The 72089-nt window shown below is 42.0% G+C and overlaps 2 protein-coding genes across 9 annotated transcripts; one reads left to right on the top strand and one right to left on the bottom strand.

The window, feature by feature from the left end:
• Positions 1-20618: 20618 nt before the first annotated feature.
• rgma (repulsive guidance molecule BMP co-receptor a) lies at positions 20619-33851 on the top strand. 2 transcript variants are annotated; one of them, XM_076991301.1, is made up of 5 exons: positions 20619-20744; positions 21253-21825; positions 24431-24546; positions 26779-27290; positions 30196-33851. In XM_076991301.1, the coding sequence occupies exons 2-5, from the start codon at positions 21812-21814 to the stop codon at positions 30892-30894; spliced, it is 1341 nt and encodes a 446-aa protein (XP_076847416.1). In that variant the 5' UTR covers positions 20619-20744; positions 21253-21811; the 3' UTR covers positions 30895-33851. The 2 variants fall into 2 exon arrangements, with proteins under 2 accessions (XP_076847416.1, XP_076847407.1); XM_076991292.1 differs by lacking the exon at positions 20619-20744 and having other exon boundaries at positions 21203-21825.
• chd2 (chromodomain helicase DNA binding protein 2) lies at positions 32937-66658 on the bottom strand. 7 transcript variants are annotated; one of them, XM_076991230.1, is made up of 44 exons: positions 66502-66658; positions 64652-64895; positions 63144-63203; positions 62965-63018; positions 59741-59798; positions 56405-57924; positions 55964-56072; positions 51320-51560; positions 50575-50661; positions 50194-50255; positions 49435-49551; positions 48810-48971; positions 48484-48620; positions 48121-48346; positions 47806-47906; positions 47639-47680; positions 47197-47366; positions 46957-47081; positions 46361-46577; positions 46149-46238; positions 45815-46005; positions 45305-45493; positions 44942-45104; positions 44700-44852; positions 44114-44185; positions 43418-43567; positions 42638-42786; positions 42127-42223; positions 41908-42000; positions 41540-41710; positions 40175-40350; positions 40041-40082; positions 39551-39690; positions 39336-39474; positions 38891-39041; positions 38607-38729; positions 38318-38440; positions 38010-38150; positions 37633-37749; positions 37166-37344; positions 36841-36940; positions 36560-36755; positions 36151-36400; positions 32937-35949 (listed from the first exon to the last, which is right to left on the bottom strand). In XM_076991230.1, the coding sequence occupies exons 7-44, from the start codon at positions 56023-56025 to the stop codon at positions 35655-35657; spliced, it is 5439 nt and encodes a 1812-aa protein (XP_076847345.1). In that variant the 5' UTR covers positions 56026-56072; positions 56405-57924; positions 59741-59798; positions 62965-63018; positions 63144-63203; positions 64652-64895; positions 66502-66658; the 3' UTR covers positions 32937-35654. The 7 variants fall into 7 exon arrangements, with proteins under 7 accessions (XP_076847345.1, XP_076847370.1, XP_076847376.1 ...); XM_076991255.1 differs by having other exon boundaries at positions 49435-49548; XM_076991261.1 differs by having other exon boundaries at positions 51332-51560.
• Between the last annotated feature and the right edge of the window lie 5431 nt (positions 66659-72089).

The raw sequence follows: 72089 nt of genomic DNA, 5'->3' as shown, positions 1-72089 counted from the left end.
CACATCCTAACTGTTTTATTCCAAATCAACTATAATAGATAATCACGTGGTTGTGTAATGAAGCTCCATGAAGATGGGCATGTGAGAGGAGATTTGAACAATGACCACCATGTTGGTGACACTCCACTGATTGCTGTTTTTTCTTTCCTCATGGTCTTCATTAATGTATAAGGCATCTACCATCATCTGGCCCAGAGACGACGGCCGCCCTGATCACATAAGGACACCGTTGTGCGGTGAGGGAGATGGGCAGCCACAGTACGTGTAATGAAATTGATTAAAATTGACGTGACGTTAATCCTCTCAGCAATGCAGCATCTCAGCCTTCTGCCATTTTCTTTTTTCCTCACAGAATGGGCGCCGACATGCAACTCCGTTAGCAGACACACAGGAAATGCAGCGAAGCTGCTACCTTGTGCACTGCCTCACTTCTTTGTGTTTACTTTCAGTCCATCACTGAATATTTCATTCCAGACGACCATTCAAGCGGACTTGAAACTACGGTGAACATGAAGCATGAGCAATATCCAGGCAGCGGGTCTGCTCGGTGAGCTGTCATTTGTCGTAATCAACATGTACGTGGCTCGTTAGTAACAGTTCTAAGATGGTGCACATCTGCTCTTAGCATGTATTGAAAAGACGTCTAAGCCTACAGAGCCAGTGAGTCTTTAAGGAAATTAATTATGGCAATATAAACTGTGAAGCATGTTAAAATGAAGTGAAATCTTTTTAGAGGCATAAATGATTGTGTCAAAAATCCATACTGGTGATGTGATCCATAAACCCTGGACGTCAATATACTTCTCTTCATTTGTTGCTATATTCAAGGTGTTTTAAAAATTATGTTGCTTTTACAGTATTTATTTACCTGGCAGTCTATAGTCTAAAAGTACATTTTGTCAAGTTTGACATGGGAATATATTTGATCATTTTCATTATTTTGTTATCATTTTACACAACTTCTCATTTAAATTCTCAGACAGTAGTTCATAATTATTAGCAATATATATCCCATAATCCCCAAAACAAAAGCATCTGTATATTTAATATGAGCCTTTTTGCCTCCAGAACTGACTGCATCAATGCTGCATAACACATGTACCTCACCTGAGTGAATAATGTAATTACAGTTTCCTGGAACAGCTTCCTTGTGGGATGAAACTGACAGGGACCCAGTTTTGCTAGCCTGAGATGCCAGTTTTGTCCTTTGTTTGGGGGAATTACACATAATTACATTCTACTGATTTGCAAATTTTGTTTTTCAATGGTTTCTCTATTTGGCTTTTATTAAAACTTTAGAGTCACTCAAAATGGCTTGACATATTTCTCAGAATCGAATGTTGTACTTCATAAACGTTTTTGTTAGTCTGGTAGGCAAGGTCTTTCACCACCAAATCACACAGTTCCATAAAATTTCTAGGGGTACTGAGAATCTCATCTTGACCAGAAACATTTGTCACTCTTTAACCTTTAACACCTTTAACATGCCACATCCATCAATCATTCACCATGCTGAAACTGGCACACTATGGCAGAGAGGACGTTTGCTAGCCGCTCAGGTACCCAGGCAGCCAGAGTTGGATATGCTTCCCGGGCTCTGCCCAGCGCCGCTCCTGGGAAGGCATGCTTGCTCCGATTAATGCCCGCCATTTTGGGCCAGGGAGAGCAAACCCAGGTGTTCCAGAAGAAACCTGGAGCCTGTTAGTAGAGGAGCCCATGGCCAACGACTCAGATGGCCAAGTGGACAGGATGGAGGCACCAGCAGAGGCCGGAGCCCCTAAGCCTGCAGGGGAAGCTGGCAGCCGTGGCCACAAAATGAAAACACGACCGCCATAATTTATGGTGCCATGTTTTACAATAGCAGCCATTTTAACTCACTGTTGGTTTTGTTTTATAACCAACAGGTTGCTGGACATCGCTGAGAAGTCTCTTCCTGAGGTGACAGGAATGGTAGAATGGTAGGGGTGCTGTCTTCTTCCAGTGCACTTAAATGCAATTTTCTATTTTCTTGGGATATAGTGCAAGATTTAATGAAGAAAGACTAACTGTATCTGTAATTCACGTCTCCTATTAACCTGTCAAGGGTTGAAGGTGAATCGTTGCTCTTCTTAGCATTGTTAGGATTTACTCTCTCCTGCTCCTTCTGACCAACTCTCTCCTGCTCCTTCTGACCGACTCTCTCCTGCTCCTTCTGACCGACTCTCTCTTGCTCCTTCTGACTGACTCTCTCCTGCTCCTTCTGACTGACTCTCTCCTGCTCCTTCTGACTGACTCTCTCCTGCTCCTTCTGACCGACTCTCTCCTGCTCCTTCTGACTGACTTTCTCCTGCTCCTTCTGACCGACTCTCTCCTGCTCCTTCTGACCGACTCTCTCCTGCTCCTTCTGACCGACTCTCTCCTGCTCCTTCTGACCGACTCTCTCCTGCTCCTTCTGACCGACTCTCTCCTGCTCCTTCTGACCAACTCTCTCCTTCTCCTTCTGACTGACTCTCTCCTGCTCCTTCTGACTGACTCTCTCCTGCTCCTTCTGACTGACCCTCTCCTGCTCCTTCTGACTGACTCTCTCCTGCTCCGTCTGACCAACTCTCTCCTGCTCCTTCTGACTGACTCTCTCCTGCTCCTTCTGACTGACTCCCTACAAATCCTACAAATGCTGCTCTTGCCTCAACTGATGAAGTCACAGCGCTCTGGGATTTTATGTCTCAGCTTTGAGGTTTGCAGGAAGTTCGGGAGGATGGACACCCTCAGGTGCATACATGTCAACACACACACACACACACACACACACACACACACACACACACACACACACACACACACACACACACACACACACTCAGAGCAAAACTAAATAGAACTAAATGGACACAGAGTTTATCTGGTTTTGACACCTGATAGTATCTTTTAACAGCTAGTTTGTTTCGTTCCCACACAAGCACACACACACACACACACACACACACACACACACACACACACACACACACACACACACACACACACACACACACATACACACAATTTTGAGTTCTTATGGTGAATTTAATCTGAAGTTAAACTAGTAACATTGCCAGATGGGCATGGGACAGGCCCCTTTCACTATTCCCCTTGCACTCCACTTCACACTCTCACTATCTCCTCCTCACACTCTCTGTCCCACACTCTCACTCTCTCCTCCTCACACTCTCTGTCCCACACTCTCTCTCACTCTCTCCTCCTCACAATCTCTGTCCCACTCTGTCTCTTTCTAACCTGTCACAGTGTCTTGTTCACTCTCTGCTTCTCACACACAAACTTTCACACTCTCCCCCTTACACTCTCTACCTCACTCTCCCCCAAACAATCTCTACATCATACTCTCCCCCTTACACTCTCTACCTCACACTCTTCCCTCACATTGTTCTTTTTGGTGCAGCCATATTTCAGCACAAGGGTCAGGGGTCAAAGACAGCTCACACCTGTGGGCTTTTCTTTGTTTTGACATTTGCTTTCAGCAAATGGTTTGTGGTCTCCTTTATGTCTTACAAAACAGAAAACAATATTCTTTGAAATGACTGTGTAGCTTCTGAGTTGCAGATATTTTGTAAATGCAGGAATACGCTTACCAGTCTAAGCTGTAACTGTTTCACTGCTAAGTTAGCCTTGTGGAAATTAGAAAGGTACTATTGTTTCATGTTCAGAATTCACCATATGATCTATTTTTCATGTATTTATATGTAGTTAGCTTGAAACCTTTAGAAACAACTAGGCAAACTTTATATATATCTTACAACATACCTTTTTACTGTAAAGGAGTGCTGTAGTGAGAAATGTTGCAGTTTGTAATGCTGAATAAAATGAATATTCACCCATACAGTGTAACACAAACTTTAGGCCACTAGCTCCGTTATCAGCAGTCTCCTTCACCACTTCCTAGTCATTCTTGTTAAAGTCCTAAATTTTGCCAGGAATTTTTCAGGAACTTTTTCAAACTCATTAGGCAGTGTGTGCCCATCATGTGGCCTCCGCTCATTCCCCTCGTCCCCTCACCACCTGTATCACCAGCATGTGTTGGGAGAGTGATCTCGGCTGTAACCCAAGTACCCGTGCTGGCCACAGTGTTACTGCAGCACACACACACAGAGAGGCTGCATGCTGCGGCTTGCTCTCCAAGCCTGCTAGTCTGCCACATACAAAAGACGGCGCTCATCCCGGCTTTGTGTTTGGGATTAGGGGAGCAGATACGATAAATCCATAAAGGGTGGCCAGAACCAGATTAGGGTTTCCGTTTTTCCAGTGCCTGAACTGGTGTTTAATGTGCTGCTGAATTGTGGATAATTGGAGAGGTTTGTCAGTGAAAGCGGTTGGGTGCTATGATCAGGAAGGGTGGAGTTATGGTTGAGCAGGGTGGTGTTATGGTCAGGCCGGGTGGTGTTACGATGAGGCAGGATGGTATTTTGGTTGGGAAGGGTGGAGTTATGGTCAGGCAGGGTGGTGCTATGGTTGGGCAGGGAGGTGTTATGATGAGGCAGGGTGGTGTTATGGTTGGGCAGGGTGGAGTTATGATGAGGCAGTGTGGTGTTATGGTTGGGCAGGGTGGAGTTATGGTTGGGCAGGGAGGTGTTATGATGAGGCAGGGTGGTGTTATGGTTGAGCAGGGTGGTGTTATGGTCAGGCAGGGTGGTGTTACGATGAGGCAGGATGGTGATTTGGTTGGGAAGGGAGGTGTTATGATGAGGCAGGGTGGTGTTATGGTGGGGCAGGGGGATGTTATGGTCAGGCAGGGTGGAGTTATGATGAGGCAGTGTGGTGTTATGGTTGGGCAGGGTGGTGTTATGGTTGGGCAGGGAGGTGTTATGATGAGGCAGGGTGGTGTTATGGTTGAGCAGGGTGGAGTTATGATGAGGCAGTGTGGTGTTATGGTTGGGCAGGGTGGTGTTATGGTTGAGCAGGGTGGAGTTATGATGAGGCAGGGTGGTGTTATGGTTGGGCAGGGTGGTGTTATGGTTGGGCAGGGTGGTGTTATGATGAGGCAGGGTGGTGTTATGGTTGAGCAGGGTGGTGTTATGATGAGGCAGTGTGGTGTTATGGTTGGGCAGGGTGGAGTTATGGTTGGGCAGGGAGGTGTTATGATGAGGCAGGGTGGTGTTATGATGAGGCAGGACGGTGTTAAGGTTGGGCAGGGTGGTGTTAGGGTCAGTGAGTGACCTGCTTCTATTTCATAATGTAGGAGAGTGGGACAGTGTACGGCTTTGCGGAAATGCACGATACATCCATAAGCATGTGCGGATGTTAGCATTCCTCATGTACTCACTTTAAGACTGAACCACAGCCATGTGGGTTTAGTACACAATCATGACACTGCACTGGCAAATACAACTGAACAGAAACACTCTGTTCTGGGTACAGGAGCGATTTGGGGAGCGCTCAATGTTCAGTTTGTTCTTGTATTTGTCAGATATTAGCTGCAGAACTTCAGGTGTATTTTTGACTCCCTGGGAAAAAACAAGATAGCTATAGTTAAATCATTATGGGTTCAGGATATCAGCTTTCTGTCTATGAAACAGAATGCCTAATTAAATCTGATCTCTCTGCTATTAAATTTGGCATCTGTCTGAATGATAATCTTATAACACTGTATGACTCTTTCCAAGAGAAGACTACTACATCCTTTAGGTTATATCTAGCAACACACCAAATCATGTAGTCATCGCCCATTTCAAGTACACACAGGGGTATTTTCTCCTTCTCTGTTACTAGAATTCCCAAGTTTTATTTATTTATTTTTTATCTTAGCAAGTAAAAAGTAACATAAAAATTAAAAAGTGATCAAACATTTCTCAACACCCAATTCTAAAATTATTATTATTATTATTATTAGACATTTTAGTAATATTAAGCATCTTGAAGTTGTATATCATTTATATATTTTTCCCTTGCTAAGACTTTTTTTGCTGCGAATTGCATTCTTTCAGACATGTTATTAACATTCATCCAAATGCTTCTTCACTAACATGCAGAAATCCTGTGTGTTCTCTGAAGAACATTAATTTCACAGATGTCTAAAAAACTGACTCTTTATGCAGTGGACTACGCATGGCTTGGCTCTGTTTCTCACCTGGGAAACCTTAATTCTTATCTACAAACCTGTGCCACGCCTTTGACAGTTCCATGTGTCTGTGTGGCCTTGTGGTTAAGTGCATGTACACAGCCCTGGGTCAGGGCATTCGGCATTCGGCATGTATGTGGGCACTACCTTTCCATCAGTGGACCCAGGCCTGCTGCTACACGGTGTGATGAAGGGGGTACATTTCACCATGCCCTGCAGAATTCTTTGCACTGCAGTTATAGCAGTGCAAGACTCTCCATTACACACAGTGTATTCCCAACATGCCCTTAATAATCAATAATCATTGCTGATTTCAGGAAACAAACAGGAAAGGCAAAAGTGTACATAGGCATACATGGTACAACAGCTCACAGCCAGGGCAGGGTTGACATACTCTTTCTACCAAATGTGAATTCAGATACCTACGTGAACTAATTTAACCTCGTAGCACACCAGAAAGTGTGCAAGTATTCAGTTCTGTCGACTGGCTAGTCTCTTGCTTAATCTTAGAGAGGGACTAAGCTGTCATTCTCAACCAATGAGAGTACAGCTTGTTCAGTCCCATGTGACTCTTGACCGCAGATGATTGTAGATCTCTGGGAATTTAACTGAAATTGAACCCAGTGACTGAAAGCCACCCTGTACTTATAGAACCTCATTTTACACCTCAGAAGCCCTGATAAGTGTTGTCTGGGAAGCGCTTATAATGACATGCAGTGTGACCAGAATACTTGGAATCCCATGAATAAAAGTTTCTAGACTTGATATCAGTTTAGTACAGAGGTGTCAATTTCAGGTTCAAAAAGTAAAAGTCCTCATCAGGATTTTGCTCAAGCTTGCTAGATTTTCTAATTAGTGCAATCCAGGTAAAATTAGTGGAATCAACACAATCCAGGAAGCCTGAGCAAAATCCTGGTGAGGACTTTTATTTTCTGAACCTGGAATTGACACCTCTGGTTTAGTAAAAGCACAGGCAGAGGCAATAACATTACAGTAACATGGGAATTTACTTGATGAAAACAGAAATCTACACCATAACACAACTGTTTAAATCATCACCCACTGGACAAGACTGACAGTAATGTGTAAAGCCCAGAAAAAGGTCTTCAGTTTCTATTTCTTTGGCTTACCACCTGTATCTGCTCAAAAGGTCCAGTTGGGACCTGTGTGTTCAGCTCCATCATAATGAGTTTTCCGATTTCACTTCCTGCTCCAGCACACCACCTGGACTGTCACTCCAAATCAAGTCATGTAACCCCAAACACAGCACAGTTTGCCTGTAACGTTGGTGCTGATTCATCCTGATCCTCCACTCAGTACTCACAGAGTGAACCGGTGAAGTTCTCAGCTTTGCGGGCAGGTTTAGCCGCTAGCACAACTTTGCCTAGGGGGACGGCATCCAAATGAGTCATCTCCTAGGTCTCAAACACCGGCCGCTGCTTTCAGTGGGGAAGGAGATGGTAGGTGAGCCTGCAGCAATGTAATGTCGAATACATGAGAGCAATTCCAGGTTCATATCAGAGGACACTCTTGCATTTTGAAGTCATGAGCACTATGAGGTCATGAGCATTACTCAGCGGCTGTGCTCTTTATGTTTATCTATTTCCTGTTTTTGGTTCTAATTATTTTCTGATCAGTCATTGCATTGTAAGCGCTACATTCATTTCTATTCATTATTATCACCGAGGAGTGTTTTAACTGAGCCCAGATGAAAGGAAGAGAGAGAAGAAACACCTCCAGCATATTTCACCACTTGGTATTCCCCCCTGGGCTAATGTCAACCACTACAGGTAAGTCTCACAATGTGGCAATGTGGTGAAGGCTGATTCAATCTGCTGAGTTTAACTAAGGCAAGAAACTCCTGTGGAATGTAATGGAGAGTGGTGTTATCACTCTACTGCACTCTACTTTTCAATATACAACTTTGGATTGGTTCAGGAGCCAAATAAACTTCACAAAACAGGTGAACTCAAGAGGAACCCTTGACAACCCCCCCTCCACACACACACACTTTCTTTCTCTCTCTCTCTCTCTCTCTCTCTCTCTCACACACACACACACACACACACACACACACACACACACACACTCCTTCTTGCTCTCTCTCCTTCCTTTGTTTCTTTGTTGGGACGTGGTTGCTTGTATAGTTCCACTCAAGCAATCTTGTTTTCTTGCATATTGTGAGAGAGATCTACTGCTTGTTAGCCACCTGAATGAGACTGAATGCTTCAAGGTTCTGTCAGCCTATTGCATTGCGTCAAAGGATTTGCAGGTGCAATGGGAGTCCTTTATAAATGAATGGTAAAAAAAGGTTGGAGGAGTGTGTGTGTGTGTGTGTGTGTGTGTGTGTGTGTGTGTGTGTGTGTGTGTGTGTGTGTGTGTGTGTGTGAGAGAGAGAGAGAGAGAGAGAGACACTGTGTTTGTTTGTTTGTTTGTTTGTTTGTATGTGCCTGTGTCTGCATAAGAATGTTTCAAAACAACAACTACAGTCAAAGCCAATTCCCAATTACACATGCAAGTCCTTACATGTTTCTGGAAGCGTTTAGTGTTTGGTGCAAGAATACAAAGCTATCTGCATAACTTTCAGCAGATCATCATTTCTCATTAAGTCAACATTTGCAGGTGGGGGTTGGGAGTTGACATTCATCATCTGTTGAAAACCTAAAAATGTGACAAGCTCTTGCATGAACAGAGACGAGAGCCTCCTTTTCTCAGCACAGACAGAACATAGGCTCCATTCCTCATCCACTAAGTATCTCTTCAGCTTTAATACGAAAAAAAACCAAGCCAACACCTTCACTCAATATTGATACAGATGCATCAGAGAGGCATGTACAGACAGTGTCTGCAGCCTGAGTGCTTTTGGCTGGGGAGGCTGACAGGAATTGAGCTGTGCGAGTTTCTTATCTAAAACTGCTGGGCAATTTTAAATTTCCTCTGTGAGATGGAGCAGGCAAGAATGCAGGGTTTCTTCTCAGAGCGTTGTACTGACCGATATCGGCAGGAATGTCAATGTGTCACAAGCACAGCTGTACATACACTGATACCCACCCATGCAGGAACACTCCCTCATACATGCTCACACACACACACACACACACACACACACACACACACACACACACACACACACACACACACACACACACACACACACACACAGAGAGAGACAGGGTAAATCAATAGTATAGTTAGTAGCAAGTCTGTTCAAATTGCTTGTACTGCCCCACGACACACACACACACACGCGTACGGTACATGACTTTGTTAGCAGTTTTGCTTTTTACTTCTCTCAGCATGTGTTCCATGCCAGCCTCGAGGCATTTGTCAGTGTGATTCGGCTTTTCGTGGGTGGTAGTGTGTGTGTGTGTGTGTGTGTGTGTGTGTGTGTGTGTGTGTGTCCATGCATACAGACCCTTGCCAAATGGAATAGAGGTGGGTCTAAGTTGCAAGTTGTGGAACTTAGATTTAAGCTGTTGAAATAATAAAACCCGCCACACGGACACACAGAGAAAGAGCAATGGTGCAGATCACTTCTACTGTGAGGGGGACCCGTCAGCAAGAGAGGCAGAGCGATAGCAGTTAGAAATCAAACGAACATGTGGCAGCCATCTGGATAACCCTCAGTACAACAGTGCATCCCTCTCGTACACAGACAAAAGCCCCTTTTTGCTATTCGAACAACGATTGGCCTCTTATTTGGCATTCTGGGCCATTTACACTCTCCAAAGCTGCCGTTGTCTCCCCTGGTTAATATGGACAGCCTGGAATGACCTGCAGTTACATAACACCTTTCCTCCTGCTTTTCTTTACAACAGCTAAGAGCTACATGTGCTGTGAATATTACTGCTCCAACACTCTGTTTGAACTGGCAAGCCGCTCTGGTCTCACAGAGGCAGCTGATGGTCGGCTTGGCACCATGATGCCCAACACTTGTTTTAAAACTTGTGGCGGACGGCCCAAGAAAGAGGCTTGTCATGGTGGTGTGCAGTTTTTACTGGCTAAGAGGTCAAGACTCTCCCAGTCTACTTGGCTTGGCCGGTGGAGCCTTACTGAAAGATTTCGGGCAGTATTGTCTCAGTGAGACAGACATTTTCTCTCCTGTTCACGTGGTGGATGATTCTAGTCTCTGAGTAAGTCTTCACTTTGCGCACCACGCTTATAAAATAACTCCTGTCCCACTCTGGGAGAAAACATGAGTGCACAGACATCTGTTGAAGTCATTCCAGGCCTGTTTGACCAGAGACACCCTGCATTTCGCTTCAAACACTGCATGTCTTTACCATTTCACCTACAAAAAAAATCCTGGACAAAAAAGTACTAACTCATGTGTTTCTAATGCACTGGATTATGGGACAAATGGAAACCAAAGTTTATCAATAGGCCCTACATCTCTTTTTGTAAAGTGTGCAAAAAGCTCGATAGGCAGGGATTCTGGGGACTGTATGCAACAGGTTGAATTAAAGTTGCTGGTTAATGGGGGTTGACTGCATGTGGAGACAGGGAAGTCAAGGCCTGAAGGCAACTATGAGTCACTGGCAGGATTTTGGCAGTGGCATTTGGGTTGAGCCTGAGATACTAACAGCTTTTCATATGGGCCTGGTTCTGGTTCTTGGTACCTTCTATGCTTTAAATATAGAAATGGTATAAAAAGGGACCTAACCTATGGAGGTTCTAATAAGAACTAATATGCTGATATACTGATTTCTTTGGTTAAGAGTTATAGAACTATATGTATTATGATGGGGTTTTTAAAATAAGTCCTTATGCTCTCCACTGTTCTTAAACGAGCTGAAGTTTGCATATCCAACATGTTGAGCTGTTTTCTAAAATGTATCTTCAATAATCAGTCTTTTGTTCAAGGCTTGTTTGGTTGTTTTTACTGAAACATAGCTCATTACATGAGTTATCAAAATTACATTAGTACTTTTGCATTGCAGCAATCTCAAAAGAATGAGGTGAGAGCAAGCAAGGTTCAGAAAAAAAAAGGTATTTGAAAGCTTAAGAGAAAAGCGAAAAGTTAAATCACTGAACCTCTAGGTGGTATTAAGCCAGGTTCATCTTTACTGGGGCTGCTTGTCTATCCGCAGCAATGCTCTTTGGTGTCTTTCATAATTGACTTTCTCTATAGCTACAGCCTAAAGCTGAATGCTAAAACAGTCCTGTTCAGATGAACTGCACCTTTTGGGCCCCATTACATCAAAAGAGTTTGATGATATTCATCTTTATAGCCCTAAATGGGATAATTGTCAGACAACGTTTTATCATTCAGTGCTAACATTTTATGCCATTTGCTGTAATTAAAACAGAAGGCCAATATTGCGCAAGTCGAGACATAGCAATTACAGTCTAATTTTAGTGGAGGTGATCGATAAGGATGTAATTTAGCTCACTGGCACAGTCCATGCTTCTAAAGGGCTGGGGGAATATCCGTAAGTCATTTTGCAGCAATCAGTAGCCTGAAATGTCTTTAATTCAACTGGACCTGCGTGTGTGTGTGTGTGTGTGTGTGTGTGTGTGTGGGTGTGTGTGTGTGTGTGTGTGTGTGTGTGCGTGCACTATTCCTTTGAATTCAGCTCACAATGTACAGGCTTACCCTAGCCCTATTCATCACTTGTTATTCGTAGATGAATGTCTGCAAAATCAATTTGATGAATTAAATGTATGTTGTGTTCAGTGGTCCATTATGTGTGATGTAATTGCACCAACAGTGAGGAACATGACAAGGTTGCAGCTGTGGACAGCTATAAGTGTATATGTACACAATATGTGTTTAAAATGATGGGTGTTTAATTGAAAAATTGTTATATGTGCAAATGCATAAGCAGAGCAGGTTGATAAGTGGGTCCTCGAGTGCGAATTCCATTTGTGCTTCATTAAAAAAACAACCCACATAGTCCATCTGAGGGCACAGGTTCATCCTCACACCTTTCAAGGCGTCTTTGTCCTACCCTGCAGAGGACCTGTGTGGACTTGGTGGAGGGCTGATAATTGGCTCGTGCAGCTGAAGTAACTTTAGCTGGGTGGCTTGAGACCCTTTTGTGAGTGGATGCTACAAAGGCGAGAGAGGACATTACCTCCACAGCTGTGCACACAACTCCACTCTGTAGGACCTTCCTCGGGTCCAACAACACGGCCATTAGATGTGAAAAAACAAAGAGAGTCGGACAGAGACAGAGCGACAGGGGGAGAGAGAGAGAGAGAGAGAGAGAGAGAGAGAGAGAGAGAGAGAGAGAGAGAGAGAGGAAAAGAGATATACAGAGGAGGAGAGGGAGTGAAAGAGAGAGAGAGAGACACTCATATATGAATCACTGCCTTGTTGCATGTTTTTTATTTTTTTATTTTTTCTAATCTCTGTTCACCAGATGTCAGACAGTCAGTTTCATGGTTCGGAATAAAATTATAGCACATTTGCCTAGGAGAGGGTGGACAGAAGTTGATCTATTTTCCCAAGATGACTGTGCTCTGTTCTCTGTGTTCTCATTGTGCAATTTATCTGTGTGTCCAATAGAAAATCATGACCATTCTGGAAAAATGCGAGAAATGAAAACAACCTTGTGCTGTACACATATTCCAAAAGATACACAAGTGAAAACCCCGATTGGGAGTTTTATACCGTAATATAAACAAGCTACCTAACTGTAACGTACTGATCAGGCAGACAAGGATCCAAGTGCGGATAATAGCCGCTTTTATTGAAACAACGATCACAGAGCAATCAAACAGGCGAGTTACTCCGTTCAGGGTGTGTTGTGCAGGATTATAGTAATCGTAGTCATGACGGTCCAGGGTCACGCCGGTGAGACAGAAGCCAGGAGGTACAGAGGGACTAGGCAGGGAGCGAGGTCTAGAAGGAGAGCAGAGGTCGGTACACGGAAAAGCAGTAACAGGGAAAGAAAGCTTGGTACATGGCATGGCAACAATACTTCGCAGCCCGGAAGAGAGAGAAGGAAGCTTAAATAGTTGCGAAGGGGAGGGGCAATGAGCGGCAGGTGAACCACATCTACACGGAACACTGCTGTTCCTGACAGTAACATACTATATCTGTTTTTGTTTATGCCTTTTTCATACATGGATTATATGAATTGCATGCACAATATGTAATACATTGTATCATATGGCTTCATAAAGGACTGCATATTAACATTTTGCTAAATCTTCCATACAAAAAAATGGCTGTAGAGCCACTGTTACCATGACAACAAAGCAGGCCATGGTCATAAAGTCATCTTAGCACACGAACAGAATCTGAGTGTCAATGAGAAAAGAGTGATCAACACTGAGGGGATAAAAGGATTCTGGTAACGTCTAAGACAGCCCAGACACGAACATACAGCGCACGAAAGGGAATCCTAGAATGCACTGCACCCTAAATTCTTTAAAATACTCAGCTGAACCTCACTGGCAAAAGAGTGTTACACAAAAGGTTTATTTGTGTTCAGCTCATAGCTGCTATGACTTGAAGACATAAGCAAGGAAGACCGGGAGTTTCGTCTGTTGTCCATCCGTAGCGATGCCCTGAGAGGCAGAACAATCATTGGTCTGGCTGTGCTATAGTAGATCTCTCCTCATCCCCATGTCTCCTCATCTCCTCATCGAGCAGTGTACAACTGTGCCTTCTGCAGCACAATGATCTCCAGTGTAATCGCCCCCTTTGGGTTAAAATTAATAATAAACAACAAAATATTCAATAATTCTACAGGTGATGTGTGAGGAGAAATAATATCAGAATACAAGATGGTGAATATGATGTATTTTGTACCTTCTACACCCTGCCAAGTTGCATAGCGTGGTTCGAATCTGGCCTCTTCACTCAGCCACCTTTAAATACTACCACACACGTTCATTCACCTTTAAAAGCTAGCACATACATTAATTCACCTTTAGAAGCTAGCACACACGTTGGGCCACTGCAGGGCTCCAGCTGATGCTGAGTGAGTGTGATGAAGTGTGACCATAATGAGAATTGTGAACACAGCCTTAAAACAGCCTTAAATCAAAACCAGGTTCAGAAATGTTAGCTACATATATCAGCAGTAATATCTGGCTATAATTTATATTGATCAGCTTTTTCTTTAGCTTTATCTTTTTATGTGGTCATTTTAATACAACATTAGGAAGGAAAGACATATCCCAGTGTATAGTGGATGCACATTTTCAGACCATTTCAAGTTTTCCACATTTTGGTGTTTTAAAGTCATCTTAAATGGATTCAACTGATTTTATGTCTCCTTACAACAGCCCACATTGACAAAGCACCATAGTTTGTGTAATGTTTTTAAATGTATTTAAGATAAAAAGGGAGAAACATAAAAGTATTCAGACTTTTATGACACCTGCAATTAAGCAATGGTGCCCTGTACTTCTATCTATGGTCTCTGAAATGTTACTTCACTGAAGTCCATCTGTGTTTAACAAAGTTAAATTTAATTAGGAAACACCTGCTTGTATAGGCTCTCAACATTTGTAACAGAGTTCCTTTGTGGAGATGAGAGAACCTTACAAAAAGACCATCAATGCAGCACTTTACCAACTGGGTCTTCATGGTAAAGTAACCGCACAGACGCCATTCCATGCTAAAAGGCCCATTAGAGCCCACTTGGAGTTTGCCACCATGGTGGCAGACTGGAAAACATGGAAGGATCGAGTGTTCTGGAGAGACCTGAGAAAGGCTCTGTCCATCCAACCTGGCTGAGGCTGTGTGACTCTGCCAAGAATGGGAGAAACATCCAAAAAAATTATGTGCCAAGCCTGTAGGATCAGTGCCAAGAAGACCTGAGGTTGTCATAGTTCCCAAAGGTGCTTAAACCAAGTACCAAAGGAAGGGTCTGTATTCCCCTTTTAATGAATTTAGAAGATAACCTCGCTGAAGCTATAAGAAGGGTCTGAATATATATATATATTTTTTTTTTTCTTTTTTTTATAAAAAACTGAAAAGTGGGGCGTGCAAAATTATTCGGCCCACTTTCAGTGCAGCAAACTCACTCCAGAAGTTCAGAAGTTCAGTGAAGATCTCTGAAACATCCAGTGCTGTCCTAAATGACTGTTGATGATAAATAGAATCCACTTGTGTGTAATCAAGTCTCCATATAAATGCACTTGCTCTGTGATAGTCTCAGGGTTTCATTTAAAGCGCAAAGTGCATCATGAAGACCAAAGAACACACCAGGCAGGTCCGAGATACTGTTGTGGAGAAGTTTAAAGCCTGGTTTGGATACAAAAAGATTTCCCAAGCTTTAAACATCTCAAGGAGCACTGTGCAAGCAATCATGTTGAAGTGGAAGGAGTATCAGACCACTGAAAATCTACCAAGACCCAGGCGTCCCTCTAAACTTTCATATCAAACAAGGAGAAGACTGATCAGAGATGCAGCCCAGAAGCCCATGATCACTCTGGATGAACTACAGAGATCTACAGCTGAGGTGCGAGAGTGTGTCCATAGGACAACAATCAGTCGTGCACTGCACTAATCTGGCTTTTATGGAAGAGTGGCAAGAAGAAAGCCATTCTCAAAGATATCCATAAAAAAGTCTTGTTTAAAGACACCAAACGTGGGAGAAGGTGCTCTGGTCAGATGAAACAAAAATCTAACTTTTTGTCCACAATGCAAAACAATGTAAAAGCAACACAGCTCATCACCCTGAACACACCATCCCTACTGTCAAACGTGGTGGTGCCACGCTGGTTTGGGTCTGCTTTTCTACAGCAGGGACAGGGACGATGGTTAAAATTGATGGGAAGGTGGATGGAGCCAATTACAAGACCATTCTGGAAGAAAATCTTTTGGAGTCTGCAAAAGACCTGTGACTGGGACGGAGATTTATCTTCCAACAAGATAATGATCCAAAACGTAAAGCAAAATCTACAATGGAATGGCTCACAAATAGACGTATCCAGGTGTTAGAATGGCCAGACCTGAATCCAATCGAGAATCTGTGAAAAGAGCTGAAAACTGCTGTTCACCAACGCTCTCCATCCAGCTCACTGAGCTCGAGCTGTTTTGCAAGGAAGAATGGGCAAGAATTTCAGTCTCTCGATGTGCAAAACTGATAGAGACATACCCCAAGCAACTTGCAGCTGTAATCACAGCAAAAGGTGGCACTACAAAGTATTAACGCAAGGGGGCCGAATAATTTTGCACGCCCCAGTTTTTTATTTGTTAAAAAAGTTCAAAATATCCAATACATTTCATTCCTCTTCACAATTGTGCCCCTTGTGTTGTTGATTCTTTACAAAAAGAAATGTAATTGTATATCTTTGTTTGACCCATGATATGTGACAAAAGGTTGAAAAGTTGAAGATCAGGACTGTGATGCCCGCTGTTCGTTTACAGAGTTTCAAATGACAGTAAAATTGACCAATCATATCTTCCATCTTAATGGGCGGGCTTAAATATATGATCATTTCCGCCCGCTGTGGCGACGCTACCTGGCGTTAGCGTACCACTGCTAGCTAGTTTCGATTCATTCCTTTGATGCCCTCGTGCGCGTTGTTTACATATTCCGCTCCCGAGGAACATGGAGCTGTAAACCTTATTTTGTTGGAACCTTATTTTGCTCAATAAGTTATCTAGTGCATATGTTATTGTTTATTGCGTTTTTAAATCAAATCAAATCAAATATATTTGTATAGCGCTTTTTTTTTTAAGCCATACTGTCGTCTCAATTTAAATTTTTTTTTTTTATTGCAGTTAATTAGGAGAGGAAACTATTTTTTTTCTTTTTTGGGGGGATAGGAGTGGGCCCAGATATAATGGTCACGGTTCGCTACTGAGATATATATATGGGTAGGTGGCAAATCAAAAGACAAAATGAACACATATAATGGAGCACATTTATGCAAATTGATAAATTAATAAAATAAAGCAAATCTTACACTTGGCACAATGCAGTCAGACAAGTACCATTCTCTTGTAAACCGCCAAACCCAGACTCGTCCATCAGATTGCCAGATGGAGAAGCACGATTCGTCACTACAGAGAACATGCCTCCACTGCTCTAGAGTCCAGTGTTGGAGTGCTTTACACCACCGCATCTGACGCTTTGCATTGCATTTGGTGATATATGGCTTGGATGCAGCTGCTCGACCATGGAAATCCATTCCACGAAGCTCTTTGCACTTTTCTTGAGCTAATCTGAAGGCCACATGAAGTTTGGTTGTCTGTAGTGATTGACTGCAGAAAGTCGGCGACCTCTTCGCACTATGCGTTTCAGCATCTGCTGACCCTGCTCAATCAGTTACGAGGCCTACCACTTCATGGCTGAGTTGCTGTCGTTCCCAAACACTTCCATTTTTTTAAAATACAGCTGACAGTTAGTAGAATATTTAGGAACGAGAAAATTTCACGATTGGATTTGTTGCTCAGGTGGCATCCTATCACAATTCCACACTGGAATTCACTGAGCTCCTGAGAGCGACCCCTTCTTTCACATGCCTTTTCACATTAATTTCACATGTCTGCATATAATATATTTTATAATTATAAAATACAGTTTTTCCAAAACTGCAGTGTACTTGCATAGATGCATAGAGATATAATTGTAGACAGAAAAAAGATAGACAGACAGACAGATACAAGTTAGGGTTAGGGTTAGGAGTGCAGTCAGCCGGGAGAAACTCGGAGTAGAGCCGCTGCTCCTCCATGTTATATATATATATATATAAAATCATGCTTTGTTTAAATATGTTTAAAGCACACATATACAAGGCCGTCTTTTGATTTGGAGCTGCTAATCTTTCTGTTCAGCAGTACTGTCTCCTATCACAAACTCAACCCTCACCCTCAGTTAGGACTTTGTTCATCATACAGCTCCCCTGCCACTACTGCTTTAGGGCAGTCAGGCTGGGCTCCTCTATCAGCAAGTGAGGGAAACTATTTGGTCCCATTGTATTTCACTCTCTAAGGCTGCCCAGGTAGCCGACACACAAATTACCATGAGGAATGAATAATTGATGAGATCTACTTTGTGTGTATGCATACAGTTTTGAGAAAGAGATTTTATAGTGATCAATTGAGATAATGGGGTAATCATATCCCTGTATTTATAGACACAGTTCTTTGGGAGTAATTACGGTCAACTGACATGCAGTGGTGTGAACTGGCTTGTATAACATATGAGGTGCATCAGGAGAAGGGGCTTATCCCCATCTGTACTGTGGGACAGACAGAGATAAATGAAGGTGCTTATTTCAATTGGCACAGCAACTACAGGTGGGGATGTTCTTCACAGCTATTCCTGAAGTACTCATCTGAACCTTATGTTCAGAAAACTGCTGAATCACTAAATCACCTAATCGGTGACGTATATCAGACTACAGGATCACATCACAAAACTTTCAGAATCTTAATTCATTATCAACCACATCTGTTGGTAAAAGTGAATTATCTTTGTCACAGCATTATTAGTCCCATCATATTGACTAATCTGAGCATCACCACCATCAATAGTTTTAAGCATTCACAGTTGATTTTGCAATCATTTTAATTGTCGTTTTGCAAAGCATTCCATTACTTAATGTCAGTTTAAGTCTGTCTATATATCCTGGTCTAGCACCCATGATTTTTTTCACTATCATAAATGATTATTGAGTGCCGTAAATCTACTTGTTTAACTGTTTTGTGCATGCAAGCGATAATGTGGAGCAAAAAAGAGCCGAGTTAGAATGTAAACAACCCTGAATTCATCAGGTCTGCCATCACACAGTTCTGCCATAGAAAACAGACTCACAATAATCAACAAATGATGAGCAGCAAAGGTCATTTTTATGCAGAGGTCACTGCTTGATGTCAGGAGGACAGCTCTAGACTACAAATGAACAAGTGATGTTAAATATTTGACCCCAAGTAAACATTAAAGTAAAACTTTCAAATGTGAAAATATAACCACATATTCAGAAAAAAGAATTAAATATATTATAAATATAATATATTATATTACATTGAATATAACATTGAATTTCTTTATTATAAAGAAACGACTATTCTTTGCATACGTTTTAATGGAAAGTGCTTTGCGATTGAAGGAACTTGAGGGGGTTATTTCGTTTTATTTTATTTATATTTTTTTAAGTATAGCCCATTTGCCCTTTAATGTTGATTATGCAGTCCTGAAAAGGTGACACAAAAGAGCATTCCCAAACTGCTGTCACTGCATTATAGCTGGTCTGAGCTGCAATGAAGATAACATGGCGACAGCACTGTTTAATTCTCCGGGCCGCTATTTAGAGAGCTTAGTACGGATATTCCCAGACACACACGCTAGTACTGATAAGTCCTTGCCTTTATAAAGAAGGAAATCTCCAAGCTAGACATTTTCTAAGCTTATCTATCTAATTACACACCATACAATGGAACTTAGATAAAGCCTGCTTTGATCACCTCCTCTGCATTGTTGCACATTTCCTTCAAATGTGTGAATAAACTTGGGATCATAATAGTCTTAAAAGCTGTCCCTCAGCTGCAGACATCCATTAAATAAACATATGTTGGAGCCACGCACCCTTTCACAAGGCCATTCCCAACCCCCAGCCTTTTCATGAAACAAATTGGAAATAAATGGTTTTGCCTAGATCAGGAACTCATGATCTCTCTGTAATTATTAGCCAAAATACACCTATTCTCTCTGTGACACTGTCATCTTTAAACAAATCCCAATTTCACTTTCAGTCTCTATTATAGTGGTTGGGCATTTAGCACAGGCCTAGACCTGCCAGACTGCATAGAATGGATTGAAAGAAACAATATGATTGGCCCTGTCAGTCATGTGTGTTACGCAAATTAAAGGAAATCACATGGTGTCAGGATAAGATGTTATTGATTTCTGCTCTATATTAGGTGATAACAGAGTTACATGTCAGTTTTTTTTATTCATGCAGAATGTGGAATCCTGTCAGGTGTGTGTGTGTGTGTGTGTGTGTGTGTGTGTGTGTGTGTGTGTGTGTGTGTGTGTGTGTGTGTGTGTGTGTGTGTGTGTGAATACAAATATGCAATCCTGTCAGATGTATGTGTGTGTGGGTGGGGGGGCGGGGTGATGAGGCCTTTGTTATGTCCTACTTTTCATTTTTCACAGCATTATATTCACTTAACATTTATATATTCCATTAATAGCCACATCTGTTTTTTTTTCATGTCACTCCTCATTACGTTTATAGTGAGTATTCCTGTTTACATAGATGGCCCTCTCACCCACACGCCGAGCAAAACGTGGAACAAGATCAATGCTCTGCGTGACCAGTCCACACAATCTGAAGTCCATACAATCGGTACACAAGTTCACAATATGAAGGCTAACATTCTCCTTCCTGTCACCAAGCCCACTGTGAAGTGGCAGGATGGAGGTATGGTAGGGTGGGGTAGGGTGGGGTAGGGTGGGGAGAACAACGTTAAAGGCATCATTTTTCGCCTTGCATAGTGTATCACTCAAATGTCAGCCAACTATGTGTGTGTCAACTGTTCATGGCGCTTTAGTGAGCCCAGTCTGTTTGCCCTCACACCCCCCTCTATTTCTCCTCCCACCAGCTGTGTTTGAGGTGGAGGTCCAGCACCCGGCCCTATGAAGCTATTCTCCTCACACCAGGGTGAAAGCCGCTCCCATGGAGGCTGCCAGATCAATGCAAATGTGATGCATCTCATACATCTATCCTGGACAAGCTAGAGGTTGTGTTGCTGATATTAATAGCACCCTAATTCCGACCGCTAATTAAAACATTATATGAAATTAAGGTGCGTGTTATCAGGTTATTGTTACAAAATAACTTGAATTCGGTATTGAACCAGACTTTACAGTTGTTACAGAATCACAGTGAAAGGATTCCACTTGATATAAAAAAATTATTCGTTAAAAGGGACAACGTGAAGAACTTTTGTATTGCAAAACTCACTAGGCAATATTACAAACGTTAAGCCTTGTACTATATTACTATATTATGCAATAGTCTATATTGCATTTGAACTGGCGGTGTCTTCGTTGTATTATTTCTTGTGTCATAAGAATGAATTAAGTCTAGTGATAACGAGCTTTATCTACAACTACCCAGTCTACGCGTATGCGTTAGCAAAATGTAGAGTGTGTTCAGAAACCATGAGCTGTCGGTGGTGATCCTATACGATGTTGGGTGCTGTGGAGTCACGGCGCTGATCATTGTGTCTCACACTTTCTAACTAGCCGTTTCACAACAGCGAGGAGAGGAAACGAGACGGTGCCACCACCAGTCCAGAGGAGCTGCAGCGCCCCGAGGGCTCTTCTTCCTCAAGTCTGCGCAGGAGTGCGAGACCACGATCTCCAAGATGAAGAAAGCGTGTGATTTAAAACGATCGGTGAAGTTTCCTTTATATCCAACGACTGCGTGAGCAAGAACTTGGAACCTAAAAATAAATCGCGACACTTCGCCTCACGACGACGAAAATACACGCCGGTCAAGGAGATCGAAGTAGACTATCATCACATCTGAGTTCAAGACCTGTTTCGTTATCTCCGAGACGTTTATCTGTTAAAATCACTTTCTTCACGCTTCTTATCTGGGACAGACTACGTAGAGAGGACACCATGCGGGACCGACACCAGTATTTTTCGCCTAGTTGAGCCGTGGTGTATATAAAACTAATTTTGGATTATTGATACATGGACTAACACGTCGGCTCGGTTCGGTGTGGACTCGGGTTGTCGTGCGGTTGTAATCTTCGTCCCGGTTCCGAAACTCAACCGCGCGGATCTGGGGAGCTCCATGTATTCGACAAGGTCGGTGGTCGTTTGCTTATTAACCCATGTGTATAGTTTATTAATACATGTTGTTCAAAGTGAGGATTTTGAGACGCAAACACGATCACTTTATCGTTGTTGGAATTGATCATCCAACATTTTATGCAGTAGCTATTCTTTGTTTAAGAGGTTTGGAGGACACATTTAACGTTATTTTCAGTTATTTTCACAGCTGTCAGCTTACGCATCTACATGATATATATCGACATGATGATTCGTTGGGAAACTGATTCAGTTGCACGTTGTATTTTACTCTATCCTGAGCTAGACAGTTTTATGCCAGATATTTGTCTTCTTTTCATTTTCTGTTTTTAAAACTGGCATTTCGTTTATGCCATATTCAAGTCTAGGGAGCAGCCACGTCATGCATACTGTAATGCTGATCAGAATGACAAATTGTTATTTACTGAACTAATCTAGGTATATTACGAATAATAAATGTGTGTTATCCTTATTAATCTTATCGTTGTGAAGATGTAGACCTGGAATACACTAAGAATATGTGGTACATTGATGTGCATATACCTGTAATATTTAGTGCTGCCAAAAAGGGGTCAGAAGTTGGTATCATAAATTAATTTTTAAAAGTTGCCCTAATCCTCAGTAAGGCCGTGCGCATGAGAATGTATGCCCGGCATCAATCCTCCACAGTACAAGCGCCATCTATTGGCCTGTAAAATATATGGTCTGAAAGCCTAAATGAATGGTCGATGTGTATATGTGCTGATTATATGTTTGCACTGTTTAAATACGAGACATCTCGTACAGTCGTAAAGATATAGCTCTCATACCTCTCTCAGCCCCTTATGTAGATGTTATGTTTTTTTTAATAAGGCACCAATCTGTAGGCCTGTATGACATTTATATGACATATATCAGCTTTTACACATTGGAAGCATGGGTAGACAACAGTTGATATAATGCAATTTGCAAAAATGTAGAGAGAGGCCATTTAAAGCCTGTGTTGGACAAATAGATCATATTAACAGCAAAACACACCTCTGTCAATCACCTCATTGTCTCGTTCGTGAAGCTGGTAGTCTTATGAAATGAACAACATGACAGCTTTATTAAATGCCCTGTTGCGTTTCTGTTCATGTTGAACAGTCATTGTCTGTGAATACCTGTAAATAAACAGGCAAGTGTGCTGTATATTGTTAGGGCTTTTTTGATAACCTGTATGCTGTTATTATTTCTTGACAGATGATTAGACCAATGATGAGATTACATTAAGTCATCTTTTCTGGCCTCACTGATTAATGTTTCCTCTTAATTTTTGTTTAACTGATAAACCCATATTACTCTAAAGAATATTGTTTTTTAAATGAATGCACACATTACATTAATTAACAACAATTGTCCCGTGATTGTTGCAAAGCTAATGTTTATACTGAGGATACCACTGGGGCACTAATAACCAGTGCTTTACTGATTTAATGCATGGAAAATATGAACCTTTGTACAGTGGGGAAAACAGTGTGGGCTGATGCATCTCTTACTCTACACTGCAACAGAGTTTGTCTAATTGTGAAGACAGACAGTAGGAAAGCTCAAAGCAGATTGCTGGTTGCTAAGTTCAGAAGATGGTTATACAGTCTTCTCAACTAATGGCCTAGTCTCCAATACAAACTGTTCAGACCCTGTGTGACAAAATGTTCTGATGCATTAGAGTTCTGCACTCAGCGGATTACACTGATATATTGTTTTGTGCGCATTAGTCTGCACACTCTCTGTATGTTCTGGTCTGGCTGTGCCTTAGACTGCATATAATTTACCCAATGGGATCTTACGCTGCTGTATTCCAGTCGTGTTTCTCTGAAATTAACAGGCTGCAACATTATAGTCTAGGCTTTTATCGAGACCATACATTTTTATTTCTTGAGTGCAACACATGGCCAAGACTATATCCTGACCAACAAATCGTCTTACTAGCAAGCTTCCATGCCCTCTGGACAGTCTTAGACATTGCATCTATTTGGGTTGTGATAAATGATTGTTTTACACAATGTAATGGTCATTTAATTACAAAATACATATAATAAGTACAGTACAAAAAATAATTTCAACTTGAACGACTCGCAGACATTAAACCAATCATGCGCCCAACTATAAACTAATCATGCTTTGCAGTGTATATAACAATCTTTTTATCATCTATTCATTCCTAATAATAATTACATGTTAAAATAATCAAATCGTAGGCTTAACACTATCGACGTTCAGTCTTTTGTACCAGCACATGTGGAAGAAACGAAGTAGTTTGCTTTTCAAACGCAGAAGTGTAATTTGAAGCTGCTAAGAGAAGGGGGGCGAAGCAGCGATGTCTTATTGGTTCGGTTAGGCGTGTAGTCCAAGTCTTTACTCCGGTACTGGAGGATCCATCGCTCTTTATAACGCGTGAGGAGGAATCTCGGGGGTGAAGCAAGCGCCAAAGCGACGAAATCCAGCAGAATATCACTCAGCGAGATCGTTAACAGACGGAGGCATGATTTCGGAGTGCATGCATTCGTCTACAGCAATCCGGAAAACTGGAGTTACTTGCCACAGACTAACTGGCTTTTCTTCACCTTGCTGACGGAACCAGGGAGAGGAGAGGAGCGCTGCCCCGTGCTGGATGGATGGTTATGGGGACAAGAGCAGGACCTTCGGCCCTAGAAGTCGGCAAGATTCTCGTAACATTTCTCTACTTATTTCCAGCAGGTAAGTCAAATGTACAGGCATCTCAAACTACTCCGATCACACAAATCTTTGGTTTGCTCCTATAGTGTCGCGTGTATTTAACTGCAGTTTAACGCTGTTACCTCATTATTTTGGTTGTTACACACACAGCTTGGCTTGCTGAGTACAATTGAAGTACTGCGGTACTTCGGCCCTGTGGCCAGCGTGGTTCTGTCGAAAGGTTTTCTTTGCAAACTGAAATTGGCCACTATTAACACCAGGCCAGCTGGACCCTGCTGCTGTAGACGGGCACTACACGCGGGACGCTTTTCATATTTAAACAGCAGCTCTGCGCAAATCTATGTTCGCTTGTGTGTGTTTTTTTTTTTACAGTTTACGACTGAAATGTAAACATGGAAACATCATTTTAAAAAGTATTACCTTGGTTTAAATCCTGACACGAGTAAGTGTTACTCGAGCGTTCTCCAGAGAGTCGTGTGTTTGGGGTGGGGAAACATGTTGGCTCTCAATATCTAATGAATTATCGGTGTTTTTAAACACTACACGTAGTCTTTACACGTAGTCTACACGTCTTTAAAACTTTCAGCCGGGCCAATAGCTTGCTTGGATTTGAAAAAAAAAACTTAAATACATAGTTGTAGCGCTAATCGGGGAATATGTTGCATATGATTTTGTATCTTATCACTTTGTCGTGTTGACTCCAGACGACCGACTGCCATGCAGGTGATGGTCGTGGACGCTTGAGGTTATTTTGTTGCTGTATATCAGATAACAAACCAAGCGTAATGGCGTATACATGCGATAATGAAATACAGTTTCAAAAAGTATGTATGAGTGAAATACACGTTGAGAGGAACAATGTTAAGGGACGAGATTAAGGCTACTAGAAGATAAAATATTGGCCAATACCGCTTAAAGCCAAGTGAGGAGTGTAGTCCCCTCCCTCCTTTTTTCCAAAAATCCTGCCGCAACAGGTAGTCTACTTTTGTTGCAGCCCTTGTAATTCAATATGTGTTTGAAATTGCATTTGCCTTTGATTACGGTCTTTTGCAGTGGACAGGTGGCTATCTTATATCCAGTCTGACCTGTGGAATGGTGAGACCTCCTCTCAGTTGCACCCTCTGGTACTGGAGCCAGTTACTCTCTAGAGATCCTGTTTCTTTAAGGGAGCTCTCCTCCCCCTTCCATGCTGGCCTGCACGCCTGATGAAACTCTACCTAATCCCTTTACACAGGGCTAATTTATGACTCTGCTGGTCTCTTCTCAATGGCAAATTACATTGTCTTCATTCAAAGCCCTGAGCACCGCCCCCTTCACTCACTCACACACACACACACATCCAAACCACTGGCCTCCTTCGATTAGAACCAGCAGTGAATTCTTGCAGAGGTACATTTGTGCCACCCCCTCCCTCCATTCTGAGGGGGAGGTGACTGACACCCGCTGTGTTCTAACTCACAAAAGCTCCCCCCTGTAAATCTGCTTCGCAATGCAAAAGAAGAAAGAACTGGGGTGAGAATGTATGCAAATTTGCACTAAGACAATTAGCACTTGTAACTGGCTGACTTTTAGAGCCGTTTGAATTCTTTCTTCCCATTTGTCTCAGCGGGCCTGCTTTGAGTTTTACACTCGACTGAGAAAATCCACTCAACATCCCACTCAAATATTTGATGTCAAGCAATATCTTGATAATGGTGAATGCAACACAATGCCAGCTTTTTGTATATGTACCCTGAATCATTTATCCTGAAGTTATCAAGCCACTGACTGAGAGTGTGACATACTCTGCAGTGGTTTTTATTTGTTATAGGCACATCCACATCTTCTGTGCTTCGTAGTTTGGTTCTTCTTCAAGTTACCGAACACAGTGGTCTGATGTTGTAGCTAATGAAGCACACTTGGTTGATGTTGACAACACCGAGTGTTGGACGAACACTTTCATTGGAATGTTTGCTTTTTCACTACACTAAAAAGCAGTTGTGTGAAAGTGCTCAAGGAAGGAAGTGCAACACGTAGAAGCAGTTTATACACAGATTAAAATCAAATTTGTTTTTGGTATGTTTCTTTGGTATATTTACAACCTTGAAGATAGTCGCTTTGCTTCTGTGTATATGCGTGGCGATATTATTCTGTGAGATCATGGCTTCTAACGGATTTTGTAAACCGCTTGCTTCATTTGGAATCTGCATGAATTCAATTATTTCTTCAGAGTCCAGTGCAGTGACGATCATGTTCTCTTTGTCTCTCCTGTAGTCACTCTGCAGTGTAAGATCCTCAAGTGCAACTCCGAGTTCTGGGCTTCCACCCCCAGCTCGGGCCCAAGGGAGGAGTTCTGCACAGCCCTGCGAGTCTACAACAGCTGCGTCCGCCGCACAGCCCGCACCTGCCGTGGCGACCTGGCCTACCACTCCGCCCAGCATGGCATCGAGGACCTCATGACCCAGCACAACTGCTCCAAAGAAGGCCCTACCGCACAGCCCCGCGCCCGGACTCTCCCGCCCCCGGCTCCGCCCCTGCCTGAGGCCCATGTGCCCTCGGATGGCCCTGAGGTGTGCCACTACGAGCGCAGCCTCCCACGCCACACCGCACCACCCAACTACACCCACTGTGGCTTCTTCGGGGACCCACATCTTCGCACGTTCAACGATGACTTCCAGACCTGCAAGGTGGAAGGTGCCTGGCCTCTCATCCACAACAAGTACCTGTCTGTGCAGGTGACCAACACTCCGGTCTTACCTGGCTCAGCGGCTACGGCCACAAGCAAGGTAAGCACACTCTGCTCACCGCATTGGTGCGGAAAATACTTCCAAATGACCATGAAACTGATCTGCCACCCTGACTTTAAAAATATGGGGATTTTGATATTTAGAGCATTTACTGGTTGTGACTGGAGTAATTACACTGACTCCTGTTGTCATTCCTGTTCCTAACCATTACTGTGGCAGTTAATGCAGCTTCTCTAATGCCCCTATCTCGTCAAGTTAATACTAAAGAGGCCACAAAAGGAAGCAGATATCAGACAGACTCGAGCTGGACTCATACTATGGGAGCCTTTCTTCTTACTCCTTCAAGCAGCAACATGTCACAGTCACACGCGGTTTCTGGTAGACGAAAGCAACGAGGCAGCTAAGCTCCGGGACATGTCTGGGTGTGGAGAGGCCAGCAGGCTTCTCGAGTGCAGAGTCTGGTTAGCGTTTGGAGCCAGTCCCTAGCAGATGAAGACGCGATAAACAGAACAATTGATGAGGTCTCGATAAGGCCTTTAATTCAGCGGTGGGGGGGTTGGGGGAGTGAAAGAGCTGTAATAACTCAAAATGTTACCAGGCCTCTGCCTTCTTGATCCTTTCTTCATGTTTTTTTTCTTTCCCAGCCTGCCATGGCGAACGTTACTATATCTGTAGCGCTCCTTGCCATTGTTTGCCTGTGCATTAAGCGCCTTGTTGTTTCAGCTAAGTGCTTGGTCCGTGCGGGAAACCGGCAATATTTTCTCCGCATTAGCTGGCCCCCATACCTCATAAATTATCATTGTTTTGCTTCATGGTACATTGGCTGAGGCCGAGGGGGAGGGGGGGCAGGGAGCCGCCCCTGACCGGCCAGCTGCAGGGGCTCGGGGTGAAAGTGCAGCGCGGCCAATCTGTGTGCGCCATTGGCGGTGGCTACTTCATTTATTCCACATGCGGCGCACCTCCGGCATGTGGGCCGGGGCAGCCACGCCGCCCCCGACACGTCCCTTAGATGGCTGGCTGTACAAGGGAAAGGACCGGAAGGGGAAACATAAGAGACCTTTTTGGCTGGGGCCACATTTAGAAACAGACCAATTTTCCTTCATCAAGATCCGCTAATGATACACCATTAAGTAGATTGACCACAGCTCTTTGTTGCAGGGGTGGGGGCTGGGTGGGGAGAGGTGGGGGGTAATGATATTTTTGTTAAGCTGAGCCTGGAAACAAATGGCAGGTTGGGAGGTTGTGAGGCTGCTCGGCTCTCGACAAAAGGGAAAACAAGACTGCGGGCAGATGCCACCTGTGCAAACAAGACCTGCGCTGTTTATTGATGGGCCCTCTCGCTTTGAACGACTTCCTGCTGCACCATGGACAACTGGCTGGGGTTGGAGGCCTGCAGTTTGCCTGAGTGGGGTGATTTGCAGGGTGATTTTGTTGGTTTGTTATCCCCACCTCTGCCGTCCCTACCCTTCCCACAAACACAGACACACACACACGGATTCTGCAGTGCCAAGGTCACACGGTGACAAAAGCCCGCTGGCGTTCTTAATGAAAGAAATGCTGACCAGAACCAGAGTCAGGAGCAGCGCTCCGTAATTAGCCCCTGTGCAGGCTGGGCTCTCAGGGCTGGCGCTGGTCCACCTCCCTGGAGCAGAATCTGGGCTTCACAGGCCATGAATGCATTGCCTTTGTGTCTGCACACTGAGGCCTGCTGTAACATAGACTGAGAGCTGTGTTTCTCTGGAGCGCGTTTACATTAGCACCCCCCCCCCCCCCCCCCCCCCCCCAAACTGCTGGCCAGTGACATTACGAAGCAAGCTGAGGTCTGCACGCCTCCACACCAAACACGCTGGGAGTTTAACAGGAGCCAAAGCTAGAGCACTAGCCACAGCTGGAACTGCCTCCTTTCATTCGCTTTACGCAACAGGACATTTAAAAATGATTCATTAAAACAGAGAGATGTATGTTTTTTCCTTAGTTAAAGCACCAGGAAGCCTGAATCTGTGTTTTCTTTCTTATTACGTTAATCTGGCACTTCTACATAAGTGTACATATACAAAGTGTTCCCTATGAATAGCACTTGAGAGATGTATATGACTTATTATGCCAGGTTTTCCATTCTGATGTAAAATGGCTGATCCTAATGCTCTCTCAAGCTTAGGTTTTAGTGTACCCAGCAAAAGCTACACTGACATTAAGTACAGGAGAAACCTCCATAGTAGATTGCCGGTAGTAGACTGCACATAGTAGACAGCCTAAAATTCACCCCGAGAGAAGACATTAAAAACGTACCATTCCATCTGCATCTCTGAACGAGGTGTACCCGATGCTGAAATTGAACTATTTGCAGATTCTTTATTGGTAGGTTCATATATGTCCTTTTGTGTGTCAATCCGGTTCTCCCTGAGTTGGATTCAGCTTGACTGAGTGGCAGAACATTCTGTGGGCCTGTCAAACAGCCGTGCTGAGACGCTGCCTGGTTCATCGTGTTTCCCAGGAGTATACTCTGTTACCCGCTTTCCCATTTGGTGGGGTTTTGAGTAGTGTGTTTTTCATTTAGAATTTGCTGAATGTGTAATATAACACCCTAGTTCAGTTTCATGTGAAGATTTGTAATATTTTTCATTATGTTCAGCGCTTCATTTTAAGAAATATAAAAGGGAATGGCCTATTATATGCAGCTAGCTACTTTGGGAGATATTTGCCTATGTACTTCATGGTGAGTGTGTGAAACTAGGCTGTGTATTTGCATTTTCCCAGTTCCCCTTTTTGTTGAGCACCATGACAATTCAGTGCATTATTCACAATGGAGGTTTGGAATAACATCTGCAACTTGTTGCATCTGCATGCAGAAACAGGCATGTCTGAGTGACTGACGTTTGTTTGTTTAACTTGTCCTCCAGTTATCTGAACGGTATGCTCATGCATTTTCTTCTTTGTTCTACAGCTGACAATCATCTTCAAGAACTTCCAGGAGTGTGTGGACCAGAAGACGTACCACGCAGAGACGGACGAGCTCCCGGCAGCGTTCGCCGACGGCTCCAAGAACGGTGGGGAGAGACACGGGGCTAGTGCCCTGCGTGTGGTGGAGAGGGTCCCCGGCCAGCACGTGGAGATCCAGGCCCGCTACATTGGCACCACTGTGGTGGTGCGGCAGGTGGGCCGCTACCTCACGTTCGCCGTGCGGATGCCCGAGGAGGTGGTGAATTCGGTGGAAGACCAGGAGAATCAGGACCTCTACTTGTGTCTGCATGGCTGCCCTGCCAACCAGCGCATCGACTTCAGGACCTTCCGAGGGCGGGTCGTTGAGAGCCAGGGTCGGGCCGGGCCAGGAGCCATGGCCCACGGCTTCACCTATCAGTCAGCTATGGCCAAGTGTAAAGAGCGCCTCCTGGTGGAAGACCTGTACTTTCAGTCCTGCGTTTTCGATCTGCTCTCCTCTGGAGATATCAACTTCACTCTGGCCGCCTATTACGCCTTCGAGGACGTCAAAATGCTGCACTCCAATAAGGAGAAGCACCATCTTTTTGAAAGGGATACTGGCATGTTTAACTCTGCCACCAGGGCATCTGGTTTCATCTTGTTGATGCTCCTTAACCTCTTAGCCGTATCTTATTGGACTGAGTCGTGCTGTTCGTGTCTGTAGTCCCATATGGGTTCCATTGTTGTGTTGTGATGGTTGTCATAAAGCTTTGTGTCTGCAGAGCGTAGCCCCTGCCGTTGTCTCGTCCAGTTTTAGCAGAGGCAGAGCCCGTGCGTTCACCCTGGGCTTTTGGTCTTGTGCCAGTCATCTCACGTCCCACCACCCCTCCCCCCTTTCCCCCACCATGGACCCATCTGTGTGCCATCGTTGTCGAATGGACCTCTGTTGAGGCAGCGCGGGAGTAGCAGTGCACCTGCGCTCGCTGGCCACGCCCCTCACACTGCTCGTGGGACAGAGAGGACTGTGGCAAGAGCCTCCGGAAGAGATGCTACGGAGTGTATTAAACCTTGCCTGCCCCCTCCCAGACCCTGTTCCCACTGAAGTCAGACACCTCTGAGGAGGGCTATGGGGGGGGGGATCCCCTTGCAGAGAGAAAAGTTTGGGAGATGGTGTCCTGCTCTCTCCAATGCCAAGACAAGTGGCGTAGCGTGAGTCTTCTGGAACGACAGTGCAGGACATGACGGGCTTTTATTAACCTCTGCTGAAGGAGGGAGCCCTGTTGGAGCTTCTGGCCTTTGATGAGGCTCCAGCTCTGGAAAAGACACAGGCTTGTTCGGGAAGACGTCCCCAGCCAAAGCCGTGTCGTATCAGTGAGCCATGTTGTCTGCATTGGGATTAACAGGCCCTAACGGCAGGCCTTTCTTGTACAGTGTGTAAGAGACTGAGTCACACTCGTGTGTTGTTGAAAAGTTTTGTGCATTTGTGTGTGTGTGTGTGTGTGTGTGTGTGTGTGTGTGTGTGTTCTCGAGGGCTATAGGAGTTAAGAGAAATATTTCCAAACGTGTTTATATTGCACCCAGGGTTCTAATTTCACTCTGGCGTGGTGGTCCATGGGTCAGTAAAGAGATTTTCTGCCTCCCAGAAGTGCTCTCCTGCATAAATTGGCAGTCAGGTTGGAAAAAAAATCCCCCATTTCATGGTCTCTGTGTGTCAGTCATGGTGTCCAGTATATTTAAAAGACATCCACACTACTTAGGCATACATCTCTTGAAATATGTAACATTGGTTGCCCAGGTTAATTTGGACTGTACAGCCCACAATCTGGGGAAACACACAAAACAAGCATCCTAAACTTTGTGTTTACTAAGTAAATGTCATTGTTTAGATGGGAAATCTTGTAGTCCAAGCCATACAACTGGTGTGAGACAAGAGAACCTTGTGTTTAGCACATGTACTTCCAAGAAAATACAGTAATAATTAAGACAGCATCACAGTGGCTATAAGCACGTAGCTAATCCACTAATATAGTGGCTAATCCAAAGAGGCAAATTTTTGGCATAAGACATGGGACCCACAACCACCACCAGGCCGATCCATCAATCATCTTCACTGCTTCTTGAAGAATAAAGTCTCACTCTCCATTTCAGAAGCATGTTGACATGGCTGTGCGGTGGGCTCCGTTTGACTCGCAACTCTGTAGATCTGTGAATTTATTGTGAAGGCCTTTTGCCAACGAGCAGACCGTGGTGCCAGCGATTTCCCCCAACAGCTGAGCTCTCCCCTCTGCGTCTCTCATGGGACATTTGCGGTCCGCTCAAATATTTGGGTTCAGACCAGACATCCTGGTTGTGTATAATACTGGAAGGTGCTGCTAAACCAGAGCGAGCTGAACGGACTTTTCCAGTGTAGGGACACACGGAGACGTACCACACGCATTTCTCCATTTCTGAACACGGTTGAAGGGGGATCATCTCCTGTTGTTAAGCTAGCAAGCAAACATACAAGCATACACAAAACACACAGCCAGCCCCTGCTTTTCCAACACCAAACATCATTGTCTTTGTCTCTAGACTGACCAGTTTTTTTTTTGCTGCTGTTGTTTGGTTAATCTGGCAGATTTGTAACAGCGATTAAGAAATGCTAGCTGAGAGTCTGCTGTGCTAAGGTTATGTAGGACATGTTGTACCATACTGCATCAGCATGCATGACTACACTATGGCCACCTGTCAGTCTCACACTTAGTGACTTTGCTGAGTGGTACAGCCAACACATGGAGTTCAAAGGCTGCATAAGAGATGATATTTCTCTTGTTTTTTTTTTTTCCCCAGACCTACGTCCAAACTACATTTCCACTAAAATAGCCATTGGGATCGGTTACATCTTAACAACTGACTCTGTTAACAGTGTTCCGCAACATCATTAAGAGTGTTAAGAACAAACTAAAACAAACATAATTAAAACGGAGGGAAATGTTTGAGTAATTTATTTCTACACTGTAAGCTTGGACAGGCCCTAACTGCTATGGAAGTCTGTTACCGTGCAGTTTGTCCATTAGTCTCAAAACAGCAAGAGAAAAAATTCTGTCAAATCTTGTGTGGTGTTGCCAGTACTCTCTTAACAGTGTAATGTGAGTTATAGATATGTTTGTGAGTTATTGAGTGTGCAGATGATGTGTTTGAGTGTTGTGTTTGAAATATTATATTTTGTTTGTATGAGTGGGATCAGCGAATGTTACCTTTTTAATATAAAGGGATGCTGTGTACATGAATACCTCGAACACCACAAATAACACTAGTGGATCTCTAAACACCCAGTTGTTCTAGAAGATAAAAGGAAGGTTATTCAAATCAAATGCAAATAGCGATTTAGTAAGACATGAAAGATGCAGTTTTGTGGTGTTTGTGTTGATTACAAAAGCACTTTATGTTTTGTTTTTATTTTGTTCCAACTCCAATTTGGTTGAACTTGATTGTGAATGGAAGACAACACATTTGTAATATTAAATATGAAAAACAAAAAATTAGTGAACAAAAAAACTCAATATGTACTGACAGTGAATGGGATGAGCCAGACAGATCAAACTGGTTTTGTAGGATTTAAATGGTGCCACACTCCACCTGTACATACTGTAAATTATTTATTGAACAAAAAATAAAAGTGTCTTGTTGAGTTGTTTTGAACGAAGGCCTGCTTTTCTGTGCTTTAAAAGGGTTGGCATTGGGTGTACAAACAACTTAATTTACCACTTGCTATCTGTACGTGTTAACAAAGCGGCTGATGCTAATAATCTACAGCTTTTGGAGATTGGGTTATACTGCCACCTGCTGGTTGCATCTGCACAAGCAATTCTTTCAAGGTTTATACTAAATAACAAACAAAACAAAAAATGGCTGTGCTAGCTTCTACATTATCCCAAAAAGAACTTTTCCTTCAGGCACATAAGACAGCACTAACAAAACACTACATGATGTAGGAAAGTTTAATACATACAGGTCTATAAACAGTATGTACAGTGTAGTTCATGTGAACAGTGGCTTTTTCACAAATATAAATTACTTTAATTGGTTTGTCTCGAAGAGCAAACACAGGTTTGTGAAGTGCAGCACGGAGCATTAGGGGAGGGAGGAGTCCAGCCCCCTCAGAGCAGAGCCACCCACGTCTCCAACGTAGACACCCCCACCCTCCAAGGTCCGCCGTGCGCACGGCTGTGCTGCTCCCACATATCAGCAAACTTCATATAAAGATCCGTTTAAAACCCCCAATGTCCCGACGAGTGACTCCATCAACCACTAGTCAATACTGCACCGTCTTCGGTTAAGACCGTGAAAAACCATGCACCATCCTGGAGTTTCATTCAGACACAGGAGTAAGGCACAGACGGAACGGGGGAGAAGGAAGAACACACCCGGTGAATGTTGTTTACCAGCATGCCAGTCTGTGGTTTTTGGCACTGAACCTAGCGAGCCCAAAATAGCTTCACATTCCTGCTTCTTTCACACACATCTGTGCATTATATTCAAATACATATAGTGCCGACGTATCCATTTCAAGGTCAAGGATATCGACATTTCACAACAACACTCACATACAAGAAAAAATAATCCAGAGAAAAATGTCCTGATGTCTTCTCTGCTGGAGATGGAACACTGGTAGAGTACTGTACTTTTAGTGCAAAATATAAAGCTTAGACAGTACTAACCAGTACTGACATTACAGAAGAATGAAATGCCACATTTGTGTTAAAAACTCCTATAGCTTTCACATTTCAGTTATCTAGTGTTCTAACATTGAGGTCAGCACAGACTCTGAACTCTGTCCAGGGGGGTTAAATTAGGCCCCACAGATTCGGCATGCTGAAGGTTTGTAAGAACAGATTTAGCTGTACGCTAATTTAGTGACCGCTAGCTTCCCAATCATTCCATGAGATCAACAAAAACACAAAGGACAAACACACAAGTTACAAGACCTAATGGCCAGTTTTCTGATCGGCATGACATGCCCGAGGGAGTGTGGGGGTGTGGATAGTCGAGATCAAACCAATACAGGATGAAAACGTCTCAAAATGTTACGTTAACGTCCAAAGGTGCGATTTTGGACCCCCACCATCCACTCCCTCGACGGGTACTTTCATGGAATTCACAAAACTAATTCACTGGGGAGGGGGGTGAGGGGTGTTAATTGAGAAAGTAAATTAAATAAATGGCAATGTAACATCTGCTTTGGGAACTCTCCCTTTTCTACTAATGACTCACCAAAAGACAAATTTATGAGGCACTTCCAAGCTTCCAACTCATTTCAAAGGCTTTTTTTAAAAATTATTACTCACATAATAGTCCATTGGACTAACCCCATTTTGTCTTTTCCTCAGTCCAAACCTCCTGACTTGCACCTCGTCTGTGATACTCGAGTGAAACCTCCAGATGCTGGACCAGCAGGTTATATCAGAACGAAGAGACCCCCCCGTGTCTAACTCCGTCCCCCAATCACGTCTTTCTGTTGTTCCAGTTGAGGTCTGCCCCAGATTTCTGCTCTGCGGTCCTCTCGTGGGGCGAGAGGCACTCGAGAGGAGATTTCTGTGCTTGTGGCGAGCGGGGGTCCATAAGTGGAGGGGGTTTGTCTGGGTAAAAAGGCCGATAGTGGTCAGGGCCCGCCGGACCATGGTTCCCTGGCAGCCCTCTGTGGTCAGGCATCCTTCTGAAGTCCTGAGAGTGACCTGCTCCCGCATGGTAGTTTGGGGAGCGATACTCATCTGTCCGCCTCCTCTTGGGGTCTGGATGTCTTAATTCACACACACATAAAAAAAAGTTTTTTTAATGGCCTCATTTCTGTTCAATGTGATTTAGTCAAATTCAGTTAAGTTTGCTTGGCAAAAGTTTTCCTCTCTTTTCAAGGTTTTCCCTTGAAGGTAAAATGTAAACCCAAATATTAAAACCGTTTTAAACATGCATCATCAACTGTTTGAGCCTGCCTTTTAGTTACCTGTCATAGTAGTCACGGTGCCCCCGGTGGTCACGGTCGTTGGCATATTGGTCGTAAGGTCGTTTGCGGGGTGAACTGGGGTTGCGGTAACCTCCGGGGTTACGGTAGGAGTCGGTGTGTGGTCGCCGGTCACCATAGTGATGGTCTTTATACCTGTGGCCGTCGTAGGGGTGATGGCGATCGACTTGCCAGGACTGGCCGCTATTGCTGGGGTAGTTGTATTTACGTTTACTTTGCCATTCTCCCCGATCTGTAGAACAAGAGAGGAAAGAAGTCAGCAGACAAGGAAGTCAAGAATAATTTGTCAAAAGAGCATAAAAACATGGTTTTGCATTTTCTAACAACTTTCCAGTAATAATCTGGTTATTGTGTAATTGAAGGCATTCATTAGTCAAGTTCTTCCTCTCACCATCATTAGGAAAGTGCCTCTTGTTGGACTGGTTGTAGGACTCCCTGTGGTGGGAATGGGAGGGGGGACCCGTAGGGTGATTCTGGGGCAGGTGGGACTTGCCCGCCTGGGTCCCAGTAGAATCCCGACTCGATCCGGAGGGTTCTGGCCGGAAGGGCTTTTTCCTGGCAGGGTCATCTTTCTTCTTATGCTCCTTCTGGAAGAGATGCACATGGAAGACGTGAGGGGAGGGTACGCGTGTCAGGAAGTGTGTGAGCAGTCACCCCGGGCTGCAAACATACCTCTTCCTCCTGGGAACGTTTCTTCTGAGCCATTTTATATAGTTTGTGCAGTTTCCTGGCTCCGAATTCAGTGAATTTGGACACAAATATCCAGAGATTTCTGTATGGAAATGGTGAAAACAATGAAAAGAACATACTAACAGAAACAGCTAAGGCAAAAAGAACATATTAGAATAAAATCCTTTATTCCGTTAATCCTATATTAGTTGCACTGTGCCTGCTTTACAAAGATTTATCACCTCAATTTAATCACCAAACTACAGTGCTTTCAGGTTACTGTTCACGTGTTTTTTTGTGTGTGTGCGCTCGAGTGGGCGAGACAGACCTGCGCCAGGTCTTGACATGCTCCGGGTCGTTGTAGGCTTTAAGGCACTCCGTAATGCGGTCTCCGATCTTCAGCAAGCAGGCCCGAGTGTGCTGCAGCTGCTCCTGTACTGACAGGCCCTCGTCTGGCTTATCCAGCTGCTTCAGGGCCTTCTTCACCGGCCTCATCCTCTCTTTACACTGCGCACGCATGCACACACACATAGGGGTTATACTCCAAGCAGATTCAGTGGTAGTAAGCTTCAGACCATCGTCGAACAGTGAAATCACTGATGTTCAACATACATTGTTTTGTGTTTGCTCTCTTTCTCGCAACTTGATCTGAAGGTTCATGATGAAAGAATGAAAGATTTAAGCAGTAGTTCTCAACCCAATCCTGACAATACTGGGCTGAGAAGCACTGCACAACAACACAGACAAGGAGCTGGACACCGAGATGCGAGACGGGAACAGGAGAGCCAGACTCACAATGCTGAAGGTTTCTTGGTCTAGCTCATCATCCTCCTCTCCGATAGGGACTGGCTCGCTGCCTGCTGTGATATGCACGGGGCCCTGGGTCTTCTTCACTTTACCTCCTGATTTGGTCTGAAAAATGCCCCAAACAAACGTCACAGGAAAGAACAGTGCGCACGTAAAAATTCCTGCGCGGTCAACATTTTCTTCCACTCATCTGTTTTAATCATTTTACAGACGCTGTCCATTGCCAGAAGTGAGACTGCAAAAGGCAACATGCCAAGGACACGTGCAGGAAATGCAGCTGTACTGAAACCTTAGACATGCGAGAGCTGCCACCTGGGGCCTGGAGAGCTGCCACCCGGAGCTAAAGAGCTGCCACTCAGGGCTACCTTTTCTTTCTTCAGCTTGGGCCGCTTTTTTTCCCTGTCGCTCTCCTTGTCCTTCTTCTGTGCTCCTTGCTTCTCTTTGTTCTCTTTGTTGTCCTTCTTCTTCTGTTTCTTTTTCGTGGGGGATTTCTCAGCTCCGTCATCCTGGAAGAAATACGCAAACAAAGGTGACAAAAATGCGACCTGACTGGCTACAACGAGTTTTCGCGCCCAATTTGGAACCCACTGATCTGCAAACGAGCTTCTGCCTTTATTTGCACTGCTGTCCTGATGGCTATCAGATGGCCCTGCCTGTGTAGAGGAACGCATACCTTCACTTCACCTTCCTCGGAAGGGTTGTCGGAGAGCCGGGGAGAGGAGATTTCATTGGCCAGCTCATCTTTAAGGGCCTTGTTGTCTTTCTTCACTCTAGGTTTTCTCTTTTTCAGCTTTGCCTGGGAGCAAACATGACTGCACTGAGCCAGAATCACAAATGCCATGGCTACCAACTCCATAAACTCCAATAAAATCAAGGAGTTGATGGAGTTGTTGGGATATTCCCCTGACTTGCATTATTCACTCCAGCAGTCCAGTTTCATATGATCTGATGAACACACTCACCTCTTCTCCTGCTTTAGACACATCTTTGCTCTCCTGTTCCTTCTTCAATGTCTTCAGTAAGTAGTCCGCCCTCATCTGCAGCTGTTTCGCCTGAGGTTTCTTGTTAGGGTCATCTGGAAGAATCTAAACAACAACTAAAAGTCAGCTCAGGGACACCAATGACACAACATGGGGAGTGTGTTTCATCCTGGATTTCAAATTGCCCCAAGCCCCCCCCCCCCCCCCCCCCCCCCGTATGTTTTGAACACACTGTTCTTTGAATTAAGCAATAGGATTGAAGGCACCTTGTCTGAGAGCTTCAGGTCCGGATCTGTCTTCAGTAGGTCCCAGTTGCCATAACCATGCTCATAGATGCCCAGCAACAGCTGCGTGTCGTCATGAATGTCCCAGTCCACATCAAAATGAGGCATCTTCACATGACAGGTGAGCTGAAATCTATAGAGATTCCTTCAGTCTGGGTCTATCCACACTAATACACACTACAAGTATTTACCAAATCTTGAATTCATCTTTGAAGAGGACTTGAAAAACTAAAGGAAAAGGTTCATTCCATTATAATTTGTCTTTATTTAATTACCATTTAGTTCCATTTTGTACTGTAATTTCAGTTTTATCATATAAAAATATTTAAGAATATTTATCCTGCAAAATCAATCAAATCTTTTATACTCGAGCAAAGAAGTCAAATGAAGGAGACGTTTTAGGATAAGGTTGTTCGTTAGGACGTACTTGCTCCTCTCTGCGGGGACGGAGGAAATGCTTTTGTGAAGAGGCTCAAACTCCTCCTCGTGCTGAATGATGGACTTGGCATTGACCTGGACCCCTGAAATCTTGATGTTGATTCCGCGTCTTTTCCCCGGTCCTTTAGCTGCGGTCGGAGATGGAAATGAGCAGCGAGGTCCACACACACACACACGCACACACGCACACACACACACACAAACCTTCGGTGGGGTTCTCCTTCATTTGTTCCTCGTGCTCCTGTACTGCAGTCACGCAGGTAGTGTGAACCAGTTCACCCAGTCTCTTCAGATCTGCTACGGACTTGTCCACCAGCTCAGAGTCACGAGCAATAGCCTCCAGCCTGCAGACAACGTGGGATCAGCTAAGACGCTAGCAGAGAAGCCACACCAAGCAATACCAGCAACACCAAGATCAGGGGTTCAGTTCCCATGGACACTAACAGTGAATGATAAACGTTTAAATCTCTGGATAAGAGTGTCTGACAAATTCCCTAGCTGTAAACCTGACTCCATCACATAGATTCAATAAATGCATCACCTTCTCATCTGGGAAGCAATAATAATTAAATATGCACCTTCCAAACAAATATTTGCCTTGTTTTCAATAAAGAACATTTCTGTTCTACAAATTATACAAGCATCTTGACTTCATAATTAATTTGTCTACTGTGTATTGTGCTTTAGTCCATACCTCTCCAGCGGGGCTCCAAATTTCTTGTAAGCCTTTATGAACCTGTCGAGAGGAGAATGGACCACAGCTTCAGCGTCACCACTGGGAAGTGTGCGTGTTGACCATGGCTGTGGTCGCCGCGGCGGTGGCAATACCTGCGGATCTCGGCGTCGGTGAAGCCCTCCACGTTGTTCTTACGGGCGCGCGGGCGGCCACGCCTCTTGGGCTTCTTGTCATCCTCGCTGTCGTCTGTCTCGCTGTCCGAGCCCGAGGATCTGCCCTTCAGCTTCAGTTTGGTGCCCACGTCACTGTCGCTGTCGTTGGCCTGCGCCTGCCGGGCAGCACACGAGAACGTTCACACACACAGCACCTCCGCAGGGACGCCAGAGTCTAGCACTCAGCCCAGAAGAACCATTAAAAAAAACCTCACCTCAAAAGAACCCCCAAACACCCTGAGGCCAACATGGTCTTTTATTTAACATTAGAAGCGTACTGTGCCAAAAACAAAAGTTTGGAGGTGTCCAAATATTTATGGAGGGGAACTGCATGCCAAAGTTAATCAACAAAGAAACATGGCTGTGCTGACAATGGAGATGTGTCATGAGCTGCACCGGGAGCCTTAGAGAACATTTGTTGGTTCTATACAAAATACATCTCTGTGCACCAAGCAACTTGAACAGCAGACAGACTAGTTGGCAAGCTTTAAGAAGCCCCATGCTGGACAACCTTTTAATCAAACATTCCTGGCAGCTCCTCGTCATTGCTCCTTTAAAATAAACATCTCCCCAGCTGCAATGAACAGTAACTGACGTGTTGTTTAGCGTTTAGTGTGTACCCACAGACCCCATAAAACCTAACGAGCCATTATCCAGGCACATGATTCTACAGGAATCACACATGCAACACGGGGACTCTGCACACGCCTCTAATGAGTCATTACACTCTGCCTAACGCTACATTTACACTGCAGCGAAGCAGAGCAATTTTTACTCCACCTCTCTCATTCATTTCTATGGAGACAGCCAGTAGATGATTGTGGGAGCGAGCACACTGAGAACCAAGCAAAGAGGCTCCTTTATGCAAATGAGAACACTGGACAGCAGCCAATCACCACCAAAGACCGAAATCAGTGCGGTGACCAACTGGAGGACCATCATGGCTGCATCAGGTTTTCCTGTATTTTTCATCCTGATTCTGTATGATTGCAGACTTGTATTTAAATAGCTGGTGTTTTAGTGACAGACCTTTAAAACGCCAGGAGGTGCAATGCGCATTTTGCTTCACTGCAACATAATAAGGTACCACATCACAGTTTAAGGATGAAGAAAGGAAATCAGCCTACCATCCACCACATATGTACGTCCAAAACAGACAGAACTAGATGAATCATGCAGGCTTGCACGGATACTAATGAAAACCACCCAAACTGCTAATTTATCCCAAAGCACAGCAGGGAACCCAGCTGGTGAGAGTTTTCAACCACTGCCCTGGGCTGGAGGCATCTCCAGCGTTCCTCTTACCCTTTTGTTGGAGCTCCTGCTCCTGGGCAGCATGTAGATGTCCTCCATCTCCTTTTGCTTCTCCTCTTCCTCCACCCGCCGCCGCTGCTCCTCCGGGATGATGTCATCCCAGTCCCTGACGGGCCTCTCCTCTAGCTCGGGCGTGCTCTCATCCATGGTGAAGTTAGCCACCTGCCAACACACAAACGTGCGCACGCAAGCACACACATTCAAGCACACAGCTCTGCCTAAGAAACAAACACATGTGGAATCTGAAGTTCTGAATATTTTAGTCCTCAAACTGGAACACGACGGAGCTGCACTTCCCAATCAAAGCAGGTTAGGCTAGGATCTTCAATCTGGGTCAGACAAATGGTTTACTGAAGTACCTTAAATTGGGACAGTAGCTCATCTGTGGCACTAGAGCCTTGATCGCTCTCTCTGGTCTCAGCCAGTCGCAAGATCTCATCAATGTCCATCTCCTGAAGAAGAAACAAAGCTATTCATTACAATAAAAAAGGTCAACCACTAAGAACAATTTCACCACAATCACTGTGTGGTGAGATCAAAATGAAGGCGCTACATTGCTTTAAACAGGACAGGGATACCTGGGGCTCAGACTCTTCCTCCTCTGCCTCTTTAAACAAATCCTCTGCACCAAACTTCAAGATGGCTGCAAGCTCCTCCTTGTTAAAAGGATTTGAACTGGAAACAGCAGTTTAAATGCCATTAAGCCTAATGGCTATGCAGTGAATAACATTTGTGTAGGAGTTACCAGCACTGCTGGTAAACAAATTCTGCAAAAATACTTAAAAGCACAATTTTATTAAGCTACAACCACTGTAAATAAAAGTTTCATCAACAAACTTCTAGCCTACTAAATTTGTCCTCCATAAACAGGTGTTAAGAAATAGTACAGAAATGTGTGATATGTATTTGACTCCCCTCCCACACCCATCACCTATTGACAACAAGTAAGAACTCTAACTTTATAATTGTGTCATCCACCGACATCAACCTGAAGAAACAGTGATGTTCTGGCTCATGATAACCATGTTAGCAGTGGCTTAGCCTTAAATAGATTGACTAGCACACGGCACGTTTCTAAGAGAGGCTCACTTTGAATTGCCTGAGCTGTTGTCCAACACAGTTCTTCCAGTGGTGTCCATTCTCTGAATCACAAGATGGTCTAGAACCATCTTCTTCTTTGCCCTTTCAATGATGTCCTCTTCCACGGTTCCTTTCGTGACCAGACGATAAATATTGACCTTAAGAGGAAAACAAAGTAGATAATTATGTTCAACATGGATTTTTTTTTTCATAAACGCCGGTGATATTTTTCATCATATTGATGATATTTTTTTGGGCAACACGGTGGCTTGGTGGTTAGCACGTTTGCCTCTCAGCACTGGGGTCTTGGGTTCAAGTCCCTATCTGAGTGGAGTTTCCACGTTCTCCCCGTGTCTGCGTGGGTTTCCTCCGGGGTCTCTGGTTTCCTCCCACAGTCCAAAAACATGGAGATTAGGTAAATTGGCATTCCCTGATTCCCTGACAAATTCTCCCTGACTGTGTGTCTGTCTCTTCATGTCCATTAAAAAAGCAGTTGTCTGAATGTGTGTGTGCTTGTATGCCCAGTGGTGGATGGTGCTTTGCCACTAGGGTCTGTCCTCTCCCCCCTCCCTGCACCCCATTCAGTCCCCCAGGGGGCTGTGGATCCCGGTTGAGAGTACGCTGTGCGCAATTGGCTGCCGCTTCTCGCCGGTGTGTGATTGGGTGTGTAAGAGTTGTATGTAAAGCGACCTTGGGTTCTAGAAAGGCGCTATACAAGTTGAACAATTCATTCATTCATTCATTCATCAAAAACGTCAGTGAGCCGGTCACAGACTCCGTGCAGCTCACCTGTTTCTTCTGTCCTATCCTGTGGGCTCTGGCCTGTGCCTGCAGGTCGTTCTGGGGGTTCCAGTCCGAGTCAAAGATGACCACGGTGTCGGCCGAGGCCAGGTTAATCCCCAGGCCTCCAGCACGGGTGGACAACAGGAAACAGAAGTCCTAGAGAAGAGGAGAGGCCACCAAAGCGGAGTAATGCAGACCTGTGCTCAGAGGTAAAGGTAGGGTCATCAAGATATTAGTTCGCCTATGCTATGCTCAGAGGTTTATGTAGGTTCATTGAGTTTTAATTTACCTTTTCAAAGCAAAATCTTTAATTTAAAATTGTGCAGTTAACGTAGGCTGGTATGTGGACTGCACACAAGTCAATAAAGTACCTTTCTTACAGTATTAGTAGAGAGCTACTGAGTGGCTGCCACATGCTGCGGCGCCATCTTTAAACTTTTAACTTAATTTCCTTCGAGATTAATAAAGTACCTATCCTATCCTATCCTAGTACAAGTTCAGGTTTACAGGCATATTATAACATTGCTTTGAGGCAGTGTGCATATAAAGTCATGACACACTCAGTTATGGAGAGCAGCTGGCAAGAGGTCAAGATGAGAACGCTCTGACCCAGATAAATGAAAAACTGCACCGCCATGAGCAGCGTCTCGAATCGTCCAAAAGCCCTCCACACCCATGCAGCCGTCCAGTTTTGCCACGTACCTCAGAGCCCTCGGCATTAAAGTGGTCAAGAGCCTGTTTCCTTAGCTCTCCTTTGATGGACCCGTCCAGGCGCTAATTAAGGGAAAGAACAAAAACCATGTCAAGAAAGGTGCCCCGTCTTCGTTCCAAGAACCTCAGCGAGCTACGGTTCCCCACACGCCGTTACACAGTTGGAACGTTCCCCATATCTAGATAACTACCGAGCTGAAGAAAGAGGTGATCATTTTCCCTAATGCAGCCATGAGAAGAGTGCTGCCCTAATGGTGAAACTAGTACACATCAAAAAATAACTGACAGATAAAAATAGAGCCGCGAGCAGCCAAGATGCTGCTACACTCCTGACACCCGAGTCAGCTGAAGCCAAGCGCCATAACTTCAGTGCCCCCCCCCACCTCCCCCTCCAGCATTCAGGACTGCCCACACAGTCATAACAAACATAACCAGCAGTTACACAGGAGTGGGACTAAACGTAAACCACATGAAACACGTGCAGTAAGTGTCAGGTCAGGCCAACCTGCTTTAAAATGTCATTCTGCAAAGAGCCAGACGCACACAGAACTGCAGGGCTCGACATCTTTTACCGCACCTGGAAGGGATAGCGTTTGATAGCCAGGTATTCGGCCAGTATGTCCAGCATGCGAACCATCTGGGAGAAGATGAGCACGCGGTTGCCCCGTTCCCTCAGCCGGGTCAGCAGCTTATCGAGGAGGACCAGCTTGCCACTGCCACGGATCAGCGCCTGAACCACAAGAAACACAGCTTTGCGTGAGCTGATTGAGGATCGGTTCTCGGACAGCTCGTGAGGTCAGAACGGATGGGTTCCAGCACCTGCAAGTGTTCCTGCGGGATGTCACTGTCTCCATCCTCTGACTGCTTAATGAGGAAGCCATGGTTACAGCACTTCTTCAGCTCCATGACGATGTTAAGGAAGCCCGAGGAACTGCCCCTTGTGCCTTTGGAGAGGGCTTTATAATTCCTTGTGAGAATCCACCTTAAATGTCGAACACAAAGCGCACAAATTAAGGAGTGACATGAACCAATTTCTTGGTAAGGTTTGGTGTTAAGGGATACAACTTATTTGTGATCTTTGAATAAAACCATCTGGTCTGGGATGAGTCTTTTATCTATGCAGCAAATCTGCAGTAAAATAGCGAAGATGTAGCTAATGAGCAATGAAAAAGCAGAACTTGCTTGTAGAACTGCTTTTGCGGGGCAGACATGTCTACACGGAGGATCTGCTCCACTTTGGCAGGCAGGGATTTTTCCACATCCTTCTTGACACGCCGCAGCAGGAAGGGCTCCAGGACTTTGTGAAGGCTCTGGTAGCCATTGTCCCTGCCCTTACCATGCTCATCCTCAAAATCCTCCCACAACTCAAACCTGAAACGAGGCCATCACCTGAGAGTCATCACCTGAAGATCTCTCAGGTCAAGGAATGACAATCTTTCCCAAAATTTCACTTATACTTCATATCACCATTTTTTTTTTTACCAAATCTTTTATATAGAGTAAAATTATTTATATTTATACAGTAAATGGTGGAGGTTCAGCAATGAAAATATTTTTTAAATTTATGCTATAAAGTCATCATATTTTATAATACACACATATAAACGTATAATATCGACGCCATGAATTCAAGTTTGGCATTGCAGAATATTTGCCTGCTACTACGTTTATGCAAAGCCATGAAGGACCTACTTGTCAGGCATGAGAAAGTGCAGAAGGGACCAGAGCTCTTTTAGGGAGTTCTGTAGTGGTGTCCCTGTGATGAGCAGCCTGTGATTGGACCTGAAATCGATCAAGGTTTTATACAGCAGCGAGTCATCATTCTTCAGTCGATGGGCCTCATCTACGCCAAGAAAGGCCCAGTTTATGTTCCCTAAAACACCCTGCATCAGCAAGAACACAGAGAAAATGAGCATTCTGTTGAGTCCATATGGGTCAGTCACTGTCTTGGAACCCAGACAGATTTGATCACCCTGGTGTTTATAACAAGTGTGTCCCTCAGTGCAGTGGTCATGCTTTTTCCTACCTTATCTTTCAGTAGAATTTCATAAGTGGTCAAAAGTGCATTGAACTTGATCCTTTTGGACTGCTGGTGGATCCACTCATAGTCACGAATCTATTTGAATTGAAAAATTCAGAAAAGTCCATCTAAGTTCATAGCTAGCACTCCTGGAAGAACTGTACAGATCACAGCTGCCCATCAGGAGAACGGAGCAGCGACAAGGAGATGGATCGTACCATCTTCCTGCTCAAGACGTCCCCAAGATAGACCACAACATTCATGTCGGGAGCCCAGGTGTTGAACTCCCGCTGCCAGGACGTGAGCGTGGACAGTGGCACAACCAATAGGAAGGGCCCGTACAGCTGATGCTGATGGAACAGGTAGGAGAGGAACGAAATGGTCTGGATGGTTTTCCCCAGACCCATCTCATCAGCTAAGATAACACTGTTACACCTAAACGACACACAAGAGGACCACATAAACAGTGCAACTTAGACAGCCATTAAACGCCATTATTAGAACTATGTACTAGTGAAAATGTATTATAGTTCAGTTTTTACATGCTTTTCAACCAAATGGTTTTGAACATTTTAAAGACAATTAAATTATACATTTTTCCCTACATTAAAAAAAGGGTACAAAAATGAAGAGCTATATTTTACTCTACTTATATAATTCTTTTACAGTTGGCAAACAATCATAGGATGCAGTTCTCTGAACATATTTGGGTAAAGTGAAAAATACTGCAATATCCTGAAGACCTAAATGTACAACGAGCCTCTAGCAAGAATCCAATAAAGGAGAAGAAAGCTTAAAGGGTTGTGAGAGGCACCTGCACCAGGAGTGGGCCAGCCAGTTCAGCCCATCTAACTGGTAGTCCCTCAGCTCCAGGCTTTCATCACCAATGTAAGATGGCTGCTTCTTCAGTGCAACAAATCTAGGTCTCTGTTTTAACACCTTCAAGAGTGCACAGCAGAAAAAAAGTTTAGAAATGTACACATGACAGTTTTTCTGTTAAAAAACAATAAGTTAAACAAAAATGAAAACTCGAATGAGTGAAAAGGTCCCTCACTTTACAATCTTTGGAGGGGATCGTCTTGGAGACGTTCCTGTGGTTGAAGCTATCGATGCAAGACTGGAACTTCTTCCCTATTAAGGCCCCGTCCTCCCAAGTGCACTCTGCGTAGGGCAAACCCATCCACTTACACAAGTACTCTGGCTCACTGGAAGTGGTCTTATGAGCTGGTGTGAAAGGGGAAAAGCATGAAAGTCAGAGAGATCTGTCTAATTACGTAGTTATAGAAGTCAAAACAGCCTACAGAGGGCTCAGGGGTAAACAGCTACTAAGATGGCATTAATGCACAGTGCATCAAAATGACATTAAATTATGCCAAAATCTAGTACATAGTAGATGTACATTTGCAGTTGCAAACATGCTGGTCTGCTCCCATTTAGCACTGTTAGCAATAATAATAATAATAATAATAATAATAATTTGAGGACAAAGTACTTACAGGGAAAATCAGAGGGCACTTGTGACTTTGCTGTTCTCACTGCTGTTAAAAAGAGCAAATTGAAGAGGGACTGTACCAGTATAAAATGATGGCAATATTCACTTATGTAATTTCAATAGGTATTGATATTAATGGCTTTTATTCTTAAAAGTACAGTCTATACGTACCAATTACTCTTTCCACAATTTGAAACTGCTTGTTCAGATCAATGGTTAGCTCTTGCTGACAGTTGTAATATTCCAGATCCTCAGGTGATGCCTTTCTCAACCTGAGAGAGACCCAAAGCTGCAGTTACTCAAAACAGCACAAGTGAGGCCTGCAAACGGCACCTAAAACCTGCTCAAGAAGCGTCTACACTTCAGGCGTCTTCATGTGCTTGGAGTCTTGTTCATTTATCTGTGAAGGAGACGTGAGAAACGAACAGCCCCTCCCCCCACCGCTGCACCTCACGCGCCGAGTCAGGACTGTTCCCCACCACTCACCACGCATTCAGCTCGTCGTTTTTCTTTTTGAAGTTCTCCAGCTTTTTCATCCCTTTGACCTTCTGCTGGGTGAGGGAGTCCACGCTCTCCCACGTGTTGTGGATGTAGGACCAACCCTTCCACTTGATCAGGAAGTGCGTCTCCCCCTCCTCCTTCTCGGGGTCAAAATCCGCTCCTGGGTCCCCATTGGCCTCCACGGCGTATAGAGTGGTGGCAGCCCCGATAGCTGTGGGACAGGGAGACATGGATTAAAGAAGCCATCGCTTCAATCTGAAGTCCTTACAAAAGATGTGCACCCTTGTAAAGGGATGTCAAATTTGAAATAACTGCAGTAATAATATGAGTGGGTGGAGATCTGGTCACCTGTTTTCCGGCCCACTCTGGTGTCCATAACCTTCTCAATGGTCTCGCTGTCATCATCCTGCAGATCTTCTGTGCCCTCGGCCATCTCGATCAGGTCATCAGAGTCCGTCTCAAAATCATTCTGGTCCTCTTTATAACTGCAGTCATGAATCACATCATTTTACAGACGTGAGGGGGGTGGCATGCGGCAAATTTTGTAATGCTTGTAAAAGAGCATGACAGAAAAAAATGCTCCCGAGTGGAACTACGCAAAACACCTGAAGGGTTTTCTACTCGTGACCCTGCCCACTTTACAAGGAGCAGGAAGAAGAACATGAGGCCCTTACCTAACTTTGGTAGCTGCCCTGCGACGTGTCAGTCTCTTTGGAGTATCTTCTTCATCGTCATCATCATCCTCATCTTCATCCTCATCCGACGTCTCCTGCTTTCTTGGTTTCCGTCCCTTTTGAGATTGATGCTGCTTGGTTGTGGAAGATTTGGTCTGGGGTCTGAAAAGGTCAAAAAAGGGGCGCGCGCACACACACACACACACAGGCAAATATTTTCAACTACCACTATGGGTAAATCAGCTTTGCGTCCAATGCCCTGTCCTCCGTAGAACAGTGTAGTGAATTCATTAGCACTCTCATTAGCCTGACTCTTGAGCCGGTGACCTTGAGACAGCTTCCAGTCAAACCAAAAACAGAGTGAAAGTCGATCAGCCTGGAACTTACTGATGAGCACACAAAATTCACATCAGAATTTAAGGAGTCATGCAATGACAAAACACCACCACCACCCAAATTCACTTGAATCAACACATTAAAATTTTGGGAATAGACTTTTACGAGTTAATCAAGATGTCAGTCCAAATAAAATGTTGGCCGCTCAGTCCTGGTTGACACTGTAGATGTGATGACATCATTAAGTTTGGGTCAGCTGTCTGAGGGCCCGGCTTCCCTACACCCTTACCTTCTAGCAGGAAGTCGTCTGGATCTAACTTTTATTTCTTCCTGCTCACTCTCTGAACTGCTGGCCTCTTCCTCATCCTCATCCTGGTCGTTTGAGTCATCATCTTTCCAGGTACTACTTTCAACACAGAAATACCACAAATTCACCCATGGGATCTAGCTTCATCTACTACACTGCCGTGCTGTTGAGGGGAGTGAGTTTCTTCCAACAATACACCATCTCAGCTATGAATGGGCTTACACCATATCACACACACACAACTCTCATACTCATCTGTTATCTTATAGCTATATATACTCTAATTACATGAGCTCTCGTGTTTAGGCACTCAAAACCTCAGCGTGATTTTTTTTTTTGGTTTTCAAATAATGATATACATCATTAAAAAATGCAAAATGTATGCAAAATGAGCATGCATCTCATTTCCAAGACACCAAGTGACACAGGTCTGCTCATGACTCAAATATTTAGTGAGTGAAGCACAACTGTGGTCAAAATAAAGATAATAAAATTGAGCAGTGATGCAGTGTATGGTCATGTGAACATTTAACATACAGCAGTAATGAAGAATGAGGTTCTAAAGCTCAATATGAAAAACAATGATGCATTCACGCATTACTACATTACATTATTAACATGGACTATTCCTACAATGTGCTACAGACACTACATCAACACGATGAAATAAGCACAGGCAGTAATGAACCCAAGGATGTTTTGAGAGGGCACACACAAGCACCTCTACCAGTCATCACTCACTCTTTCTTTTTCTGCCGTGGTCCTTTCCTTTTGGGGCTCTCACTCTCAGAGTCGCTGCTGCCCTGAAAATGGTTTAAAATAGATAGTAACTACACACTGACTTCTAGCAGAAGGGAAACTTTTGAATTTTCCCCACTAGATGGCACCCTACTACAGTAGTGCAGAATAGCCTCATGGGGGCACCAGACTGACATAAATGTTATATCAAACATTGTAGAAGATTGGCAAATTTTTCTCCATTACTTTTTTGCCTACCTATATAAATTTTGATGGATTTGAGAAGCAAATGAATGCAAAATAAATGTTCAGAGATCATCAGTACTAATTAGTCACATGCAGGAGTCAGAACACATGGATGATCAGGCAACTGATCAAGCGAACCTCTGCTCCAATATTCAGACGTTCAGGTTCCTGCCGGCTTCGACTGGACCTTCTAACGCCATAAACATCCGGATGTTCCTCCCACATCTGTTAACAAAAGGCCATAAAACATCTTTCTTTAAAGAGCAAATTCTGGCTTCATAACACCTGCACTCCATGTTTGAATATGGTCCTGAGCACTGTCAGTACTGGTGTAGTCAGATAGACTTTACTAGAACAACACAAGTTCATTTCGCTACTCTCCAACTGCAGTTACACTCATCACCTAATGCAAACGTACTTTGGTATTTAATCTTCAGCACTGCAGTTATCAGTTAGTTAAAGATCATGTATAGAGAGCCATGAAGTACTCCACTCCAACTCCAAATTGATTATTAGATGTTAAATCAGTATCATCGCCATTACATGCATAACTTCACATGGTACAGGGGTAGCGATGAAGCCCAAACATTGGTAAAAAATAAGAAGCAAAATATTGAAAGTGGGCTTTTCATTCTAGGTGAATACTGGGAGAAATATCCATCTAATTCTGATTACACTTGCGGCCAAGTTAGGGTTAGGGCCCAATACTGGCACCATGTATTGTAAACAGACCCAGCCTTTGGTCCCATTCCAATATTAGACAGTTCCAACAAAAATTCTAATGGGAAAAAGTTACATTCACAGTTCTCCCTGAATGAACCGGATGCTAGTAAATCTAGAACAGAATGGGATACTTAGACTGAGGTGTATACAGAAATCTTGCCTCTTGTATTACCGTTACCTTCTTCACGTCGGCCAAGCTGTCTTTCTTTTTCACCCGTTTTTGTTTGACATCTGCAACTGTCTGGCGGGACTTTGAGCCGGCAGATCCGCTCTCTGATTCCGAGTGGCTCTCCGAATCAGACGTGCTGTTGGACTCAGAGTGGCGGGAGCGTGCCTGCTCGCTCTCTGACTGACTCTCCGACTCTGAGCCAGAATGGTTCGACTCCTCCGAGGCCGAATTGCTACAACATCAAAGAGGATCACGCTCAAAACCCAGGATGAAGGAATAACGTACGCACAATCCAGGGGACACAATAACGCCAATTATACAGAACACCGTCATGATGGATTTTTAAATTAGGCTATTTGAGAAGAATGTTGGAATTTAATTGTAACATTTTGGTGCGAGTGAAGAGACTAATAAATCATAACTACAGCAACTGGCAAATGCTTTTATCCAGAGTAACTTGTATCAGTATGACAGTTACCTTGGTCAAAACCATGACCTCCGTGTTGCTAGGGCTTTGCTCTGAATGTTGTACTAAAAAAATATATCTTTGTTCAAGTTCCCTCCAGAAATGTCTGCTACTATCAAACATCTCACAGTGGGTCAGGAAGAGTACAGAACTTGGGCCTCAGTTCTCTGACCATCCCCACACCACGACGTGTCATGCTGAAGCATGCACTTCAAGAACCACCTTCATGTTTTTATTTTTTGCCATGTTCATTATTACACATGGTACTAACAGACAACTGACATAATTCACAAACCACTTTAGTTAACTAAACCTAAACCAGTCTACTTAATGAATAGAACACTCTTGTATTGTACTCTTGTGTTGTACAGTCATTTACTGTGAATATCCATTATAAACCAGTCCTCAAATTACATCACTTCCTTGATTTTGAAAATAATGACAGCACCTGTTGTAATCGCACTGCTATGGAAGGTGCTCATCATTCCCAAACATGTGCGGGACAGTTTCTCTTTCAAATAAGAATCAGGGAGAAAACCAGTAAAGGAAGCCCAGCACAGCCAGCAGAGCACTGAGGAGGTAAGTGAGTGCTTTCATGACAGATGAAAAACTGGCATATGCTATAAAACATCATATTATGGTACCAAGTAAATAAGTTTGCTTTTTTTTTTAACAGATTGAGAATAAGCACTTAGGTTAGATCAGGAGAGGATCTGTTCAGGCCAAGACAAATTGGGAAGATTTTTTATATATATACATAACTAAATAAATATATAAAGAAATTGTCATCTGCCTTGAAAACAGTCACTTCTTAAGTTTCTCAGTGTCATACCATGGTTAAAATTATATTATCACAGAGGCTTCTATGCGATAACACAAATATTAAAATGTAATACTCTCAGACATTGCTGTGAAAGCCTGCTGTGTACTCTTAACTGCTTTGAAAATCATTTAATAAATTTCAGAAACCCAGGCAATTTACATTTTGGATAATCGTAGATCAAATTTAGGCTGAGTTAATATTTTCTGAATAATACAACATACTTACCGTAGACAGCTTATGTTCAAGAGGATGAACACTTGTTCAGTTTTTAGGTATAAAATTTTCTAAAATATCACCTTTTTGATATTAATTAAAATTTCCTATTGTTTGGAATATAGGAAAATCAGGTAGGTGGAGAGAAGAATAATTAATTTCAGCTGATAATCCTATAACGCCAATACCACAATTTTCATAGACTCCAAAATGACATGCCCCTTTAAATGCAGACAGGAAACTGTTGAACCCTGGGATTTAAAATTACAATGGTGTCACATATCACTGCTGTTTATGACTGGACACAAATAGCATTAAAAGAGTTGAGCAACCAAATTAGTAATTAAAAAATAATAACCAGTATTAGAGATATGTATGAGGAACATATAAAAGTGAACTTTAGTAGGTTTAATGCCACATTATATCATTCCTTTAATTCAAATTCAGTTTTAAACCAAGCGTAATCTTGAATAATAAGATTTTGTAAACTTCCAAAAACACTAGGCAGAGGGAAAGCAGTAGGCAGTGGTGAAAACTGCTCAGTATATTTTTGACCACAGGTAGCGCTGCAGTTGCTGACAAAGCAGACGCGCCAACTAGCCGGACCATCCTTTTATGGTGGGTGACATCACAAATGGGCGGACCCAAATAGTTATCTGAATTGTGGTTGGATGGTGTGTTGCTAAAGGAAGAGAGCCAACCAAAATTCACCAAAGACACTTCTGACCTCTGTAGCACTTCCTGTTCTCCCTTCCTGTAGTTCCATGCGCCTTTTATGTAACGCTGTGTAACTCATACAAGCTATGCAGCACAAAGCAAGAGCCATTTTGTGACTTTCAAGTGGACTTTCAGACATTTAATAATGCAGCTTATACATGAAAAAAACTGTACATTGTATTTTCTTAAATGATTCTTATACTAAATACAAGACAAGCAAAATTATTACAAATTTAAAAATGTCTGAACTACCTTATTTTTCTGTTTAACTTGTTGAAAAATAAGTTAAGAAAATGGCTGCCAAAAGCTTACAACTGTTCAGTCACCTTGTTGTGAATGACAACTTCTCATGACAGTGGTTCTTATTTAATTGAAAATTATTCCAGTTCTCAAACCTCATTCAAATTGTATACAAGTTAAAACAATTTACGGTCCTTGATAATCTTGATAAATGGAAATGATATGATAAAAATATATTTCTTTCTCTAAAATGCATTTGTATTTAAAAACCATGGCTTCATTTTTAACCAATTTCTGGTACTTCCAGTACTTTCAATAGCAATTGAAGTAAAGTATTAGATAAGGGAGTTGATCACACATTTCAGCTAAAGCAAAATAAATAAATGGTGCACAATAATGCTCTGACAAGTCGCTCTTAAGTCGCACTTTCTTTTACATTAGATGTTTCTTCAAGCCTTCACACTAGAATTTCCTGAAGAGGAATACAATTACTGTGTTTAGCACAGTACCTGCACATATTGTATTGATGTAGGGACCATATACAGACTTTCAATTATTAAGGTTCATTCATGACACAAAAATATGTTCAAGTACCACATCAAACATTTCAGATCACATCCTCAATCAAAAAGTACTCCTGCCAATCTGTTCATTCAATAAACCTGCCATTGTTTATTAAACTCATTAACCTTACACATTGAATAGTGTAATCACAGGTACAGTTTGAGACATGAAAACATCAGATTATACCTAAAAAAAAAAACATCTGCTTTAAGAAAAGGGGTCAGATGCCATTCCACTGCTAGGCACACTATGCACACAAGGTGAAGTGAGTTTGTGCCCTCATGTAAATAATTACCAGAAATATTAGTTTATCTAAATCCCAACAAGAATGTAATTTCAGTCAACAATGGAGGTCTAGGCCTAATCATAAACAAATTTGTCCGTAATCTAAGGTGTTAAGACTGGCATGTCAAAGTATGAAAAACTGCCCATGTAATCACACATAAAATTACTAATTGTAGTAGGATTTGTAGTGGTTCCACTTCCACTGTTGTACTGTACTGCTACAGTGGATGTGTGTGGTTTGGCAAATTTCTACAACTTTTTATTTTCCCTGAGATGCACATATTCATGTACACAGACGGAAAGGCGTGGGGGTCTGAATGCAAGGCTAGCTGCTGTGCAAGACCTCGTCTGGCTCAAGAATGAAAGGTTTAGTCCTCTCACTCCACGGTCAGTTATGGGTGACTAAACATAAAATAGCACGTTGAATCACTGACCCCCAAAATACAAATTTAAAGTGAGCTACCAATAACCAAGAATAAATTTATGGCTCGAGGAAAAATGCAGAGAAACATTATTAACCATAACTGCACACAAATCATGTGAAGCTGATCATAAGACGCAGATAAAAAAAATCCAAGGCTATCAAACCCTTATAAAGTAGAATGTTCATCTGTCAGTGCCCAAAATACAAACACAAAATGGTCTACTTTTCACACGGCCACTTAATATCCACATAAAAAGAATAGCCTATCATATAAAACTAAATGGTATGGCACTATGTTCTGATTCAAATAAAATGCATCATAAACTGCCTATTATACATGAATTTCATTTCATGACAATGATCAATCTATATTACTGAGTTTAATTCTAACATAAGAAAAGAAAGAAAAAACAAAACAGTAAGACTCAGTGTCAGACCCAGAAGTGCTTACATGCCATAGCTATAGCACTGTGATTCCTATTACATTTATGTAAATGGAACATTGTCTCACAATGTGAGAGTAAAGCTGTTTTAATGACAGTAATGTTAGATATAAAATGGTGCAATGCAGTACAAAGTAATCAGACAAGGTCATTTAACATCACAAACGGACCTGAAAATATGAGAAACCATATACTGTTTAAGTCTACTGAAAATCAGCGTTGACACTGATATACACTATAGGGCCAAATCCTTCTGACAGGCCTACAGAAGATATTCAGTTTTAGTAATACCAGTAAAATTTGGGTGTGGCTATTCAACTGTCCCAAGGTCAATGATCTGAAACCACTACATTTCCTAGAAACTGTGGCTAAAATATCTGCACAGGTGATCAACCATGCCTGTCAAGGTAAACAATCAAGACATGTAAAAAGAAAAACAGGAAAATTGTAAGTACCATACCTTGAAGCATTGCTTTGAGTCGAACCATCGTCCCCTTGTTTTTTGTTCTTGTTCTTCATCATCGTTTTGTCCTGACTTTGTTAATGATGATCTTTAGTCCAGGTATAAACTGTCAAAAGTTGAAAGTGGGGTGAACCATCATACAAGTCCCATCAGCTTGCTTTTGCTTTAAGGGTAGCAAAATTCCTCCCGTTGCGACACAGGAAAAGAGCAGCTTCGACGGATACATAAAAAAATTACAGTATTTAAATATTAACCTCTAAATTTGTAATTAAATGACACCTGCTCGACAGTAATCGATGCCAAATAACATGCGTTCAGATACATTCAATGCAACAGATCCAGCGAGCCACATGAATAAATTCTTACTGCGTCATAAGACAAAGGGCGATTAGAAGATCATAAAATTAAAATACAACAGTATATACAATGTAAACATACCTATTCCATTGACAGGTAGGCAAATGTAGCACTACATTCACAGCCGGAAAAAATGTCGGGTTTATTACTTCGGCAACAAAAATAAAAAATCTATAAATTTTCTATAGCTTCGAATGAAAACACAAAGCGTAATAAAATTAGAAAAGAAAATAAAGTAACAAAAGCAACGATGGCCTTTTGAATGAGGAGTATCTAAAGCGCCTTGCACAGCGCACTAAAAATGGAGGACCGCCATGGCTGCCAGTACAAGGCAGAGAAAACAACGACCGTTTCATCTACGCTAAAGCAGTACATTTTCTTCGACGAAACAACGCCACAAAACGACGCATAAACCTTTCTACATTTCAGCACAAATATATTAATCTATTCCGGTTAAATATTAGCCCTAACGCGAGATTTAAAGTTCATCAAAGTTGAGAGAGAAGTGGTATAGAGAGCCCAGCGAGCCACAACGCGTTTCCCTTCCCAAGGCTCATCCGCCATCTAAAGCTCCTTCCCAGCTCTGAGAGCTTAGTCTTTGATTGACGTTCTCTCCATTTACCCCGGATTCAGGTGATGTACTAAAGACCCACCCCTTTTATTTTGAACAAATACTTTCATTGACACATTGTGACTTAAGATTTCATACTAGCCTAAATGAATGGCACAGAAGCCTGAACACACATTAATGTATTAGACATAAAGGAATACTTAGTTTTACAGGGTACAAAAATATTTCACTATGCCATCACTTCCTGCTCAGACAGGAAATGAGATATGAGGAGCCATTTTAGAGTGTGGTGGACTATATAGGACACCATTTTAGAATACATCAAACTCTACAAAAGCTTTAGTTCATATTGAAATATGGAGGAAGACCATTCTTTCATATGCTCAAGACTATTCAGAGCATATTGTTGAAATCCACTAGCATAAACAGAAAGAATACCAAGTACCACCACCTGACTTCTATTTCAATGCAGTTCATTTGAAATATAGACAGAGTTGAGTCCAGATATGAATTTAGCCTTACAATATTTAAGTATGGATGATATTACAGGTTAGCGTGATTGTAATTGAGTAATAGTTATCCAATGCAAATTTAATTTTTAAAGCTATGTTTAAGCATTACATCGGTGAAACCTAATTAGAGGAATCTATGGTACTTAATAAGATTAAACTTTTTTTTTAAAGAAGAAAGGTTTAATTCATCTTTATGAGACGGACAAATTATTCCCATCCAATGAGAGCAAGTCAAAATTGTTCAAAAACTAAATTTTATTTTTTGGTTCAAAAACTGAATATTCAAATTTGAAATGTACAGGCACATATTGGCTGAATCAGAAGCATGGTTGCACATTGTAACAAAAACTATTGAACAGTATAAAAACAAAATTCAGACATTAGAACAGGCAAGAAATACATGTACTATGGAAAGCAATGACATTTTAAAAAAGTTAGTTTTTTCCAAAATCCAAAAACCCGATCCACCATCTTCCTGATAAAGCTGTAGTCTCCACTTGATTGTCCAGTAGGGGGTTCTTAATGAAATCAAAAAGGAGAAGGGAAAACATGTAAACCCCAAGTGCGCTGAGAAAGCAACAACTTTCTATAAAAATATACTACTCTAGCTACTAACCTAGCTATACCATAACATGATAAAGAGCATATATCACAATCAAAACAAAAGCAGAATTTAGCTAGCTTCATGGTAACATTGAAAAATGCACCAAAAAATCAAGTCGAATAGCTAGTAAAAGCTTAAACAATTATCTATGTAAAACCACCAAGTTTAAATTCATCACGATGCTCAATTTTAAATTCAAGTCTGGCAGTTTCTTTTCTCATATCCATGTCAAAATTCTACATGCTACCATTTAAACCATACCGACTTTCACAACAAAATATATGCATGCCCGCTCATGCATGTAGCTCCAATTACTAACAGTGTTTACTAAATTCACTGTAATGCAATCCCGAGGGGAAAAAAAAGAAAAGGGGAATAAACCTCAGTAAAGGCAACCCACAACGATTCAAACTAAAATCTTAACACCACGCCTCTATCCGTTCATGACAAGTAAGCTTCAGAGACAACTAAAGCAGTACAATTGTCACACCACAAAACATCCACATTTGAACACATTTCTGGTCTTGTACATCACATGTCTGTCATTGGATCTTGCAAATGGCTTTTGGGGTTGGATGAGTGGGGGGCAACTTTAACTGCCCTAACACTTCACTGGTGTTTCACAAGATACGACTGTGTATGTGAGGTTTTTAATTAAAGCATGCTTTAAGTAAAATTCTGAAGAGAATAACGAACAATCAAGTGCTATCTTTTAATGAACACTAGCAATAAATTAGGTAATAACATGACATGGTGTAATTACATTATATTTAGAAGTTTCAACTCAGTAGCCCATAGGTTAGTCAACTCAAGTCAGCTAAATGTAATGGAAACTTGATCAAAAAGGTTTTTTTGAAGATTGCATCCATCCCCCATTACAAAGTTACAAAGAGTTGAATCATGAAAAATCCTAAAACACGACAACCAATTGAATTCACTTGATAGGTTGGTGTCAAACACTATGCTAGCATGACATTTTGCCCAACCTCAATAAGACAACAAAAACAAGGCATAGCAGCCCAAATACAAGAGTGCAACCTCTTAATCACGCACCATGCTGGCCTAATTTTAGACCTGAGAGATGTTAAAGTTCAAGAACAAGCAAGAGTTATCCAGAAAATGCTGCTGGTTAAATGAAAGAAACATGCCTGCACCTGCGCAGGATCCGGACGGATGTGTAAAATGTTACACAAAAAGCAGGAATCGATTCCATATTGAGATGTCAGTCTCATGCCTTCCACAGGGAAAAAGGTCCATTTCAAGTGGTAGGGCACTGCCCCAAGAGGATGGCAATAAAGAATATCCAGACTCCGAAAAAGTAGAAATCCATTGAAAATGTACGTGGTCATAAGACTACATCAGGGGAAATGTCATGTGTGGGGTGGGAGGGAAGATAGACTATAGTAAATTGTCAAGAGTTGTCAGATGGAAATCCCTTTGAAGATCAATTACCAGCTATTGCTATAGCAGACCCCCCCCCCCCCCCCCCCCCAATTCCTTGGGTGAGTCTGCTCATTCAGATCTTCATCTTTAAAGAGTGCAAAATAATTTGTTTTGAATGAATTTGCTTTAGAGTAAATCTGCTCAACTGATAACCAATATCAAAACCAAATGTGTCCTGTTATTTGCCAAGTGGAGACAATACCACAAATGAACATCCTAATACACCACAATGACAGACATGTGATGCAACACACCACAGGTACAAGGGCAATAGTGTATGGACTTACCAAGCTGTCTTCTTTTCTTAGTACAATCAAAGCCATGTCCTCAAGCAGACCTCTTCTGCTAAGGGGAAAAAACAGAACTGCTTAAACTGAGAGGAAATAATACTGTACTAGATAATAATACTAGTACATGTTAACATCAGTCTTGTTAAACTGATGCATGATTGCCCCAATGTTATTGCTTGCAATAAGGTTCGCTCAAGATTTACCCTTCTCTCTATAATTAATTTGAAATGTAGCACATCACCTCCATATAATATTCATATTTTCATTATATTAAGCAATTATTAGCAAAAATTGAATTTAAGCAAATGCACAAATTGACAAACAGATGCATAGGTAGATGATGGAATACATTATGTGATTGTTGAACTGTGAAATTAGACAAATTGAGAATTCATATACACTGACTTTTGTTTAAGGTCGGGGGGAAAAAATCCAACACTTTATATCTTTAGTCATTAGTAAAACAGTTAGTAGAAGAACAAGGTCTAGCTGTATTAACCAATCAGAAAACTTCAACAATTGTGTTGGGTGTGCATTCTGCATGCATGTCATTGGAGGGCGGGGCTTGGGAGAAATGTTTGGATGGGGGGGGGGGGGGGGGGGTGTCGGACTAAAGGGGACAGATTCCTTTAGTGGCCAAGTCGGTGGTAGATATTGGCAAAGGCTGTATAATTTTTTTATAGCTGTCTTGAAAGGAGATGTTAGAAAAGCTTATCATAAAGCAACTAAAGAATGTTTAATAGGAACTGACAAAATTGGCAGTACAAGTTTGAACTTCACAATATATGTATACTGCAGTTTGTGCTAATCTCAGTATTAGAGGGAGAAAACCCCATCTAGCTTAGTATTAACTCAAAAACACACTTGTTATATACACTTGTATATAGGTCTTCTTGAGCTTCATTGAACACTGAAGCACACAGCACATAACTTAATTTTTGTATCTGGTAAACTGTGCCTGATTTGAGAAAACCAGAATTCCATATTATTGTAATTTCAACCAGTAGTGCTTTTTTTCTTTTAGTGATTTACATTTCCTTTACCATGTGCCTCAAATCATTTTTATAAGTACTTCATTTTGTTGATTTTATAATACACATACACATATATTATACATTACACCTGCCACTGTACCTGTTGTCAATTCTTTTTAACAGAATGTGCATTGATGACAACACCAAAATGATGGTCTTTGACGATATAACTATGTGATCAAGGAAATACTATTACGCATCCTGTGAAATCCCCTGAGCTCTTATTCACTTAAGCCCATGTCCTTCTAAATGGTTTCTTAGCCTATGATATCAGGACGCCTATGACCGTAAGCAGAGCCTCACAGAATGAACTTCCATAGAGTTAAAATGTATAATGGTAAATGAACACAAATGTTAACTGTAACGCAGGCCATGATGTTAGATTTGAGTTGCAGACATAATGAATTCCAGAAGGATGTTTGTGCTCCAGAATATATTTTACCACCCCCTAACAAACATATATTAATGCTTGTTTAAATCCCCACCCTAAGTTTCTGTAAGGAACTTGACCAAAATAATCAGCTCATCCTATAGCTCTAGTTCTGTCACATCAAGAATTTACATCACAAGATGTTTTTTTATTATTTGTTTACTTGAGTGGCAGTAATTTTAGTTTCTACACTCAGAAATGTTAAAGTGAAAAATAATTATAAATAAGAAAGATGCCACAAATACATGAAATTGTCTTGGAATGCTGGACAAGTAGAGAGGACAATCTTCAACAACTGCTGAATGTCTAATCCATTGCTGTATAAATGCTGATGGCAGTACTGAGTGACATCAGGGGTTTGGAATGCATGTAATGATTGTTCATTAATTAGCCTAGAACATTTACTCAGGAGCTTGTGTCTGTGAGCAACATTTACACAGTGATAGTTAAGTGATCTGTTAACCCAATATTTTAATCCATAAGCAAAGCTTGGATATGAAAGTTAAAGATCATAACAAATCAAATACAATAAAAGATGTTGGCAAAAAGGTTGGACTGTATTGTTTTATGTGACAAAAACATGAATGGCTCTCAGTAATCCTGTTCACACTTGGTCATTCCATGTGTCTTGTATCTGGACTGATTCAAAACAAGACTGACCACATGCAAGATCACTACGTAGTCAAATGTGTCACTAATTAGTTATATTGAATTCAGATTCCTTTTTACTCCCCAATAAATCCATTCAAATCATCATTGCTACACACTAATGTAACTTGCAATTTTATGGTGGATTTTAATTTCTCCAAAGTTAGCAGAAAAACATCAACTGTGTTTCCATTTTGCGGTAGTTTCTGGGTGCTTACATCATGTTATGTAATTTGGAGGAGTATGGGTTTTGGTTTCAAAATGTGGATCAGGGAAATCACTTGTGTAACGTCTGGTTTAAATGCGCCTGAAGTGGTTTGAGTGATTGGATTTGAATCATATTTAAATGGATCTTGGGTTTGTTTACACATTTATGTGGATATTCCCTATCCGGATGTAATCTTGTGATTTAACATGCATGAAACAAGCAATATTCAAAACCAATGTGATTTAGACTTTAAAATCTTTTAACCATAGATGACATATCTTGATTGCACGTGTGTACAAATTTTTGTCCAATTATTCTTACAATAATCTAAATATTTTCTTTATGAAACGCTACGAATTTGTTTCATAAAGGCAAAAAAGTTAATGAGATCGATTCATTTCCAATGTCATACTAAACCGTATTTTATTTTGTATGTGCACAAAGTGTTAGCTAATAAAGAGAATTGTTGGAAAAGGTGCATGTTTGGGAAATCAAAAGTTTAGGTTTTCGTAGATGTGATTATATTTAGCTATTATTTTGAAATATAAATTTTGCTTTCCCATTGTGGTTGCAAACAAATAAATTAGTAGCTAATGATCAGCTTGCACATTACCAAAATTTGGTGTATTCAAGAATCACCATCTAAATCAAAATTGTTTCCATGCTAATTTGTTTTTTACATCTTTATTGATATATTACAAATTATGGTTGTCACTGTTCTTTGACTTTAAATATCTGTTCTGCATTAGTTTTCTTCTTTTGATATGCAACCATTATTGGCTTAACTACAATAATCAGCCATATTCGAAGCTAGAAATAGACCAAAACTGGCCTACGCTACTGCCGAGGACGTACATATTCTTTGTTAATACCTATTTGCTCCTATAGGTAGAATACTTACAAGGAAACATTTGCGTCTTTCTTCAACATCGATGGAAGTACACAGAATGGGATCCTTTAAAGAGAAAAAAGAAAATTTGAGCCTAGCTAAAACCAAATTTATGATTTCTTGATTTGCAACACACCCTAGTGGCTGTAAAAATGAAACAGCCCCAAATTACATGGGTGGGGGACCCTTACCTGGTCAGCACAATGGAATCAAATATTCTTCTATCATCTTTTGTCCAGATGTAATGATGCCTGTACACAAGATTTTTCATACAATTAGATTATTACAAGCAACTTTGGCCATTTGAATTTTATTCAAATCGGGCAAGTTTTGTAGCAAAGTACTATTTAAATTTGACATTTAAGTGTCCTGGTGACAGCCTTAGACGATTTTTTAATGAAAATGAGTTTAGACTTTTTTGTGTGAAATTTATCAATGCAGGAGTAATAGTTACTCTTCTACACTAGCAAATCGTTACAAAATCACCTTTTTGTCATTTATGCTTAGATGTCTTTATAACATTGTTCACAGATATAATAATATTGTTCACACAGATATTAAAAATTGTTCACACAAGTTGAATACACATTCCACATACAATCTTCATACACAGATCTACTGAGTACTATCCCCAGGTTTTAGTAATTTAAATACACTTTAAGAAAACTTAGAACAGACTGCAAATATTTTACATGCAGTTCTCCTTTGTCGACATTGGAGAAAAATCCTTGATTAACCATGACTAGTAATATAGCAGCATTTACTATTAATTGAATAATTTTGGGTATTCTTAGCTCTCTGGACTCTCCAAATCAAAAGAAAATGTACTTCACAAAACAAAACTATAATCAAGACAAAAAAAAGCAAGTTTAAAAAAAATGAAATATAACAAGAAAATGGATCCTTTTCTGCACCACAAAGGGTTAAAAGCCAACACCCTATTATTTAAAACCAAAAAATACTGTAGAAATGTTAAAAGCACAATGAATGTAACTGACATTTACATTGCACATCTCAAATGGAGAAAAAAAAACAATAAGGAAATAAATGTATAAAGATTTAATTTTATATGCAAATAACAACTGGGTATAGCAACAAATAATATAAAAATTAGTTTGGTTCTAAATCTTACAGTAGTTGCAGCTACAGTGACAGTATTATTTGTGTTACATAAAAAATAAAGAACAGTAGAAGAAAAACAATTTTATAATAATTAACACAAAGTATATAAATAAAAAATATTTAAAAGGTTTTCTTCTTAAATTACGCTTTCAAATGAACATAATGTTACCTCCAAATGTTCAAATAGCAGTTGCAGCACATCCGTTTGATTTTTAACAAGATTTTAAAAATTTTATTCATTTTTCCTTATACAGTTCTGGCAAGGACGTTTGTCCTCCCAAGGACAAAGCACAATTTAACTGCGTAGTCAGTAAATTGCTGTTTTTCCTTCATTGCCAAGTTTTGAAATGTTTACCATTCATAGCGAACAAAACAATGTTTCCCTGTATAATTTCACAACGTAAATATCTCGGCAAGCTTTAATTTAACCGACAAAAATATTTTCCTTTCTTGGCGCTGTACTCATCATGGCCATTTTAACAACACCCCTTCAAACCTTCTTCACATCCACCATATTGGAACATCTTTAAACTCGTCTAATCGCGGTCTTACACTTCACTTCATAACGAAATCTTACCAAGGTCCAAAAGAGACGTTCTGGCTTTTCATCTGAACACGAGGGCAGCATTCTTTTCGGTGATTTTCCCCCTTTTCTTGGGGAACTTCTCGGTGAATCGTCGTCTCCGGGCCATGTCTCTCCGCCGCAGTCGCCTGGTCTCTCCGTCTGTCCTCCTCGTTCTGGGCTGTGCTGTTATCCTGTTAGAGGGGGCTGCCCCTGTGTTTGGGCGTAAGCGCAGACAACTTCCTCTCACTCTAGCATTCTGGGAAGAAGAAGCAGCATATGCATTTCTGCACTTCATTCCAGTGCATCAGCCATTACAGCCTATAATGAGATTGGAAGTGATGCGAAGAACAACACACACGGAAAATTATATTGTAGAACATTTAGCCCAGCGTCAAAGATTTATTATCATACTTACTGGACTTTTCCAGATACATGTGTAGGATTAAAATGCACACATTCAAATAACCTCAAGAATATTTTATGTATTTAGATCGTTTGTTTATTTACTTAATTAGCAATAGTGTAATAGTGTAATTTGAAAAAAAATAATATATATATATATATATATATATATATATATATATATATATATATATATATATGTGTGTGTGTGTGTGTGTGTGTGTGTGTGTGTGTGTGTGTGTGTGTGTGTGTGTGTGTGTGTGTGTGTGTGCATCGTGCTCCACGCTGGTTTATTAGAGATGTAGACAGAGGCTAGGCCTATTAGCTTCTAGCTAACTTCCATCTGTCTTGCCCAAAACAATTACATTTTCCATGTATATTACATTACGTTTAGGGCATTAGCACACGCTCTAATCCAGAATGACTTACAAAGTGAGTCAGTTGTTCAGAACATGACACCCACTTGTTATTGCTGAAAAAATAGAACAGGATACTAGTCGTGGGTTTATGTTGAGTGCGTATTTAATTCATGTAACCGATTTTGGTCTTGCTGATGTAGCCTATTATTGGTTGTCTGCTGAAAGACCATTTTGTACTGTAGATTTTGACATGTATAATCCAGGGTTTTAATTGTGTTGTTCCTCATCACTTGTAGCTCAGTTTGCAATAGTACATAACCTTTTGAAGTATTTGGCATCATATAATGTATCTTACATTACTTAGCCTTATAGCTAATCATATAAGGGAGGCCTATATCTAAGATGTCTGTGATGTACTACTTGACAAAGTTTATACACAAATATAACAATTGTATATATTACAATTGTATGCAGGTTTCTTTTTTAAAACTCCTTGTAATTTAAAACATCCAGTTAAAACAATGGAGTTGCCATCTTATTAAACAAATCTAATTTATGAATGGAAAAATAAATTGATGTGTAAATGATGTAACCAAGACACAACTGTGATTGTAAACAGTCCTCACTACTCCTAATAGATTATCTAGTACTGAAGGAGCATTGTGGCATAATCTGTGCTCACAGATCAGGTATGAGAACATTCTTATAACTACCAGTTTGCATTACACAGTTGGCACCTTAGTTCCTGGTTCAATATAGTAATCCCTCCTCCACTTAAAAAATGCTACATAAGCAATAGTTAAATTGGATTAAAATGGATTTTTGGAGTGGAAATTGGTTTTTCCGAATTGATTCTTGTTTGCTGCTAAGAATTGGTTTTCTGGTTTAACCAATTATCAATTTAAATGTTGCCCCATGCAAGACCTACCTGAGGCTATTTTGTTGTGGGCTGTAAATTATAGCTAGACCAATGTCTAGTTAGACATTGCTTAATTGATATTGTACTACACAATGTACTTTACCTAGCTATAACTCACAGTTTGGATTTTAAAACTGAGCCCCCAAGGGGTCACTTATTAGAAAGGGAAAATCTGTACTCACGGTTAAGAAATCCGTACTGCCTGACACAAATAAGGCTGCTGCACACAGACATTGATACTATTACGATCACTTAAAATACCTACGCATGAGAGCCCGTCTGTCTAAGTCAACTATAGGGCCAACTATGATATCGTTTTTACATTTTGGAATCATGTAAACTTTTTTACAGAGTTGTTTTTCCCTGTGTTGTGGGTGTGGCCTAATCACACTCTTTCTCTATATCCAGCAAAGTGGCTGAACCACTCTGGTATTTCTATTTTAGAAGCATCGTAGCGTGTGCACAGGGCACATTAGGTTACCATACTCCATTACCATACTCCATTTAGACATTTAACTTAGCCTGTGTTTTTAGCACTTCAGAAGTATGTCTATCTTTTGTGTGATTGTTTTGATACAGAGTCTATATCTGGCTAATTAGCTCCGTTGTCTACTAGTTAGGTTATCTCCATAGTTAGCAGAGTATTTTAAACCAACTCATTTGCTTGGTGCCCTTTTATACGAATATAAATACAAATTTAGATGCCTCAACAAATAATATAAAATAGTATTAAAATAGTGCTCTCTGCGTATCCTTAATAATCAATATAATAATTCAATATAGGCTATCAATTTAATATAATAATATATATCAAGGAACATAATTTATCACTTCCAGATTGGACTACTTTAATGCCTTACTGTCTGGCTGTACTACTAGGTGTTTAAATAACCTTTAATCCTTCAAAATGCTAACCCAGAGTTCTTAACAGAACTGGTACATTTGATAACATTACCCCTATCTTAGCAACATTACACTGGCTCCCAGTCAAATTTCAAACTGATTGTAAACTACTTCTAATTGCCCCACAGTACCTCAACAAACTCCTGGTGCACTATGATCCACAATGTATGCTTAGATCAAAAGGTGCAGGCTTTTTAGTACCTAGAATAAGGAACACTACTACAGGGGCACAGCCTTTTCCTATAAACCTGCCATGCTATGGAATAACCTCCCTGTTCGAGAATCAGACTCAGTATTTAAAGCTAGACTGCAAACCCATTTGTGTAGTTAAGAATGTTATTAAATGTTTCCCTTCTTAGGTTAAGGTGTTGATCTGGGGTTAATGGGCATTCAGACTTATGATTAACTAGGATGTTATGATGCTGTCACTTCCTCTTTTATTTCACTCAAGTTTGTTGACTGACAGCGGCAGAGTGCTGAAGCCCCAGGGAGCCTGTGCTACCTTTTGGTTCTACCCTTTTAGCTGTGCTGCCATAGCTAAAATGAACCCATTAAGTTACACTTTTCTGTACTTAGACATGCCTAATAATCTTTTCTCTCTTTCTACTGAGGTAAACCTACTAATGATGTTATGCTGTCTCAACCTCTCTCAGCTGCTGTGGCACTTCCCAACACCCCCTAATGGAAGTTCGCTCCACCGCCTGGGAACCAGGACAGAGAAGAGTTTTGATGTTTGTCTTCCATGGGACTTGAAAGATGTTGCATTGAGCCAAGTACTTGAAATTTGAAGCATGGAATGGCATGGAATGTCATCACCTTCATATAGGGAGCAGATGATCTATTCTTGGCTTTGTGGGCAAGCATCAGGGTTTTAAATCTGATGCAAGCAGCTACTGGAAGCCAGTAAAGGGAATGCAGAAGTGAAGTAACACGAGTGAGCTTTTAGCTTTAGATGATTGAAAACCAACTGTGCTGTGTTTTGGATCAATCATAGGGGCCTGATGTCCCATACAGGAAGACCAGCAAGTAGCAAATTGCAATAGTCAAGCCCTGAGAAAAGACTGAACAAGTAACTGGGAGAAAGGATAAAATCCTTCACAAGTTGCTAAGGAGACACCAGCCTGACCAAGTCAATGTTTGAAACATGAGTTGGGAATGAAAAATGGTTATTCAAAGTTACGCCAAGATTGTATGCAGCTTCAGATGGAGTGACCAGAGGTTTCCCAATGGAAACATTAGGTTCAGGAGATACTTGGATGTACAGATGGTCGGTTTTGCTGGGGTTGAGGTGGGATGAGCCACCAGCCATGAAGAATTGTCAGAGAGCCATGGTGATATCAGATGGAAACCTGAGTATCAGATGTCGGAAGGAAAGGATTACGGTAGTTAAGTTCCATCAGTATAGTGTATAGACAACATTACATCTCCAAGAAAGTGTAGAGATAGCACTGAGCCCAGAGGGACACCAGTGGAGAGTCTACATGGAGTGGATGTAGATTCCCTCCATGATACATATATAGGACCATGCATCAGTTTGACACCTTTTAAATGTTGCAATTTCATCATTCACCTTAATGTCTTGTCCCATTAGACACTGTTTCTGGTTTACTTCCATAAAATGCAACACAAGATACTATAAATATCTGCACATTCTACATATTATGCTCCGCCATGATGGTGTGTGTTCAGGTATATGCTTAGTTCTCTGTCCATCTCCATCTGGTACAACACCTGACTGGGACACCTGTCCTTTGTCCCCCCTGTAATGACATCATGCACCCTGTGTTGGCGCAGCTGCAAATCTGGCATCTCTACAAGCCTCAAGGGAGCCGTTCTGTTTTGAACATTCATTGTACGTATCACACAAGGTGTAGGATTGGTCGCTGTTTGTGTCTGTTACTATTTTTTGTGGATATGTAAGAAGGGTTATGTCAGTGAGTGTTTTTGTTCCACTCCCTTTTTAGTTTTCTGTTAGGTTGGTGAGTTGATCCTTGTACAGTTAGTGTGGGGTTTTGTTTGTTTGTTTGTTGGTTTCTCTTTTCAGCAACAGCCTTCCTGGTGAGTCATTTCCATACTCATCTATACATGTATACATCATCCCATCTTCTGTGTCTGAGCATGTGTATTGTTTCACTTTGCTGCAGTTTACATCAGTCACAGTATTAACTGTCAATCCATCACTACAATCTTTCTGTTACAGACCAATCAAGACTGATCATAACAAAACGTGAATATAGATGTAATATTTTTACACTATACAATCTTTGATGAATGTGTGGTTCGAGCTTTCAGTAGGAAGTTCTTGATTTTACAGTTGCTTCATGCAGAAAAGCTTTTTGAGCACAAATGTCCCTGGTACTCTTATATATTAATTACTTTGCTCTTTGCACATACACTATATGGACAACAGTATCGGGATGAACCTCTAAATAATTGTATTCAAGTATTTCGGTTTTATTCAGTGATCTCATTGCAACAAGTCAGTTTGTGAGATGTATTCCCTTCTAGTTTATTCCATGATCAAGTATGAGTGCTTTTATTGAAAAGCAGAAGTGTTTAGGATCAACAGCAACTCCGGGCACCCCGAGTTACATAAAAGTTGTCAATGCTCTGCTGACTGAACAACTACAGAGTCCCAAACCTCCTCTGACGTTAATATCAGCACAAACATTGTACACTAGGACCTTCATAGCAGGTTTCCATGGGTGAGCTGCTGCAGACAAGCCTACTGCAGACCAAACATGGCCAGGCATCGACCGGAGTGGTGTACAACACACAATTTTATGCTTCCAACTTTGTGGGAACGTTTAGGGGAAACCCTTTTCTGTTCAAGCATGACTATGACCCAGTGCACAAAGAGAGTTGACTGAACTGCGCTAAGCATGTGTAGCCTATAGGCAAAAAGCCACTTGAAATCCCATCTGCCTGATGTCATTCAAGACTGTAGCCACGAATGGCATACAAATCTGATGCAGGACCACGTACAAATGACTACATTCACATCGCATGTAGTCATGCTTAGCACAGTAACCTTCAAAACAAAGAGAAGTGCAACAGTAATTGTGAAAAAACATTTACCTGTTCGGTATTTATTTATATCATGAATATGGTCGCGTCTGATTTTTCTTGTCTCTCTATGTGTGAACATAGAGAATCTTGTGCTATCAGATTTGAGTCACGTTCGTATGCGCTTCTATATAGGATTTTTATCCGATTTCTGGCCATGAGAACAGACACGATTTCATGTGTATTTTTGATTATGTGGATAAACGGTAATAGCTGCCGACACGACTAAAACTAACCCGATCTTTTTCTGCCTTCTTGACTTGATCATGTACAGCTGACAAACTGTTAGTCGTCATTCAAAAAACAAACAAACAAAAACCTCATCGCAGATTAAATGTGCTTAAAACGAATAGAAAAATCTGCGTTTCGAAAATCATTCCCGTTACAGATCACTTACGATTTGTAATGGCGTGTAATATGAACATGGCCAAAATGTATCCAATCTGTATAAATTCGGATTTCTTTCCATATAACATAACATACGTTTTCTGTGGCATTTAAGGCAATAATGCAGAACTGAGTCTGGCTAGTGTGAACTGGGTGTAATTTTACAGAGCGTCTTGGCACACGTCTCACCTCCCCGTGTAAAAATGGTCAACACAGAAGTGCAGATTAAATTTGTGGGGGATTGGAGGGATTGGTGCGCGCAAACGGAAAACTCTCCAAGAAGGAGCAAAATTAATTTGTTTGCAATTTCATTTTATATTTTGCAACTGACTGTGGCTTCATTTTTATGATTTTTCTTTTCTGTCGCCCGTGTTATACTCATTTTTACACAGACAGCATTTATGTTAAATAAGGAGAGTGCGACATCGCGTGGCGGGTGATTTTCCGTCACAGCAACACACTGTATATATATATATATATAAATGAAACGTTTAGGCTATTTGAAAGTGCGCTATAAATAAAATAAAAGTAGCCCGTTAATAAAATAGCTAATAGTTTCACCATGAATAGTTGGGAATACGATCGTTCACTATGAATATATGTGTTCATTCTGATTTGAGTGTTGTAATGTTTAAAAATATTTAAAATTTTAAATATAACCATACATCTTTTTCTGATTGATATTCTTCAGAGGTGGTGATGTAAAGCTATTAGAATTGTTACTTTAAAAATGTCCAGCGACATGGGTTGTCCTGTACTCGCACATAGACACATGCACAGTGATGACTGACAGAAGCGATCGGTAATAAGTGGGAGGGGCCAGGGCGGAACCGGAGCTGGACAGGACTGGTTAGGAGCATAAGATCTGTGATGTCAGCAATGACATGGAACAGAACCCAGGCCACAATGTCTAGGGTGACCATAACAAACAATATTAGGCTAGTTATGGACATTATAGATTACTCTGATATTCTAATTTGACACAGTCAATCATGAGATCCTCCTGTCCATCCTCTCAGGCCTTGGTATCACTGGCAATGCATGGACATGGTTTGCATCCTACCTGGAGGGTCGTTCCTACCAAGTAACATGGGGAGGATCAACATCCACGCCATGCAAACTCTCCACCGGTGTTCCACAAGGCTCAGTGCTGGGTCCACTTCTTTTTTCCCTTTATACCCGCTCTCTGGGTGAGTCAATCTCTGCACATGGCTTCTCTTATCACTGTTATGCGGATGACACCCAGCTCTTCTTTTCCTTCCCACCCTCTGACACACAGGTTTCAGCTCGAATCTCTGCATGTCTGAAAGACATTGCCTCTTGGATGGCAGCTCACCACCTAAAGCTTAACCCAAGCAAGACAGAGATGCTGTACATCCCTGCAAGAGCCAGTCCTCATCGTGATCTTTCTATC

This window comes from Brachyhypopomus gauderio, chromosome 2 (assembly GCF_052324685.1).
Source record: "Brachyhypopomus gauderio isolate BG-103 chromosome 2, BGAUD_0.2, whole genome shotgun sequence".
NCBI classification, from domain to species: Eukaryota; Metazoa; Chordata; class Actinopteri; order Gymnotiformes; family Hypopomidae; genus Brachyhypopomus; species Brachyhypopomus gauderio.
This window is presented reverse-complemented; position numbering and strand designations above follow the sequence as displayed.

What these genes read in the sequence shown, in the direction of transcription:
- chd2 (XM_076991230.1), bottom strand. Translation starts at nt 56,025, where the DNA reads ATGATGAAGAACAAGAACAAAAAACAAGGGGACGATGGTTCGACTCAA. An exon ending in AACGACGAGCTGAATGCGTG is followed by an intron (nt 47,907 to 48,120) that starts GTGAGTGGTGGG and finishes GGTCTCTCTCAG; the next exon opens with GTTGAGAAAGGCATCACCTG. An exon ending in TGTCTAAAGCAGGAGAAGAG is followed by an intron (nt 38,441 to 38,606) that starts GTGAGTGTGTTC and finishes GTTTGCTCCCAG; the next exon opens with GCAAAGCTGAAAAAGAGAAA.
- rgma (XM_076991301.1), top strand. An exon ending in TCTCTACTTATTTCCAGCAG is followed by an intron (nt 24,547 to 26,778) that starts GTAAGTCAAATG and finishes TCTCTCCTGTAG; the next exon opens with TCACTCTGCAGTGTAAGATC. An exon ending in CGGCTACGGCCACAAGCAAG is followed by an intron (nt 27,291 to 30,195) that starts GTAAGCACACTC and finishes TTTGTTCTACAG; the next exon opens with CTGACAATCATCTTCAAGAA.